Raw genomic sequence first — 71,314 nt, forward strand, 5'->3', positions numbered from 1 at the left:
ACACTGACTCACAAGCCCTGAACAGACATCCATTGTCCTGATGACAACATGAAGGTGAAAGAGACTTATATCATCCAAGGCCTAGAATGCACAAGGGATGCTAAGCAAACCTGACAAAGGGTGTCCTGCCCATTGGTCACTTCATGCCCTGTAGAGCGTCAGATTCCTTGACCTTACTCTGACACTGGGGTCTAAATGACTAAAATCAGTGCCCCTCTCCCACTTGCATTTGCATTACAACAAAGATCCGGTGCCTGGAAACAGCTCATTTTGATATTAACAAGAAGTGCCTGAGAACCTCTCTGTGATGTTGGGGACTTCCCTGCTCCCCTAGGTTTCTACATATCATGAATTCATCTGTACTGCGCAGCACTGGATCTGTAGTTTAAATACTTGGATTCTAATCTCAGCTTTGCCATAATTAGACTATACAAATTTAAACAAATTATTTTGATTCTGTAGAGCTTTGTTTCCTCATATGTGACATGGAAATGATTCCTTCTTCTCCATCTCAACAATGTGAAAGTGCCACATAGCCAGTGACACTACTGGTCAGAGTCCCTCACCTGTGAGCAAGGCTCACCCTGCCCCTGAGCCCCACACCTGGTCATCTTCTAGGCAGCTTTTGAGGGTAGCTTCCTTGCCTCTGAGCAAGCATCATCTCATTGATCTGCTCATGAATTTCCTGTGGCTCCCTATCACTTACAAGGTGAAGATCACACTCCTATTTGAACAGACTAAATCCTACACATATTGGTCCCTATCTACTTTTACTTCTTGTCCACTTGTGATAAACAACACCATGTAGTAATTGTTGACCTTCTAGTATGGGCCAGGCATTGTTCTCAGGGTTTTATACACAATTCACCAATCCTTATAAACGAGAGTTGTTATGGCTATGATTTCCATTTTACAGATGAGGAGTACGAGTTTGAGAAAAGAAAGTGACTTGTCTATGAAATCTCACAGTTATTAAGGTAGGACTGAGATTCAGACCATAGTCAAATCTTTTGCACTAGATTATTTCCCTTCTAGATAGTCCCTGGGTTTGAACCATACAGTATAACAAACCACCCTTTGAATGTGCACATGCTGCTCATTACCAGCTCTGAGCCTTTATTAATGCTGACACCTTCCTCTGGCTTGCCCTCCCCTAACCCTATACCTGTCTAGCTTTGTTTCATCCATTGAAGCCTAACCTTAGTGTAACTTTGTTCAAGAAGCACCTTCTGTTGATCTCAAATGACTCAGCCCCTTGTATTTCCCTGGTTCCTTGAGCCTTTTGACTAGGTATTATATGCCTGTCTAGATACTGCATTAGGTGGCAAGCCCTGCAAGGACAAGGGCAAGCCTTACTGCACCTTACATGTGGCAGAGGATGCAGGTGGACATTCTGCACTCAGACTCCCTTACACCAGAGTACCAGGTACCAGCAGATTTTGAATTCCTCTCTCTTACTGACATAGCCTTTAACCTTCACAGAAGGAGCAAGGGCCAGTCAACTTCATTTCACTGATGAAGGATCTAAAGCCCAGAGAGGGAAGAGATTGGCTCACAGCCAAGGACCTAACTGCAGAAACAAGACAGCTGATGAATGTTCCCATTCTGTGTTCCCTGATCTTTCTTTTCCACTAGTGGTTGGGCCCTTACCTCTTCTAGGCATGCGGTGAGTGTTTGTTGACATTTTTCAGAGGCCACACAATGGGTGTAAAGTGTTAAATAATAACAATAGCTGACATTTGCTGAAGCTCTTAGCATGTGTCAGTCACTGTTCTGAATGCTCCACGGGCATAGCATTTAGTCCAAGCAACAATCCCGTGAGGTGAGGTCCTTTTTTATCATCACCCCCATTTTATACATGAGGAAACAAGTCACGGAGAGGTACAGTAACTTGTATGAGGTCACACAGAAAGTGCAGGAGCCAGAACACAGGGAGTCTGACTCAAAGACCCATGCATGCAGACACTATGCTCTACTGGCTTAAAAGGTCTGGAGTCTGATTCCTATGCGTCCTCAGGGGCAGTTGGCTCCCACTTACCTCATCCATGATTCATAGGCTGGTGGTAAGGATTCACAGGGTAAGATATGCAAGACACCCATGCAAGACCCTGCACATAGTAGTAGGCCCTTGAAATGGTAGCTCTGAGCATTGCTGTGAAACATCTTCCAACGACAGAGTCCAGATTGGCAAATCTTTGTATGGCAATGAAGAATTTGGCAAGTGGGAATGAATAATTAGCTATTTATTTTCAGTCCACCTCTATCGAGTTGAGATAAAGCATTAAGTGTGCTGCTCTAGTGTGGAAAAAGGGTAGGCGGGAACCAAGGTTTGACATGGGGTTTTAAAAGCTCTTAAATAATTACAGCGCTCAGAGTAAACAAGACCTTCATGCTTCATTAAGCAATGTGTATTATGGCTCCATTAACACACTGTGGCGTTTTTCCATTTCCCATTTTTCGAACCATGCTGAGAGGGGAGCTGAAGTCATCAGTGTTAATTGATAGCTAACAGGAAAAAAAAAAAAAAGCTTCCTAAAAGGGGAATGATTTTTAGGTCCTAATTTGATTAATTATTAAAGCTCCTGGTACCTATCTTGATGGTGCAACAGGAAAACCAGATAATGTTAATATTTATTCATGTGAAAACACAGCCTGGTTATAGTCTCCACGTACCTGCTTCTTTCAGTGTTTGTTCTAGATTTTCCCGAGGTAAAGAGGAAAGCCAAGAGCATTTAAAGAGAATTAAAAATAAAGTACTGCTCTCACTTTCACTCCCCAGAAAATCCAGGACACATCTTAGCTGAGATGATTTAGAGAGAAAAACTGTATTTGCCCCTGGACTATTTTTTCTCAAACTGCCCTGATGCTTCAACAACCTACCACACTCCCTGCTTTGGTTCATAATAAAAATGCATGTTTGATTTAGTTTAAGTTAGAATGAATGATCATCTGAGAAAATGCCACTCATTAACACCTTTATAGTTATAGCTATATATGTAGGTGTAGATGTAGACAGACAGGCAGATAAACACAAATGTAGACATAGACATAAATGTATAGATATTTGAACAAACATATACAGACTATTCTGCACAAGGATTAAAGGGGCTTCAGAGCCAGATTCCCTAGTTCAGGTTCTGACATCATTACTTACTTGCTGAGTGACCTGGAACAATAAATCTAAACCTTCTATGCCTCAGTTTCCTCATCGGAGACATTGAAATAAAGAATAAACTGACAGTAACCAGAGGAGAAGGAGGAGGGAGATAACAGGGTAGAGAAGGAGAAGGGTCATCAAGGAACATGTATAAAGGACCCAAGGACAAACCAAAGGAGGGTAGGATTGAGGGTGGGAGGTGGGGGTGGGTGGGGCAGGTGGGAGCAGTGGGGGAGGGGATGGAGACAACTGTACTTGAACAACAATTAAAAAAGTAAAATAAAATAAAAATAATAAAATGGAGATTTAAAAAATGACCTCATGGAATGGTTGTGAGTTTAAATGAGTAAATAGATGGAAAATGGTTAGAACAGTTTCTGGTATAAGTGCTTTGCTAGGTTTTGCTGTTACCACGATCATTACCTTCTCTCTCTGCCAGGCCCTGCTGCAGGGGTGTCAGGGGGAGTCAGATTTAGGTCTTGTCCTCAGGAGATTTATCACCATGTGCATTAAGCCATTTGTAGAAATAACTAATACAATTTAGAAAATGGTAAGAACCTTAAAGAGGAATATAACAAAAACTATAAAGATTCAGAGAGAATGAGAAAACTTTCCAATGGGGTGTGTGTGAGGGAGGCTTTTCAGATCAGGAGAACATTCTATGCAGAGGAAAGTGTTAACAAGTGCTTGCCTAAGAGTAGGAAAGTATGGAAGATTTCCACCAGAAAAGTAATGGGAAATGCTCGTGAATTAACTTTTAAAACCAAGCAAGGAGAGAGAAATCAATTTGGGGGGATAAGGGTAGGTCAGTGACAAAGTTTGAATGGGCCTTCTTAATGGGTAATGAGGGGTAGTGCCAGGAAAAACTCCATAAGGCAAAATGGGGTAGGGAAGCCTTGGGCCACCACCAGACAACAGAATATGATCATCAGGAGACAGACCATCATGTCAGCTAAAGGAAATGAGATCTACTCTCTGCTTTTCCTTTCACAAGTCCTGGTGAGACCTTGGACAATTACTGATCCTTCTCTGGATCCCATTTGCCTCAACTATAAAATAGAAGATTGGGGTTAGATAACCTTCAAAAACCCTTCCAGCTTTGGCATTCTCGGACTCTATGCTTTTGTTAAAAGCTTAGGTGCTTCCCTCTCTGCCCTCCCCGCACTGCCCACTTGCACATCTTTCCCACCCCTTCAGTTCCCTTATTTACTTATAAGCAGATGAGATTCAAATGACAATGTGAAAAGAAACAGTCCCAAAGTGAAAATATTAATAAAAAGGTAAAAATATAAAAGCAGAGGGGAAGATTGAGGGTACAGACCAGGCATTTCTATAGACAGGATGGGAACAATTTTACAGCAAGGCCAGCTTTTCAGGGCCTTCATGACGAGAGTGAAGCTATTAAGTAGCTCAAACCACTCTTTTCTAATGAAGTGGTTCATTTGGACAAACACTTCAAGCTAAGAGGCAATGTTGCTGCAGCTAGAGTCGGAGTGTTCTGCAATGCATTAACACAATCTCTCACTGTCCTCTATCCTCCCCACTCTATATGAAGTTGAGTTATTTGACTTAGTGTTCAGCCAATACCATTTGGAGCCCTTCTGTTCCCTAAGTTTCTCAAGATTCTACTATGTCACTTCTATTGACATGATTAACTTCTCATTAACTTTAATGGAAGCTGTGGGCATGAAGTCCATTTTGTTCTCTAGGACATTTGCTTCTCATTGGCAAATTTTGGAGCTTTATTTGACTCATCATTATAAATATACATTGGGCAATGACTACTAACGGACAGTGGTTCCTGCACAAAATAAAACTTCCCCATCCAATTCATTTAATAAACTAGTAGATGTTCAGAATTAGAAAAATCACAAAGGTCATTGAGTCCTGTCATCATACGAATCGCCTTTTAACACCCCTACCAAGTAATAGTCCAGACTCTGAATAAATCCAAAGGCTGGGGCTAGCTTCTCTCAAGTGTTCATTATGTGACAAAGATTGAAGTCACATCACCATTCTTCTTATCTATGACCCGTCTTAAAGTTTTCATTAGTCTGGTAAGATCAAGCCCAGCCTCAGAGAGCAGGACTTCAAAAAGTACATCTGTAACTTGTTAGGAACTTTTTATAACTGGGGACTGGCCTTTAATCTGTTGGGCAAAACGTAACAATACCAGTTGCAGTAGGCAGAATAATGCCCCCCGCCAGATGTGTGTGTCCTAATCCTTGGATCCTGCAAATATGTTATTTTACATGGCAAAAGGGACATTGCAGATGTGACTGAGTTAAGGATTTTTGAGATAGGGAGATTATCCTTGATTATCCAGATGGGCCCAAAGGAAAAGATCCTTATAAAAGAGAGGCAGGAAGGTCAGTGTTGGAGATGTGACAATGGAAGTGGAGATTGGTTTGATATGGGACCATGAGCCATGGGAAATTCGTAGAAGATGGAAAAAGTCAGGAAAATGTATTGTTTCCTAGAGCTTCCAGAAGAAGCACAGCCCTACTGGCACCATGAAACTGATTTTGGACTTTTGATCTCCAGAACTGTAAGATAATAAATTTGTGTTATTTTTAGTTAATAGATTGTGGTAATTTGTCAACAGCAACAAATATACTGGTTATAATAAAATTAATTTATGCCTTAATTGGATGAGTACATACAGGGATAGGGATCATGTTCTGTGGGACTAACGTAAGCTACCCAAATTCACAAGAGTCTGAGAGCTCAACCTGACACTAATTTTCTTATTTGTGATGTATTGACATTATTTCATCCAGGACACCCCATTTCTAGGATCAGAGTCCCTGAAAATAGAACTGGTCATCAGAAGGTTCTTGGTGATAACAGTATCAGGAAGACAAAATTAGATTCAGGTATCTTTTCTAGTATGTCAAACCTTAATAAATTGTGACTGGCCTGTTGTGATGCTCCTGCTGCTCAGATCTGGACAGATTCTTTCTTCCTTAGAAAGTAATATAATCACTAGGCAGTTATTCTTCCCTAGTTTTCTTTTATTATTTGCCCTAATCAGGCACAAAAGCATCTTTCACCTCGCATCAGTTAGAATCACAGCTAAACACATATTCCTGTTAGGATCAATTAGAAGCTTCAGCACTACCACATATATTTTAGTAATTACATATAACATTGTTACCTTTAAAATATCTTAAAGGGATTTAGAGGGGAAAAGTTATAGTTTCACTCAAATGTCATTACCAAGTGAGTTATTTCTTGGAAATACATCATAAATGATGACTGTCATACATTTATGTAATTCCATTCCAGAAAGCAATATTTTCTAACATTCTCCTCAAATCCTTGAGCTATGTCCTACTTGGTTGCTGTGGCCCTCTTGTCTTAGTATAGGTTTGACATGTACAAGAAATCTGTGTGTATACACTTTCTTCAGTTAGGAATTTCAGTCACCCTTGACGCATTACTCTCCCTAAGATGTTATGTCTAATTTGCCATCATTCCTGTTTTTTTCCCCTCATAAACCTCTTGATTTATTCCTTCGCTGTCAGGCCTCCACTTCCCACGCAATGAGATTCAGCAAAAACACTGAATCTCCCTGTCACCATGGGACCTTGAATTCGAACAGTGAAGGCTGGGATGCGCTTTGGAAGCATCCTGTCCATCTGCTCTGACCTTTGCCTGGTCCTAGACCTGGCTACTCACTCCTGTATCCACAGCCCTCTGAGGTTTGACACTTTTCACACCTAGTTCAATCTACCAAATAGAGTAGGACCTGTGGGTGCCAAACTTCCAGGGCTGAAAAATCATTGCTTTTTCTGTTCATCCTTCAGCCTAAAAGAAATGCCCTGTATTTGTTTCCTACACCTGTTGTAACACATCATGATGAACTTGAAGGTTTGAGACAACACATTTATTCTCTTACAGTCCTGGAGGTCAGCAGTCTGAAATCAGTTTCAGTGGGTCAAAATCAAGCTCAGAAAGGTAGTACTTCCTCCAAAGGCTCTAGGAGAATCTGTTTCCTGGCCTTCCCAGTTTCTAAAGTTGCATTCCTTGGCCGATGGCTCCTACCTCCACCTTCAAAGCCAGCAGCCTCGAGTCTTGTTTCAGTGTCTCCCTGCCTTCTTCTGAGGACATTTTTGATTACATGTAGGGCCCACTCAGACAATTCAGAATCATCTCCCCATCTCAAGATCCTAAACTTGATGATATCTGTGAAGTCCCTTTTGCCGTGCAAGGCGACATTCGTGAATCCAAGGATTAGGACCTGATACTCTTTGGAGGGCTTTATTCAGCCTGCCACAGCATCTTTAATGTTGTCAGATGTAGAGGTCAGTTGAAGGTCCCAGGAAAGAAGAAAGGGAGATGGATCTGACACCTTCATATTAAAATTAACCTGAGGACTCAGCAAGGTGACCTGAGGTCCAGAAGCCATCAGCCCCTCTTTCCCATAGAGTCTGCAGAGTTATTCCAGTGGGAGGTGACACTCTACTGGAGATCCAGTATGGCCCTTGGCAGACAAGCACGTTCCTAGGACCATGGCAATGAGCAGGTGGCAGCTCCCTGAGGGTCTGTGCAGTGGGACTTCTCACTCTTATTCTCCTAGGGTTTGCACCCTTCCTGAGAGGCCAAGATCTGCCTTTTAAGCCCCTTCCTAAACCTAGTGATGATTTCTGGCCTTTCCCACTTCTGAGCCTACCCTGGAAAAAGTGGAAAAGAGTAAGCTTGGCGCTATACCATACCAGACCTTCAGGTATGCCCAGAGTTGAGCCAGTGTCCCAGGGACAACCAAGGCCATATGCAGGGTGATAGGAGGACTCCAGAGATTCCATGAGATCCTGAAACAGGTGAGCACTCTCTTAGTACTGCAGTCATGAAGATACCTTCTAGAATACATTTGGAGGGTGCTTCCCAGGGTAACTTCAGACTGTATGGACTGGGGAGGACCGCAATCTGAGATCCTAGAGCCTACAGCACACACAAACACACACACACACACACATACATGCACGCATGCACACACACACATACACATACAGCTGCTTGTCAGAGCTAGTACAGCTTACAGTAGAGACCCTCAGTCATATATGACTCTTGAGCCCACTCCCATGGTCAGACAGGTCAAGAAGAGGTAAAAGGAGGTAAACCTTTAAGTCTTAGCCCCCAGGCTAGGATGTCTCCTATTCCAGTGGGACCTCTATATATGAGATCTGTATCCTCTACATTAATTCTGTTCAATATCCATTTTCTTTCCAAGGTTCAGGAAGCCTTAGAACTGCCAGAGTCCACAAGTACACTATGTCCATTCCTCCTCTACACAAAGAAAGACCAAGAAACCCTGGGCCCCTCCCCAATCCTAAAGACATTCTTTTAACTCCCTTTATCCCTCCCAGTTGAATCTCTTTATTCTTTAACGTCTAATATTCTGGATTCTGGGGTCCTAGTCAAGTCTTCTAACTAGCTTATTGGATCCAGCATTTTAATTGACTTTCTTTCCTATTATTTGATATCTTCTTTTTATTTAATGACTTTGAAGGGCTCCTGTGGCACCCAGATTATATAAGAGCTGGGGCTGGGATAAATGATGCCAGCAGCTTTACAGCCCAGAAGGAAAACATTTAAAGTGAATTTAATTCCATCCTTCCTTTATCCAAGCACCCAAAGACTAGAGGAAAATGATGTGAATGTTTTCTGTTTTTCTCTTTATGCAACAAGGGGAGAATTTGCAAAAGGAAAAGCTTTCTTCTAATATCGGTTTGGTTTTGTTTTTTTTTAAAGGGACGCAGAATAAGGAGTGAGTTGGCAGAGCCATTTCTTTGTTGTTCTTAATTTGAACAATCCAATGTAATTGCTTTTAAATGCATCTCTGGGGGCTTCAGTTATTTTTAATTAGTGTGGCTTCATTATTCTTTTTACTGTTATCACTATAGTTGATTTGTTTTCAATCTTCACACTCCAGCCCCTGCCTCCTCACCTAACTCTTCTGCCTCCCTATCATATTCACCCATGGTGTTATAGAAGCTGGTAAAATTCTGAATTATCTGTGCCTGTAAAAATAAAGGTCTCCAGTTCTTCCCCAGCACCTCTCATCACCCTCTTGCCCTCATGCTCAGAAATGGAGGTGCAAGTTTATGAGGATATGTTCCCTCTGTAGTGAGGAAAATCCCAACAAGCGGTATCATAAAAAGAGCATCATAAAATTAGAGGTGGGATACTATGTATTTGAATGTCTTCTCAATTTCCCTAGGGAGAAAACTGAGGCCCGGCCTGGCTAAAGCCCAGTTACAGGCTGAGGTGGCCTCTGGGCTGGTGCCCACCTGAGAGGCTAGCACTGCTTGCACTGGACCACCCGCCAGCTCTGAGCTGCCTGTTGCCCGCTGAAGGCTGCATGGCAGTGGCCGTCACAGGACCTGCTCTTCAGTTCAGATCATTCCCTCAGCCCCTGTCTCTTCTCCAGAGAGCTTGGTGGCTGCTCCAGAACTATTCTGCAGGGACACAGTTATGGTGGTCTGCAGTCGAGAGAGCACAGGACTGAAAGCCTAAAAACCTCAGTTCTAGTCTTGTCTTTGACCCTACTCATCTCTATAAACTTGAATGAGCCATTTAAGTGTCTAAATTTCAGTTTTCTCTGCATGAAGTGGGAACATTATCTACCTGGCCTACAGTACAGGATGCGGATAAGTACCTTCCTTATCTTTCGAAAGTCTTCATTCTTGGCTTGCAAGACAACCTTTTTTTTCTGTTTTTCTTACCTCTGTGGCCATTTCTTTTACCCCCCTCCTAATATGGACTCTGTTCTCTCTCTCCCTCTTTCTCTCTCTCCCTCACTCCTTCCCTCTCTCGCTCCCTCCCTCAGCTTCTCTGCTGACTCTGCACATTTTTCCTGGTAATGTCACCTGTCAGCTGCAACTACCACCCATGATTTATGATTCCCAAATCTCATCTCTAGCCCAGACCTCACTACTGAGAGGAACATCCATCTCCTTATTCACCATTCCCCGGTGGGTGGTCCTCAGCGCCTTCACTCAACACAGGCCGCATAGCCAATCATGCTTCCTTTAAGCCAATTTCTTCCTGGGTGCTTGTTTTGGTGAATGGCAGCCCTGCTACTCTTCACATTAAAAAAGGGAAAATCATGTTAGTTTTCCCTAAGTCCCCAGCCACATTGAAAGGGCCACAATATTTTGTTATTTCTTACTCCTGAATTTTTTCCATTTTATCCATTCTCATTGTCTAGTTAAGGCTCTAATTGTCTCTTATGTAGGCTATTTCAACTACCTCTAACCTGCCTTCTCTCCATGCATTTATTACTTTTCTTTTTTTTAAATTTTATTTATTTTTAAAGAGAGGGGAAGGGAGGGAGAAATAGAGGGAGAGAAACATTGATTGGTTGCCTCTCGCACACTCCCAACTGGTCCACAATCAAGGCATGTGCCTTGTCTGGGAATCAAACTTGTGACCTTTTGGTTTGCGGGATGATGCTCAATTTACTGAGCTATGCCAGTCAGGGCTCATTTTAGACTTTTTCAATTCATCTTTCACACCAAAATATAATTATGATCATTTTATTCTCAGAATGTTTAAAAGCCCCTCATCATCTAAAAACAAAACAACAAATTATTTAAGCTCTGCCACAATGGTTTCTATGCCAACACTCCAATCTCTTCTATCTCCCGAGCTCCATTAGCACAGATGCGCACATTACACCACCCCCATCACCAACACTACACCACACTTTGGCACTATGAAAATTCTTTATCCTTGTTAGCGGTCTCAAATCTGCTTATAGCAGACACCTTTTGATTATCTTCACGGTGTTCAAACCCTCTTCTTTGAAGCTTTCACTCATGGTGGGGAGCCATGGAAACCAAGTTAGTGCCACATGATTTTACCACTCAGGTTATGTTGGTAAAGCTGGCATAGATTATGGACCCAAATTGGGCCAAGTAGCTATTCTCTAGTAAAGATTTACCAGTTAGAATGAGAGCTATAACTTAGATATCTGTGGTTCAGTGGGTTTCTTTTTAGGTCTTGTTCAACCCTGTCATGTGGCTTGGCAGTACTCTACCCTTGGGATCTGTGCAGTCCATGGTTCTCAATCATACATTCTCAAAAATGTTTAAGCAAATATGAAATGAACTTTCTTTACTTGCTGCCAAATAAATCTAAATCACTTATCGACATGTCTCCTGCTTAAGGGTTTAACATCTGCTTCTCTTTTGACTAAATTATCTTCCAACTGTTCCATCTTATGAATTTCTTCTCATCCTCAGGACCTAGGTCAAGCATGATCTACTCTGCAAAGTCTTCAATACCCCTCTCTCATAGACACATTGTTTACTCCTGCCTGTGTACTACCACTGTATTTGTTTTGACACCCAGTCATAATTTTGTTTATAAGACAGCTTTTCCCATAGGACCATGAGCTCCTTGGAGCCAGGTCTATTCCATTTTCATGTTTATATCGTCACTAATAAGGGAGAGATTCACACATAGTAGACCGTCGGTACATGTATGTTGAGCAAGTGAATTGAAACTAGTGACTTCCAGTCAAGATGGTGGCATAGGCAGACATGGCTCATCTCTTCGCACAACCACATCAAAATTACAACTAAAATATAGAACAAGCATCACTCAGAACGGTCAGATACAGAGTTGAATGGAAGTGTGACAACTATGGAATTAAAGAAACCACATCCGCCCAGACTGGTAGGAGGGGCACAGACACAGAGTAGGCTGGTTCCACACTCACCTATGGTGGATAAAAATTTGGGGGGGATATCTCAGGAGTGAGGTGTCCCAGCCCCACACCAGTCCGCCCAGCCCAGGGTTCCAATGCCAAGAAGAAAAGTCCTCACAACTTCTGGCTGCAAAAATCAGCAGGTATTGAGTTGGTGGAAGAAACTGTTGGAGCCCCAAGCAATTCTGCTTAAAGAACCCACACATGGACTTACCTACTCAGACTCGCTTTCTCTGAGTTTCGGCACCAGAATTCAGCTTGAAAGGTACCAGTGGCATACTGGGAGAAACTGAAGTATCTGCCATCAAGGAGAGCAGAAACCATTGTCCCTTTTCTGAACCCTCCCCCAACAGAGCCATAGAGAGAGCAAATCTGTGTCCTTTCTGAGACTTCATCAACCTGGCTAACACTGTTTAACCTGTCTTGGAGATACCCAGAGATTCCACCCCACCAAACTTGTGGCCCCACCCAAGCTACTCTTGCATATGAATGGCTAGTCTTGGCTCATATGGCAGGACTTCCTAAATCCTTTCAAATAAGCAAGAGCTGACATCAGTGAGCCCCAGGCCTGGCACTAGCAGCAGCCAGCTTAGATTCAGAGCTTTATTTTGTCTGGGAATCTCCAAGCCCAGCACAAGTAGCAGCCATCTCAGATTGCTTTATAGCTCAGGCAGGGTGGCCCAGGGCAAAACACAGGTAGGGGCTGAACTTGGCCTACACCACACAGGAAATCCCAGAGTCAGTGCACCCAGTGGACAGCAATAGACCACTTCAGAGCACCACCATCCTGCCCCTGAACAGCTGATCTCCCATGGAGGGCCTCAGAGGTTGGTAGTAAGTGGCCATAGCCAATCCGTGCAGCTGACTGGCCTGAGTAAATGCCTCCCATTCATCTGCCAACAGCAACCAAGACTCAACTACAAGAGGAGGGTGTACTCAGCCCATATGAAGTGTATACCTCGGGTACCCAGCTTGGGTGATAGGGGAGGCTGTGCCAATAGACCCTACAGGACACCCACTGCATTAGGCCACACTACCAAGACATGGAGTCAAAGCAGCTCTACCTAGTACATAGAAACAAACACAGGGAGGCTGCCAAAACAAGGGCAAAGAAACATGGCCCACATGAAAGAACAGATCAAAACTCCAGGAAAAGAGCTAAATGAAATGGAGATAAGCAATCTCTCTGGTGCAGTGTTCAACACACTGGTTATAAGGATGCTCAAGGGTCTTAGTGAGGATATCAGCAGCATAAAAAAATATCTAGTCAGAAATGAAGAATACACTAATTGAAGTAAAGAACAATTTACAGGGAAACAACAATAGAGTGTGGATGAAGCTGAGAATCAAATCAATGATTTGAAACATAAGAAAGCAAAAAACCACCACACAGAACCACAAAAAGAAAAATAACTTTTTAAAAAATGAGGATTGTATAAGCAGTCTCTGGAACAACTTCAAGAGGTCCAACATTCACATCATAAGGACACCAGAAAGAGAGAAGAAAAAGCAAGAAATTGGAAATCTATTTGAAAAAATAATGAAAGAAAACTTCCCTAATTTAGAGAAAGGAAATAGCACCAGATCATCTTAAATTTTATAATTAATTTGCATCTGATTGATACCTACGAGTGTCTTTGAAAAGATAATGCAGTGAGCACTGGTAAGAAAGTTAGGATAACTAAGTTTTAACCCTAAATATAACATTGAATGTGACACTTTTCCTCCCTAAATCTCACTTTTGTCATCTATAAAAAATGAGTCCTCACATAGTTTGGTGACAGTAATGGAACCAAAAAGCCAGCACAGATCAGCTTTCATTTCAACCAATAGCTAATCAATATAGTCAATGTACCATGAGGTAGAGTCCATAACAAATGATATATTTAACCCTGTAACTAAAATCCTTCTTTCCTAGACCTTTAGAATGTTTTCTCACTCTCAGACAAATGAACAAAAAATAAGCATAGGCCACCCTGAGAGAGGTGAGAGAAAGAATTAGAATACACGTCACGTAAAAACAATGGAAACAGCTGGCGACGGCTAGGATGGAGTGGAGAACGTACCGGTGCAGTGAGAGAACCAGGGCGTGGGAGCTTTCTGCAAGTGTCTGAAGGGCTTTCTTTGCCGGAATAATTAGACTTAAACTGTCTAGCCTTGAAGTACGTCAGAAGGCGATGAGCCCTCAATCACTGAAATTGACCAGATTTAAGTTTATCTTATTCCTAAAGAGGCCTCTAGCAGTTTAAACTGCCTAGAGCTGTTATGACTCATGGTCTAGCCCCAATAAACAATTGATTTTCTCTGTGACTAGAACCACCCAGGCAAATAAAGCCTTTACTGTTTCACTCCCAGGTCAGTCTTTATTTTCCTGATGGAGAATGAAATTGCACATTTCAAGTTTTCCAACTAGCATCTAACTTGTTCAGCTCTCTGTCTCCCTTAGAACTATCTGGTGGGGATTTATGCCAACTGGAATCAAGAGAGTTTAGAAATATCTGCTGAGATTCAGAGCATTCTCTTTATAGATAATTTCTAAGGAGGCAATGTTAGTGAGCCAGATCTTGATGGGATGAATGAGAACAGAGAGACAATCAATAAATGGACTTAATTATACATATATATATTTTCAAATATAGAAAGTTATAATGTAAAAGTTGTCCAGAAACATAGAATTCTTATGGATAAACAAAAGGGAATATGAGATTAGCAAAATGATTTTGAGTTTAACTTTTGTTATTTGGGAAAAGCGATCATCTAGTCTCATGATGCTGAAAAAGATCTGAAGACATCAACTGCTTCATTATCCTATACAAATTTGAAAAAAAAAATCCAAATATTTATCGATAGAGAAATGTATAAGTAATTTGATGTATTTGTACAATAAAATTAAAATTACTCAAAAATATAAATGGAGAGATTTCAAAATATAATGTAAGTTATTATTTATAGAGATTGATAAAGCACAAATCAATACAACATATTATTTATGATTGTACATATATAGTGTAAGTATAAAACCATAGGAAGAAAGAATACACACAATTTATTCTAGTGCTCTCCTCTAAAAGGAGAAAGAGGAATGAGAACATACCTAGGAACAGATAAAAAGGTACTTCAACTTTATTTGTTAATTCATCTGATAAAAATTTTGGAATGAAATATAAAAGTTTAAAAATTAAATATTATCTTCACTATTGTTACTTTCCCATTATACCCAAGACTCAGAATCTCCTGGAGGGTTTTTTAAAACACAGATTCTGGACCCACTCCCCAAATTCTGATTCAGTAGTAGGGTTAGTCCCAAGAATTTGCATTTCTAACAAGTTACCAGGTGATTTTAATGTTGTCGGTGGAGGGCCATGTTTTGAAAACCAAAGTTTTATAGTGTAATAAATTAGTTGAATATTCATTCAGACTTTAAACTGCCTAACGACAGAGATTTTAACTTATTAATCTTTGTAGCTTCCACCTAATAGGTATCAATAGACATTTGTAAATTGAAAGAGGTAATCATTTTTAAAAAACTACACACACACATTCACACAGTCTTCAGTATGATAACCACCCAACAGTATACAAAATAAATAATACATTCATGGTAATAATTTGACAATTTTAGAAAAGCAAATAAAATGTTACCTAGGAAGGTAGACCTTCCTCAGGGAAGGCCTCAAGGTATGTGACTTGTCTTTAATAGGATGTAACTTTCAAATCAGAGGACTTAAGGAGGAATACATAGAGAAGCCCAAAGTCAAGGGAGCAGACAAAAGCAAGAAGAGTAGATCAGAATACTGCAGTGGTTTCATCATGCAATGCCTCCTCACACCTCCTACCCTGTGAAGACGCAAAAACACTCTCTCCATTGAAGCTGTGAATGGGAATTTCCACTAAGAGCTCAGAGAAGCTCACATAGCCTCTTCTGTGTAGGCCCAGAATGACAGAGATTTGTACCCACCTGGACTCAGTGGGTAAAATGGGATTATGGAATATCAGAGCCCAAGTGCTGGGGTGTAATCACCAGAGTTGAGGTGGTCATGTTTAACATAACAAGTCACACAGGGAAGGCAAAAATCAAACGGGCTTGACATGCAGAGATGTATGGCATTAACTGAATTTGGTGTCTCTAAAACTGAAAAGGATGGGCAGCTTTCCTTGATTATTCAGAAGAGCTGGTCTTAATTTTAAGAGCTGTCATATAAGCTATCTGTGATTTTGGCCAAGTTACCTAAATACCTTGCACCAACAGTGTCTACATTTATAAAAAGTGAAGTATAAATTCTTGACCTGTTGCCTAGTTTATGAATCATAGAATGTGTGAATCAGTGAGATTCAGGAAAATAGAATGGGGTAGCTGATAGCAACTGGGAGAACTGTGTGAGGTCCCAATGTGCCTACTTTGAAGGGGACTGAGGCATCGTCCTGTGTACAGTGTTTCTTGTATCTTGTATCTTCTTCAAGAAATGTCTCTTTTTTATATAATGTGGCGGGATACCTTCTGGACGGTCCTTGTATAATGAGGTTTCAAAAAGATACAATGTTTAGTAAAGTCTAGTCTTTTCCCTCTCATAAATTTTATCTTAATTAGGATGTTAGGATACACATAAACATACACATAGCTACAGGTATAAAAACAAAGACTCGCCACAGGATCATACACGTGTGCATGATCACACATACACACAGCCGGGCACAAACATTCACACACCAGTAACAATATGAGGTAGTATTAAGCATGCGTAAAAGAAAACATTCGGTTAAACCTAACTACCTTTAAAAATACAGAGAATTTACTGGATCATACATATGAAAAGCTCAGAGGTAAAAGTCTTGTTGTTGTTGTTGTTTGGGACAAGCTTAATATTGTACTTCAGTGAGGCCACCAAAAACCAAGCGTCCTCACGTCTCTCTGCTCTGCCTTCTGCAGCGCAGGTCTCCGCATGGCACCGGCAGTCTTGGTGTGGCTGACAAAAGCTTCCATGTGTCTCATCCATAGTCGGGAAGGAAAAAGTGTTCCAGCAGTGCCCCCAAATTCCCAAGGTTCATTGTAATTTGCCATGTGCCCAGCCACGAACCAATCCCCATGCCCAGGGGATGGCATACTCTAATTGGCCTAATCCATTCTAGTATAAATCCTGAACTGGAAGTGGAGTCGATCTCATTCCTACCACATGGCTGAGAATGCACACAGAGGGGTGGTTTACCAAAAGTAATTCAGGATGCTGCTGTCAAAGAGGACACTGGAGAAGAAGGCTGGGAAGAAAAAGAGGATGAGGAAAGAGAACATCAATAACAGCATCAGAAATCTGTCCACTGTAATGACAGGGAGGTAATTCATAAGTAAATGTTTTGATAAATCACATGAAAGAAAGAGTATGAAAGCCAGGAAGTTCCAGAGGACGTCATGAAAGCTATAGAGCTCGAGTGGTCTTACTCTTGAGTATAGCATGCTAACTGGTGTATGATAGCAAATAAAAATAATAATGAAGGAGAGGTTGATGAAATATCTGGTAAAACCATTGCCTCCCATCCTGCTGTTTGGGGAGTGAGTGAGCAAATGTAGGTAGAAAAATGAGGAAGAAAGAGTTATTCCTAGTTAAATTTGTATATCTTGACTCTCATAATGTGCATTTGGTGGTCAAATAAATTGTTACCCTGGGATAGTAACTCTAGGGTAGCTTAATGCATTCCTTCATAAAGTGGGACTGAAAATGTGCTTTTAGATGCTTTTCTACAGGAAAGATAGAATTAAACAGCAATTCACTGGAAATGAATGATCTTTCTTCACTATTTGAACTCTAGTTCAAAAGCCTGAATTTCTTTGAAATATTGTTTATTTTAACAGAATTACTGAATATGTGGATAACAATTTCACCATTTTAATCGACCATGTTCCAGAGACATGCAAAACTAATGAGAATGAGATGACTACTTAATGTGACCTAGAATATTTATCTGAGACCCTGGGAGGTACATAATCTTCAGTGGCATAAAAGCCTACTTAATAAGAGTTGACCTCATTTATACATTTCAGTGAAAATTCTCAAGTCTCCAAATCTCAGCCTCAGGTCAACTTTTCACAGAATACACCTGCAAGGCCAGAGAGAGGAAGGTATGGTTATTACCTCGTCCTAAGAGAGGGTGATGCCAAGGCCTGTCAACTGAAGACTGAGACCCATGGATTTGTAATTGCTTCAGGCTAAAAATGCCTACAGCCTGGCTTGTACTAAAGCCTCTGTGTATGGGGTAGAGCGGTAAAGCAAGTGCTTAAAACCTGAAATAATTAATTTTATCCATTCATTTGTTTATTCATTCATTTAGCAAAACTAAAACAATGATATTGAACATGCAAAAAGAAAGATTATAAACAGTTCCTCTGAAATAGTGGCCCTAACAAAGTCTCAAAATCAAATCCCAATTCCAGAGTTTAAATCCATTTCTTCTCTGACAATAGTATGATATATAGAAGAGCTAAGTTAAGATACTCTAGAGGTAGTCTGCTCTTAATTTATCCGGCACGTTGTACTTTCCTAAGAACTCTTCTTTCCCCACTAAAGTACCAGGGGGAGAGCACTGCATTGGAAATAAGGTGGCCTGGTTCCAACCCCACCACTCACCAGCTGGTGACATCTTGGGCAAGTTCTTTAATCTCTCTGCTTTACAGCCTAGACTATGTTGTAAAAGTATCCTGTATCATTATACTTATTTATATTACCTATTTATTCCATTCAAAATAAAATCTCTTAGACTTTCAAACTACAATTTCACAACTAATAAGGAAAATAATTCACAAAACAAAAGGGAGTTGCTAGCACCGTTTTTCCCTAGCACCGTTTTTTCCTAGCATGTTGCACAAATATCCATTGTAGCATTTGGTCATTTTTAGTGAATCTTACCTATTAGACTCAGTTCCCTAAAATCAGCAACTTTATCATACAAACTTTGTTTCCAGTCTCCAGCAACTGCTTGACACGGGCAACATAGTAGGTAATGAAAAATTGAACATCTGGAGGTAAGGCACTCACTCTCACTTAGTAAAGAATTAGAGGTGGTCACTGAGGCACATGAGCCCTAGTCCTGTGGTTAGGAATCACGACTTTGAAGACCTTGCCCCAGGAACAATTCTGTCTCTTTAGTGGGGGAGTCCATCTGTTTGCTGGGAAAGCCCCTTTTTCTCTAAGACAGAAACATTCTTTGTTTCTTGAGTCTAGATTAATAAAGATTGTCCTTCTTGAGTTACTTTCCTCTTATTATCTTTGTTGTTCCTTCCTAATGTCTTTCTTTAACCACAGGAAGCTCTTTTGTATCAATTTTCTTATTCTCCCTCAGATGCAGACCATTTGTTTGATGGGAAATGAAGTTCCAGGGACAAAATCAGTATTGACATCTGACCAATGAAATACATCAGTGATCTAGAAGGGCAGATTTCTTGTGGGACAATGTGGTAAAATAATCAAAATAACCCTGAGGTGGAAGAAGGGAAATTTAGGTTTTGTTTAGACTTTGCATCAATTTAATAAGTATACTCAGACTTAAAGGTATATTTTGTGTTGCCATAGAACAGAATAGTCTTTATAGTGACAATAGTTTGTTGCTGGGCCAAAAATTTGGTCCTGGTTAGTGGACAGTTAAGCAAGACCTGTCAAGGAAATTTATAAGAGAGTTAAAAAAAGCTGGACTGATTGAGGCTTCCAAAATGAGTAGGATAATCACATTTTGATGGTTATTAAAGTCATAATCATGGGCTGTTCTTTTTGGTGTCACATCACATAAAATAGCCACTTATATTTTCCTATGCCAACTAAAGCATTAAGAAGAAATGTTGTGGCTTATTGGAGAATTCTTTCACTTGGGACTGCAAATGCATAAATTATTTATTTGTTCTTTAATTGAATTTATTGGAGTGACATTGGTTAATGAAATTATAGAGGTTTAATGAGCACGGGGAATCTACTATGTGCAAGACATTTTATGTGATAATAGGACATATGCATCGATCATTGGAAGTTCATACACAAATACTCTTTCACAAATATTCATACAATTATAAATGGTAGAAAGTGTTAACTAAGTACCATGGAAGAGATGCAGATTAAATACTCAGAGAAGGGAGCTATCCCAAGTGAGGATATAAAACTAGAATTTTATGGAGCAAGAATCACATAAAAAACATCTTGATGGTTGGGTCACCTTTGGACTTGTAGACAGGACAAACAAATCACAAAAGCAAAAAAAGAGAGGCTATAATGCATGGTACCTGTTAGAACAAGACAAACACTAATTATAACATTGGACACTAAGTCCTTACCATGTGCTGAGCACATTAAATGCATGGTCCCAGTAAATCCTTTTACTGTAAGGGACTGGTTCTATCAGCATGCCCATTTTCAGATGGGGAAACTAAGGCCCAGAGATGAAGAGTACCTTGTTCTAATTGTCCAATGAAAGGGCAAGTTTTTCAGGACTCCTGAAGCCTGTGTTTGTGGCAGAGAAGAAAGAAAATACAATTTGAAAGGTTCATTTGTGGCTGGATGATAAATAGGCTAAAATGCTAGACTCTTGCAGTGAATCAAATTTAGGGGGAAGACAAATTAACTAAATAGGAAATAAAAAGTGCAGCCTTCTGGATATTCATAAAATCTATGCTCCATATATTAGTTAAAATGGTCAACAACCAGCATTCCTCTAGCCTGTTGAGGCACATGATGGCAGTCACACCTGGAAGAGATGAGTCCCCTTGCTAACACAACCCTCTACTCATGAAGGTGGGAAGACAGGCTAAAAGATAACTAACCTTGATCAAATGTTCCATTTAATTTAAGCTTTAAGTAAAGAATAAATACATACATGGGCACATGACTGCATAATTCTTGTCAATAACCACCACATTACTATTGGGAACTGACAACTAAAGATGATAATAAAACTTAACCTCCTCCCATGGCACTTATACAATCTATTCACTGCTAGAAAACAATTAAGTTTTGTTCCCTTCTGTGCTTTAATCATAATAATGTGATTCTGTTACTCCACGGAGCTGGTTGGTAACCATATGTGCGCAAGGCATTTAACACAGACACATCCCTTAAGTGGACTCTCATTAATTCCCTTCTGAGTGTATTGTAAATAAAAGATGCACTGGATAAATAAAGATTGTCCTGTTTTCATAGAGATTAGTAAAGTGGCTTGGATTTTCTTCTGTTTGATCAGCTGTTCAGGAATTAACTTCAACTAAGCCAGATTCATGTTAAAAATGTGTATTCTCTAACACAAATATTTTCTATAAAACATGAAGTTCCTCTTAGATGTTTATATGCTGCCATACTATGGAGATTTATATTGAGTTTATGTATTTATACTTGCTTTTTTATTCTAGCAGATATTCAGGAATAGAAGTGATAGTTAAAACGCACATCCCTGAAGGGATGTCTATTTAAAGTCTCTGTAAGCTAAATTAGCTCTTTTTGTCTCTATTTTTAGCAGCACCCTTAAGTGTACTATAATGATAATAATAATAGCTAGTATGTACTGAATATTTTATTATCGTTTGCATTTTTGTTTGACTCATTTTGTTAAAATCAAAAGAGGAATTGGGATCTCTTCTTCAGTTATTCCGGGATTATGATACTGTGTTCCGATAACTTCAGCAGTGTAGCATTCACAGAGGCAACCCAACACACATTTTGTATTGCAACACATAGTATTCTGATGCTGGAATTTACAATAAAGGTGGTATTTCCCCGTGAAGAAAGTTTTGAGATCTTACTTTTAAACCAATGCAATCATTTAACCTTGTTCAGTTACAGAGAGGATTGCCAAAGAAGATATAAAAGCAGTAGTATTTCTCCAGATAAATGTGCACAGACTAGAAACAAATTATAAAGCCTCAGAACTTTATTTTAACTATTTAATCCAGCTTCTTTCCTCAAATTTCTAAATGCTTTTTACCCATTTTTTCATATATTATATAATTTGCATATCAGCCTGGCAAATAGTTGGACATGTCAGCCTGCCTACCCATAAATACTAATATTCATTTCCACAAGTAGTCTCAACTTTCTTTAATATGTAATTGATGTTTGTGACAGCCCCTTCCCACAATTATCACTGGATTAAAATTATCATTCATAGAGTTATTTGAACTTATTTAAGTGTGAAATCACCCAAATTATAAGGGTTACCATTTAAAACATAATCTTTATTACTACAAGGAATTCTAAATAGTGTGTCTGTGAGGTTTGAAGTGCATATCTTGAATAACTCAACTGAAATAACAATAGAAATTAATTATGTATTATTGATCAGAAAGGCTTACTCAATAAGAAATCAAATTCTTGCTTTTCATAATTTCATCATAATTTTATTTGGTATTTACAGTCTTCAATTTCTAATGTAAGGGTCTTTACGAGTATTGGGGGAATTAAGGATGAAAGATGGAGTTTGGGGGAAAGGAAGCAGAGGTCATATATGGACAGCAATTATTGATCGAGCTAACAGGATGTGAAAGTCTTCCAGAAGAAATTCTTGCAGCCAGCTTTGCGTTCTCGGGGTGCCATGGCTGGGTTTGAATTGGTGGATCGCTGCAGCTCCAGCCTCATTTCATCCTGCTCAGCAGCCTGGGACAAATCTTCAGGTTCCAGGGCATCATTCTCTGTCTGGTTGGGTTCAGACAGCAGTTCTGCCAAGAAGTACTTGGCCAGTTCCTGTACAAGGTAGAAGGGGAAGAGAGAGAGAGAAAGAGAGAGAGAGAGAGAGAATGAGAATGGGGAGTACAATGATGAAGAAGAAGAAATGGAAAAGCCTAGTTTGGAAAGGAGATTCAGCCACACCCAAAAGCCAATTTTCATAGCAGAGCACCTCTGTCACTTAAAATCATTAAGGATATTAAGATAAGGACAGTTGCTATAATCACCAGTTTACACAAAGAGGCTTGAAAAAATCAGGTGTTTCTGCAAGTTTTCTGTCTCTGTAGGCTTAAAACACACGCATAAAGAGAAATAACAGATCCTTAAAGCAGTTTTGCAAAGATAAAAAAATGTGCCAACAGTTTGTTTAACTCAATTTCCACATCATGGGCTACAAACTGCAATTGTTCTTACCGTTTTTACTAAGTCAACTGCGGGGAATGAGACCTTTCACAATCTTAAATACATTTTGTTTCATCTGGAGAGTGCCCGTCAGCCCTCCGTTCACTGCATGGGAGGGAGGTTTTGCTAAGGGCGTTAGCAGAACCAGAGGTGCGCTCTTTCAGCACCTGGGTCAGCACTTCCCAGGCCAGCACCGAGGATAGATGTCTTTAACACCTTCCTGCTCAATTTCCCAGGTCTCGTAGTTTTCTTGAATGCCAAAGAACTCACCTGTGATGTACTGCGTAGATTAGAAGCGGGGGTCGGGGGGCGGGGAAGAGCTAAGAGGGGATTCTGGACTTTGAAAGTTTTCCTAAGAGCTCTGAGAGCTGGAGGACCCAGAGAAGCACTGAAACTCTTCAGAAGCACCTGTTAAATCCACCCAAGGGGACAGGGATAAGGCTAAGAGAAGGTTAGGGATTCCGGAGAGGGGAAAGAAAACGTCGAGGCAGTCTCCTTACCTGCTTCCCCGCGGCAGCAGCCAGGGACTTCTGCAGAAACTGACGCAGTCGGGGATCCGAAGGCGCGGCAGTGACACCGCCCAAAGCCAGGACGATGGAGAGCGCGGCCAGCGCGCACTGGAGGCGGCAGGACAGCATCTCCTCGGGCGCCGGGAAGCCGAGCTAAAGCGCGGTTGGTCAAACTCTAGGAGCGGATCTGCGGGCTGCAGCGACGGCTCTGAAGCTTGCCGACTCCTAGAGCGGCTTGTGTGCTCTCCACCGTCTTCCCCCTTTTTAAACTCTCTCTCTGACGTCAGACTAGGAGGCGCCCCCAGATCTCACTAGCGCTTTTACGCACAATTAGCCTCGTGAAATCAATCACAGCACTGAGAGGGGGGTATACATTCCAAAGTAGTTTACTTAAAAAAAAAAAAAAAATCTTGCACACCCACAGTATGTGATCCAGGCCCACAGGATTCTACCCATGCCACGCTCTCTACACAGTCTTTAATATTCACTCAGTACTATGCAATACACATTCCATAATTTCACTCACACACGTACATGTGCACTCAGTTAAACACAAGCTCAGCCCAAAGAGACAAATACAGGGCCCCACACCGCTGTATACCGTAAATATACCAGACAACCCTCTCTATCATCATATTCCAACATGTTAGGAGGGATAAACAGAGGCAGAAGTATACATGGGTGACAAGTGGAGGTTCAGAACCATTCCTCCAAGAATGAATTTAAGAATGGAATTTGGATGCTAGAAAGACGGGGTCATCTCTTTCTCCCTTATTTTCTGTAAAACGTCTTGTAGATTACGTTGCAATGGGCTGTAAAAGAATTATGCTTTCCCTAGAACGGGGAAGTTGCCTTAGAGTCACCCTCTGTCCCTCTTTCCCAACATCTGAGAAATTTCCACTCGACCTGTCTTCCCGTTGTGACAAAAAGAAAAATTACTAAACAAACCAGAAAAAGTGAGGTTGGTACATGTTGGTGCCTAGAAACTTGGAGAGGAAGAGCAGTCTCAGAATCCATCTGCTCACCTCAGTGTTTGAGTTAATGAGCCTAGAAGTGGGCAGTGAAGTGCTCTGGATCCTATACTGCACAGTTGGAACAAGGACCAGACCTCCATATTTCAAGGCCAGGGTTCTTTTCACTCAGCACTGAGTTTTCTAACAGATTTCTGGCCCGTAGAGGTAGTTGTAGATCAGGGACTGCCCCCAGCCTGGACATGCAAATGCCCAGGAACCACCTGCACACCCGTGACCATTATGTGTCTATGTGTGGAGAAAGGATCGACAGGCCCTTAGTTAGATCCAGCGCTCCCCTGCTCCCCATACACATAACAAGGAAGTTCAAGAAGTGCTGTTTTATATAACTTATGAAATGATTCCCTGCAAAAAGTCTATTACCCACGGGGCACTGTACATACTTATTACAATATTATTGACTATATTCCCTATCTTCTACTTTATATCCCCATGACTATTTTGTGACTACTAATTTGTATTTCTTAATGCTTTCACCCTCTTTTTAACCACTGTGCTGTGCGCCTAAAACTAAAATAATACGGAATATCAGCTGTAATTTAAAAATAAAATTAAAAAAGAAAGAATTGATCCAACTGTTAAAAGAAAAAGGAAGAAAGAAACAAATACTGTTTTAGAATTCTGGTTGTGGTTAGATGTTTGCTGTCCCGATCAGCTTTCTGACACTTTCTATTTTTATTTTTTAAAATAATTTCTTACCAAGGAAAGGCCAGCTAATGTCCTGGCATGAACTAGGTAACCCCTGCAAGCTCTTCAAGCAATGACATTTTATGACCTTCAAACTCATAAAAAGCTAAAAACATGCATGTTTCCAGAAACAAAATGAAGCAAAGAACTTGGCTAATGTTATCATCAGCCATGGATCATGTATGTATTCTCAATACTTAGACCCAAATCATAACGTTGATAGACAGGAGGGTTTGGGGTCTCCTCAATGTCTTGGATAATTGCCACCGTTTCCTTCTCTGTCTGTAAGCCATAGCAATGAGAGAATGCACAGGAAGCTGTGCTAAGCTTCCTGGGATTGGCAAATCCAGGCAAGAAGGGCTAAGCATCCAGTGGGGATTATCAGTCGCTCACATGTGTTGGAATGGTCTGGGAGAGCAATGACTCACTCTAAGGCTGAGGAGCCCAACCTAGGGAATGCATGTTATTTCCTCTATATTCTGGAACCTCCTTGGCTCCTGACTGGGGACTCAAGTCTACTTATATCAACCCAACTGTTCCCAAGGCACCCCCTTGGGAACATATCTCACATCTCCTCCAGATAGAACTTGGCCCTACACCACCCCAATGAATAGAGAAGGGGAGCTTTCCTAAAATGGTAGCCAGCCAAGGAGCAAATAGCAGTCCTAGTGTCTTGTTCTGTGTCCCGGGTTCTCTTCAGCCTCCCTCCCTGGACTCCTGCTGCTCTCCTTCCGGATCCTCCTCCTGCTCCTCTACTATATTTTCTTCTCTCTTCTTTCTCCTTTCCCCCAAGCTTTCTCTGAATTCCTCTCTCAGAATTTTCCTTAATCAATCCTTTTTTTTTTTTTTTTTGCCTTCTCCCCTCATTTCCTGTCCACATTCCTCTCTGTTGCTCTTCCCTCTCTCCAAGCAATTTCTGACTTCAGTCTGATTTAATCTGGTTCTTTTCCTGCCTTCTCCACATCAACCCTTTCCTCCCCACCTTGCTTAGCCAATACCTGCCTCAGTCCCTGCCTCTGCTCTCTCCCTCTCTCATCTCTCTCCTCAGCTGCTTCCCTCAAAACAACAACAACAAAATACTCATGATCTCCAGCTATTTAAGTACTTGTGTGGGAATAGTGAGGTCTGAGTTGCTTCCCTCATGCCCCTGATGAAGTGCTAAGGCTGGGGATGACAAGACTTTTGTGTTTTGTTTTTGTTTTCTTCTGTAATCCTGGCATTTCTAGGAGTCAGAGAGCCATGTAAGAGAGAAGTAGTGCCATGACAAAAGGTGGCATGAATTCTTCCTTATACCCCCGACGGCCAAGTCTTGCATAGAAGTCGATTTAGCACAAAGGAACTTTGAACTTCCTCAGCGTGACCCCTCTACTGACAATCCCCAAGACCTCCCTCCCAAATCTCTATGGCTGGGAGTGGAGTTGGTTTTGATTGTATCTGGGATCCTATTTCCCAGATCTTAGTCACCAGGAGTTGCCTTCCCCCATTCTTGTGCAACCCCTATGGTTCCCTAGGCACTTTGTCATCTGCACATCAGGGCATGCTAACCCCATCCCACAAGCAGAAAATTAAGTCCTGGGAGCATAAATGCCTTGTGCATGGCACAGAAGCAGGAAGTAACGCAATCAGAGGGAAGATGTCCCTCTGCTTTAGGCCTTTCACTGGCCCCTGACTCATAGATGCCTGAGACACCTACCTGGCTGAGCAGCCTGCAGCCAGGATACAAGTGTCTCTGGAAGGCATCCAGGTCTCTTTCTCATACAGCTCCTCTGGCCAGGCTAAAGTTTACTGTTTACCTATGAAATGCATATTTGGGGTGACTACCTGCCACTATGAGGAGTAGAAACTAATTTTAATGGGAAACAATAAAGCTTGCAAGCAGACACAGATGTTCAATATTAAGCAGTGCAGGGAAGTAGAAAGTGTCTGGACTGGGAGATGAAAGGCCTGGCTTCTAGTTCTGATTTTGCTGCGATCCAGCTGTGGGACTCCCTCTCTGGGCCTTGACTTCCCCATCTGCAAAAGCAAAGACGTGATACGTAACCTTTGCAGTTTCTCCCAGTTCTGATAATCAAAGAGTTTAAAACAGAGAAAATAAAGGGACAAACTAGACTGTACTGTAATGTTAAAATGCTGTTGCTTTCTCAAAATGAGGACTTTCTATTGGAAAAACACGTGCTTATATGTAATAGGAGGGAGGAGGCAGTTCAGTGGATATTTCACAGGTCTGTTTGGAGGAAAACTTGCTCTTCAATTCTTACTTCTGCTGCTGACCTGCCCTTACCACCCTGGACCTCAGTTTTCACCATGATAAAACTGACTAACTCAAACTTCTTCTACAAATCATACTGAGAATCTGCACTGTTTAAGATTTATGAAGAAGGTAGACAGAAAAAGTCCTAGTGAGGAAGACAAGAAAGACATCGATCAATCAATTAATTAATATATGCTCAAATTGATAGGAATTAAAGCAAAGTATAGGGCATGATGGTTAGGGAAAGACCCCTCTGAGGAAGAACTATTTGAGCAGAGACCTAAATGAGGTGAGGGAGCTAGCCATGAAAATATCTGAATAAAGATATTGCCTTGTCAAGTAGAAGAAACATCTGTGCAAATGTCCCAAGGGAGAAGTAAGCTTGTACATTCAGACATCAGCAACAAGGCAAGAGAAACTGAACAGATTAGGCAAATCAGACAGGGCTAGGAGGTGAGGCCAGCCAGGCAGGCAGGGCCAGACCATAGAGAGCCTTGACCATTGTAGTGAGGAAACCATTGGAGGTTTTTAAATAAGGGATTGAACTGATTTGATTGTTTCAAGTAAGACCTTCTGCTGCGTAGAAAATTAACAGCAGGAGGGCAGGAGTAGACAGAGGGAGATAACTTAGGAATGTAGAAACCATTTAAGAGAAAAGAGGAGGCAGGATGAAAGGAGCACATTCTCCCTTAAACACCCATGGCCCAGCCGGCTGACTTCCTGCAAAGGCCTTTCATACCTTCCCAACCAGGGCCTGTCTCCATGGACAGGGAGGTGGCTCGTGGCTGTTGTTGGGCACTTCATTCTCCAGACTAGTTCAGGCAAGAGAAGATGGTGTTTGGGGCTGGAGGGGTAGCCATGAAAGAGGTGAAGACTGATTAGGTCTGAGGTTTATTTTGAAATAGAGTTGACTGAACATTCTGATGGCTTGTGTGAATATCAAATTAAGGAAGTGAGAAAAATTGGTAACATTCTCTAAAATGCCTTCAAGAGCCACATGTTCCTGAAAGGACAGGAAATAGATTTCTGACAAAGACTTTTCCTGGACGTTTTGCAAATGGAAAACCTTTTTATTTCCCTGTCAGACAAAAGTAAGAATTACAGGCAGTTGGGAGAAGAAACATGAAATAGTAGAAAGAGCCCTGGACTGGGTGCCTGAGGCTCTAGACTTCAGTATTCAGCTTTCTCCTGCTGAAAAGGGGCTTGATAATCCCTGCTTTTGCTAAAATATGATTTAAGAGCCATATCAGACAGGGTTAGTGAAAGTGCTCGGTATCCCACACAAGATGATAAAAAGAAAACGGCCTGTTTTTCTTGTTGGTGCTCAGATGGAGGCAGTCAGGCCTAAGTCCAGAGGTGATGTTCATTGAGCCAGGCTTTGGGAGCTCGAATAACCCTGCTGATGTCCTGACCTGGCTGGGCAGGCAGGCCTTCCACACACTGGGGACATGTAGAGTCTGACTTGAGGGTCCACGCAGATCTCTTCCACAGAAATGCAGCAGATGGGTGCTCAGATTGATCCATTAAAAAATAGTCTCTTCTCTTTTGTGTGTGTGTGTGTGTGTGTGTGTATATATATATATATATATATATATATATTTTGGAGATATGGCACATTAAAACTTGGCAGCTATTAACACTGTAGTATGGGTTAATTTGTTCGATTTTCTTCTAGATTTATCGCTGGCTAAAGAAAGTCAACAACATGTACTTAAAGTTTGACTTAAATAATGTTGGGAGCAAGAGATCAATCTGGAGTAAATGACCCACCAAATATGGGCAGACTTTTTGGTGAAGGCTACCACGCATGGGGGCGGGCTATGGTGAACATGTGTCCTTGCTGAAGGACAGGGGCCTGACAATACTCCAGGGACTGTTCTCTTTATAGCAACTCTACCACCATGGAGCACAATGATGAAAACTTTCAGTCTCCAAGAGCTGGATTTCAGCTGAAAGAGTCCCAGGCCACCTTCCCCCTCTCCCCACGAGCTGGCAGTAGAGGAGTCCGACTTGCCTACCAAATTAGCTTTCACCAACTTCCATAAAGCCTAGCCTAACACAACTGCATTAAATAATGAAGAGCAAAGGAGGTAATGAATGAAGCCCAAAAAGGTAGTGTTTTTCCACGAGAAGAACAGACTGGTCATACCTTGGCCTGATCTCTTGCAGTAGTCTCCTGTCTGGTCTCTATCATGTCCCTTTTTAGTGCAACAGCTTTCAGTGACTCCCCAGTGCCAACCATTTCAAATACAAACACGGCAGCCTGCAGTTGTGCTTCCTGAAACTCTATCTTTCCTGGTCAGTTTTACTCCGTGTCACTCCCCGTATCTCAGTCCTTCCCAGGCCCCATCCACCTGCTTTGCCCTCTACATACCCTGCGGTTTCCAGTGTCCATTTTGTGAGCATGCTGTTCCCTCTACCTGGAATACCTTTGACCCATCTTTGATTGTTAATATTATACAGCTTATTCTAAGATGTTTCCAAAAGGCTCTTTTTTTAGAATCAATGTGGCCTTCTCCTGTACTCAAAAGTGTGTCTTTTGTGCCCCCAATAGAGACCCTCACAGATTACTTTATATTTCTGTGACTTGGTGGTCTGTATGTTTCATCCATGTTTCCATTCACTGAGTGGAAACCTTGTCTCAGCCATACTTGTATCCTCCTGGGAGACCATAGAAATATGAAGCACAGAGTAGTTGCTAAAAAATAATGGTTGGGTTGGAGATAAACTTCTCTCTTCTTATATGTGAGTAAGGTTTTATACGTAAGTAGCTCTTATATGTAAACATCATAAAAAATCTTAGGTAACTGAAGACGGTATCCCTGGACCCCAGTCCTAGGTAGCTGATACATTTAGGAACACATATCTATCAATCCCTTAGTCATTTCTGAGCTTCAAAAAGAAAAAGACAAAATCCTAAACATTGCTTAATGTCATTGTTCCTAGGTACTAGAACTAACTGAAGTTGTCATATGAATATGCTAATGTAGTCACTGAAAATGTAAGAGTCTTTATATCTTCTGAAAGGCCTAGGGAGGACACATCCATTAACCACTACAGTAGGCATATGCCCATGGCACACAATGGAAGTGAATAACAAGGCTAACTCATGCCTTTGTAGGGTCTCACATTTGATTGTGTGTTAATATAAACCAGACGAGAGAATGAAGGCCCCAGGTTATATCATTGGAGTGTAGCTGGGCTGATGTCAGAGCTCTTTCGGCCACTCCAACATTTCCTCTCTTAACAGACATAGGTAAGGAAACGTTGCCCCTAATTCTCTCTTAGTTTTCCTTTCTCTCTGTGCATCCATTGTTCTTTCCATGAGCATCCCGCTTGTTTATCTATGACTCCTGCTCAGACTCCTCAGTCAAATGCAGTTGAGCTGTGCTCTGGCCCACTGTGCCACCCAGTGAACATTTCCCAGTTTTTATCTACTTTCCTTCTAAAAACAGTACGGACATTTCCTTGTCAGGTGGAAGGACAATCCGTGCAAAGACCCTGAAGTGGAAGCATACTTGGTACATCCAAACATTGGCACCAAGGCAAGAGAACCAGAACAGGCTGGGTGAGCCAGAGAGGGCTGAGAGATGAGGCCGGTGAGGCAGGCAGATCCTTCAAGGCTGTAGTAAGAAAATCATTGAAAAAATTTGGCAAGGATTTGACTTGATTTGTCAAATATGAGGTGTGAAAACTGAGGTCTTCCATGAGCTTCCCCAGTTGGCAGGAGAGACGCTATCGTGACCAGCTGGATCTGGAAAATAGGGCCAGAAACCACTGGCTTTATGCCCTGAAACAGTGCAGAACCGAGGGAAAAGTTCTTTTTCGGAATGATTCTGAGAACCCCACTTTGAAACAGAACGATAGAGGTTATATAGTCACAGAAATGCCCTGTGGAGTGAATATATCCCTACAGCTGCTTCAGTTTCCCCATACTCAAACTCATGAGCATCAATCTAGACATCTGGCTCTTAACTTTGGCTCTACTCCAGGATTGCCTGGGAAACATTTAAAGCCATAAGTGCCTGGGGCCCAAGTAATTTGCAAAGATTCAATGCATAAGCTTATTTCTTCTCCCCTCCTTACTCTTATCCTCATCATTTCTCTCACCTTTCCTTTTATTCTCTGGCTCATGTCCTCTTTTCTCACTTGACCCTGACTCTCCTTTTTTTCCCATCCCACCTTTGACTGGAGCATGATGGGCTTAACTTCGAACTCTGCTCCGTGCACTGTCCTGATGTTAACTTAAGAATTGTGGGCAGAGATAACACTGGGGCCAGAAGAAGACCCATCCACAGACCAGGGCCTTCAAAAGTATCTAGTCCTAGTACCATAGGATTTCACTCATAAGTGGAATCTAATGAACAAACTGAACTAACATGCAAAATAGAGACAGACTCAGAGAGCAGGCTGACAGATAAGGAGGCGGGGGAGGTTAGGGGGTGGAGGGATGGAGCAAAAAAGAAAACAGCCTCATGGACATGGACAGCAGTGTGGTGACTGCAGGGGTAGGGGGTATAAGGGGACTAAATGGTAATAGAAAAAAATACAATAAAAATAAATTATTTTAAAAAATAAATAAAAAGACAAAATTATCTAATCCTACCCATTCCTTTGCATATGGGAAAACTGAAGTCCAGAGAAGGGAAAGGATTTAAGAAACCTCACAATGCACCTGTGTCATGGACAGAATACATCCCAAAATGAGGGAATCAGAGATTCTTCATATATTTTTTCCATGGCATGAGTGCACTGTGAAGTTTCTTGAATACGTTCTAGCCAACTGGTTAAAAGACGATCCTGTTCTGTCCTCTGTGTACCTCACAGGTAGCCTGAAGCAAAACCCTACTCCCTGATAAAAGCATCATCCAATAAAGAAAGCTTTGCGGGTTAATATGGCAGGCCTTCATGCTTGGTGTCTCTCCGTGCTTCTCGGGCTGTGTATTTCCTAATCCCATAAAACATCCAGACGTGCTCCCTCTGGTGGTGGCTATGTTTGACTGCTTCAGCGCACAGGACCAGCAGCTGCTGCTAAACTGAATTCTCTTGCCCTCTGCTGGCTCGACTGGAGAAGACAATTTCAGTTAAAATTTTAGGGCAGGATTTTACTCATTTCATTTATTCCACCAACTCTTTAAAGCACTCACTATGCAGAGAACACTGGGCTTGATGTTGGAGTTGCAAAGAAGTACAGAAAAAGGAATCTCTTCTTGCAAGCATGCAATTATTGAACACTGCATGCCAAATGCTGTTTTGAGGACTCAAAAATGAACAAAACTCAATCATTGCCTTCAAAAAGAAGTGATCTGATAAATTATACAGAATTCTATCTGAGCCATTGAATCAAAGAATTAGCAGTAGAAGGAACTGCAAACACCTTCTAACCCATATTAGTCACTATAGGCTTTCTGAATTGGGTCTAGAACCCCCTGCATGCAGGCCTCAGGGGCTACCAAGATGGGGGAGGGGGAGCACGTGAGAGAGATTCTGTTTCATTGAATGGGATTCTGCCATAAAGTTTCAGAAGAAGAAAGGCTTGAAAGGAAAACAATTCCAAAACTACAGGTCTAATACAAACAGTCCTCTTACCTGTATTCAGAATGCCCTCCAGCCTCATGAACCTTGTATTCACTATCGATGCCACATTTATGACTGGTCTCAGAGTCATCGACTTAGTGGCCTTTTTCATCCACACAGTAGAAACTCACTCCCTTTGCAAGACCTCTCTAAGAGGGAGGATTCAGTGCATAAGCTTATTTCTCCAAAGGGTGTCCCACGTGTGTTGAGACTTCCCTCTTGTACCTGTTCACACCTGTTGTGCCAAGATCCAAGGGCACTTCCCTGGATCACTGCACTCTCTGCAATGCTCTAAGGTACCACACCAGGGTCTCTTACACCAGCGGTTTTCAAACTTTTGACCGAAACTTACATGAGAAATGTATTTTATACCATAATCCAATCCACTCACTTGCACACATGTTTCTCAAAACATACATGCCTTTATTACTGGCAGTAAACTCTGGTACATTCCATTCTTTTCTATTTCTTTTTCTCTTTAATACTGGCCATGATCCACTAAATTAACTGTGATCCCTACTGAGTCATAAGCCTTCCTTTGAAATGCACTACCCTGGACCTGGTCCATGTGCACTGAGCTCTACCTAGACCCTTGGAATTTGCAGGCTGCTGTGCAATCCTGGTGGGGCGCCAGGTAACAGACCCTGTCAGGCAGGTACTGGGCTCACCTCTCCTCTCCTTTCTTTCCTCGGCTTCCCATTCTTTTAGACAACCTCACTGCTGTTTTTAACAGCTAGAGTCTACACTATTAAGCAACTTGGCCACTGGCTGTTAAAAAATAGTGTTTACTAACTGTAACAGGTTTAATGGTGGCCCCCCCAAAAAAACCTATGTCTATGATAGAATCAAGATGGTGGAGGAGTGAGTGGAAGTGACCTCCTCCCAGGACCAATCTGAAATTACAACTAAATTGTAGAGAGATCACCTGGAACCAACAACTGAACAATAGTGAGAGGAGAGCCTTATTACCTCGGAGACAGAACAATCAGCTTTAGCATGGCCTAACTGGTAAGGAGTATGGTAGAGACTCGAGAAGGCAGACGGGGTGCCCACAGGCGGCAGCACAAGAAGGATATTGAAAAGGCCAGTTGGATCCCCCTGAGAAGAGCGAAGTCTAAACTGTAAGTGGGGATCTCCAGCCTATAGCACCAGAGCCCTAAAAGTACACAGATAATAAACAGCTGAGAAAAGCAGTAGGGTTGCTCTCTGCCAGAGACAGGTGGCTGGAGACACAAAGACCCGTCTAAACGGCAAACACATAAATTTTTATTTGTAGCCACTTACCCTGGTCTCCGGCAAAGGTGAGGCGGAATGGGCTTGGAGATGCCTGAGGAGAGACTAGGGAAGGAGGCTTTGAGGAGAGAACTGAGAGAGTAGCCGGTGGGATCCCAGTGCTGACCCAGCCCCCAGATGGCAGCAGCAAAGGGGCTCAGGCAGACCACTCCCCTGAGCAGCACCAGCATGAGAGGACCCATTAACCCTGCTCCCAGGAGGGATTCTGCCCTGCCCTGTGGTGCCTAAGGTTGACTGCTGAGTGCAGAGTGACTAGATAACCAGTTGAAGGAGATAACAACAGACAGTAGATTCCCGGAAGTCTCAGACTGCCTAAGTTCAGACAGGGGCAACATCTGACATCACCAGAGGCAGATCCAGAAAGAAAAAATAGCAGTCTCCTACAGTAGACGTTCACACCACAAAATCAAGAGATCAAGACAGATTGATTTAAGAAGCAGAAGCAAAAAGGAAGAGTCTCACAAATAATGGGAAGACAAAGAAACACCCCCGAGTCTAAGGGAAAGGAGGAATCCCCAGAAAGAGAACTAAATGAAATAGAGGCCAGTAAACTATCAGATACTGAGTTCAAAACAATTGTTCTAAGGAAACTCAACGAGCTCAGTGAACTCAGAGAGATTTCAAAAAACTACAGGGAAATTACAAGTAACCTACTGCAAACTGCATTAGCTTGAAAAAGGACATAGAAACTATCAATAAGGGACAATACGAAATGAAGAATACAATTTCTGAATTGAAGAACACAGTAGAAGGAATCAAAAGCAGGCTAGATGAAGCCGAGGAACGAATCAGTGAACTGCAGGATAAGGTAGAAAAAAGCTCCCAGAAAGAGGAAGAAAATGAAAACAGACTCAAAAATAAATAAATAAAGAGGCGTTGAGGGAAATGCAGGCCAACCTGAAATGTAATAATATCCATGTAATAGGGATACCAGAAGGAGAAGAAGAGGAGCAAGGGATAGAGAACCTGTTTGAAAAAGTAGTGATGGAAAACTTCCCTAATTGGAGGAGAGAAAAAGTCACACAAGTCCATGAGGCACAGAGGGTCTCATTCAAGAGAAACCCAATGAGGCCCACTCCAAGATACATCATCATTAAAATGGCAAATATCAAAGACAGAGAATCCTAAAGGAAGCAAGGGAGAAAGAGGCAGTAGCATATAAGGGAGCCCCAGTATAGCTAGCAGCTGGTTTCTCAACAGAAACACTACAAGCCAGGAAGGAATGACAAGAAATATTCCAAGTCATGAAAAGCTAAGACCTGCAACCAAGACTGCTCTACCCAGCAAGGCTCTCAATTAAAATGGAAGGTGAAATAAGGAGTTTCCCACAAAAGAAGGCTAAAAGAATACACCTCCACCAAACCAGCATTGCAAGATACACTAAAGGGGCTGCTTTAAGAAGATGAAGAAAAAGTGTCTATGAATACCCAGTTCCTTTCACAGTCAACAATACTTGATATTACCAATCATTTTAATATTTATTAATCTGATTGTGACAATGATGTACTATTTTTACTGTTACTTTATTATTTGTTGAAACTCAACTTGTTTTTGTATATTTCTTGCCTATTTCTATTATTTTTAAAAAAGCTTTAAATGACTTTTTGGTATTCTTTATCCATTTTTTGATCAAATGTTTGTAGAATTTTTTCCCTAGAAAACAAAACAAACAAACAGAAAAACCCTATTAACTCTTTTTTAGATGTGTTGCAAATACTTTCCTATTCTATTACTTGTCCTTTAATTTTTAATATGTATATTGCTGTATAGTCTTAAATGTTTAATGTAATCATATTGTTAATATTTTATTTTATAGCTTCTGGGTTTGAATATTTTACTTCAGGGTAAGAAAATATTATTTTGTATTTTCTCTTAAAACTCTTTAGATATTACATATTGATTTTTAACTCACCTGAATATTTTTTGTATAATGTGTGAAATAGAGTTCTATATTTGTTTTATTTTAATAGTGGTCCATGCACCTTATTTGTTGAATAAGCCTTATTTTACCATTGATTTGAAATATCAGTTTAATCATATATAACATTGTTAGACAGATATATACATTTGTTTCTAGAATGCTCATTTTATTTCATTGATCTACTTGATTATTTCTGTGCTGGTGCCATGTTGTTTTAATGGCTGAGACTTTGTAATGGATTTAAATTTTTTAATATTTTATAATGGATCTTGACATTTAAAAAAATAAATTTAAAAAATCAATCTGCATTTTAAAAAAAGAAAATAACAGAAAAGAAGGAAGGAACTTTTACCTCTGCAACAACATGGATGGAACTGGAGAATATTATGCTAAGTGAAATAAGCCAGCCAGTGAAAGACAAATACCATATGATCTCACCTATAAGTGGAATCTATTCAACAAAATAAACTAATGAACAATATAAACCACAGGCAAGGAAACATGGAACAGACTGAAAGTGACCAGAAGGGATGGAGAAGGAGGACAATTGTGGAAAGAAGGAGAAGGGACTAGACAAAGAACATGTATGAATGACCCAAGGACATGCATGGACAACAGAGTGGGAATTGACTGGGGAGAGAGGGGCAGGGTGGGATGGGTAGAGGAGGGCAAAGGGGAAAAAGTTGAGACAACTATAATAGAATAAATATGATTTAAAAATAAAAAAAAATTTTAAAAAGATATGTCCACATTCTAACCCTTACCACCTGTGAATAAATGTGACTTTATTTGGGACTGGGGAAAAGGTCTTTGCAAATATAATTAAATTAAGGATGTCAAGCTGAGATGATCCTGGGTTATGTGGGTGGGCCCTAAATCCAAAGATAAGTGTACTTACAACAGACAGAAGAGAAGACAGAGGAGGCCATGTGAAGATGCAGGCAGAGATTGAAGTGATGCTGCCACAAGCCAAAGAACAGCAGGAGCCAACAAAAGTTGGAAGAGGCAAAAAAGACAAAAAAGAGAAAGAATAGAAGTTTTGGAGGAATCACGGCCTGACTGACCCTTTGATTTCAGGCTTCTGCCCTCCACAACTGCAAGAGGGTAAATTGCTGTTATTGAAGCCATTGGTTTGTGATCATTTGTTATAGCAGCTATAAAAAACTAATCAACTAGCTAAACCTCTGTTTTTCGTACTCTCTATGGGGACCAGATAGAGCAGGATTCGGGTCACAGTCATCCTCCACACGTGGGACCACTCCTCCCCCTCCAAATCTCATGCCCCTTTATGGCGTCAGTTTCATCTGCCAGATGTTTCTTCCAAAGGGTAGGTTCTCCTGAAGGGCTCCAGAATCTCTTCTTGCAATTTGGCTGTTATTGCAAGACTCCACCCCACCCCACCTCTTCTGACAAACATCTTGACTAACTGAATCCCAACTATGAACAGTGTAATTTTTTCCCAGGAAGTTTCTCAATTTCCATGTAATGTGCATCAGTTGTTGCAGTTGAAAACCAGGCTTAGCATGGCACAGTGAGTGGTGGGTGGGTGTGTTGATAAAAGCCCAGGGGAGTGAAATGATTTGCCCAAAGCCACACAGTGAATTAGTTGCAGGTGGCTGTTTATCTGAATGCTGACAACATAAATATAAAGAGTTTCAGGGTTTTCTCCAGCATTACGAGAAATATATTCTCCAGATAGAAAAGGCCAAACCTCCATTCCTCAGGCATATTTCATATCCACTCAGCTTTCAACCTCTTTACATCACCATCTGCTTCATTTGCTAAAGGGGGATCACTGCGGTCTCCTTTGATCCTAGCTCTGCACTTTCTCCTCCTAAAGCCGTTCTAATAAATTGATGAGCCAGTGCCATGCCTTGAGAAAAAAATAAACTATTGGCTCAGCAACATTTGACAGCGGGAATCACAGGGAAACAGATGTCAGCTTTGGGTTCCTAGCAGTGCCGCAAAAAAACTGTTCTCAGATCCAAGGACACACGAGATGAGCTCTAGTGCCCTCTGGTCCTCAGATCAATGCCCATCTAGAGCCCATCTAAAGCCGTGTCTTCCAGATCTTAATCCCTATTTTCTTCTTAGAAAGAGACTGGACATTTCTACATAGATTTATTCTTGGTCACTCCAGAAGGCTAATGTAAACCACATACATCCTGTGTTTCTAGAAGCCGCAACACTCAAAGCAGACTCATACATCTAAATAATTTAGAAACTAGACTGTCTATAGATTTTTTTTTCATTGTAACAATTACTTTATTGTGTCCAGCAATAATTGGCTTACATGCCTGGTTCCTTGCAAAATGGCTTTCCTCCTCAACAGAGACTGTGCTATCATCCTGGTTTACCTAGAAGATTGCCCAGAACATAAAATCTTCACAAAATGTTGGTCAAATAGTGACCGAGTATTGATCCTAATGTCAATCAACAATCACATTTACATAAATGACTCCTAAACTTACCTTTTCTCTTATTGTACAACCCAGCCCCTTCAAATATATTCTATACTCTATGGCCTGATTCACTTCTAAATACACATCTGATCACATAATTGTCTCCCTTCAAATCTCTGAATACAAATCACTGCCTTAAAAAAAAAAAAAGTCCACACTCTTTACACAGGTTTCTGAGGTTCTCAGGAACGTGGCTCCAACTTCTTCAGTTTATTCCCCAATGATGCCTCACCCTTAGAAAATGTGAGGACCCATCATTCCCTAAAATGCCTGTATGGTTCAGTCTCTCTCAAACGGCTCCTCCTGTCCCATTTCTCTACAGCTCATGTTCACCCAGCCCTTCTCTCAGAGTCATTCACAGCTTGGGGAGCATTTCCAACTTCATATTTTCTAGAAAGAAGTGAATCCAGATATTTTGGGATCTAGAATGCATAGAATTTGGTGTGGGGTAAGGGTCTCTTTAAGAAAAAAATATACAAAATTATGAATGCAAAATTCTCTCCTATCATCACGGAGCTAGATTAATAGGGGTTCATAAAACAAAAACATTGAAATTCACTGAAAGACTTTAAGGTAAGTGTGCTGGAAACAGTCAAGCCAAAGGACTATAAAAAATAAATGTAGAATGCTTCTCACCCTCAAGAAATTTACAATGCAGCAGGAGATATAAAGATATGCTAACAGCTATGATACGAGCAAGTGTGAATTTATTAAGTACAGGTTCAAGAAACAGGTTGTGAGAATGCGCTGAATGATGTTCTTAATTCTGTTTCTAGGTGTCTGAGACAGCTCCTTGAAAGATGATATTTTTTATTGGACTTAAAAGAAGGAAATAAGCCAGCTTTGGGCAAAGAATGAGAACCAGAGAATAGCAGGCCTAGAGATCACTGTGCTGGAAGGCGGTGAACAGTGAAAACACACAATGTGTTTACGGTATGACACATAGCACTCTGTGACTGCAGCTCCGGTGCACAGACTGATGAACTGGGAGACAGTGGCTAGGTTTGCCTCCAAGTCACCAAAAACTCATAAGAGCAATGGGTGCTTTAAACGAGAAGGCTATTTCTCTTTGCATAAATTCCCTTGCATATATTAGGTACCAGGTCATTTCTATCCTGTTCCTCTGCCATGTGTGGTCTTGACCTCATGATCAAAGACAGCAGCATCCATGTTGAGGGAACAGGATGGCAAAAAGAAGAAGAAGGAGGAGGAGGAGGGGGAGGAGAAAGATGAAGAGAGCAAAGGACACATGTTATTATCTGTAGGAGGGGGCATTCCCCAAACATGTCTGTAACAGTATCTCCCATTCCACATAGTTTCTTATGAAATGCTTTAACATACCTCATATTACAAGGTAAGGCTCTTTGCCTCCAATTTTTGAAACTGGGCAGAATTTGCTACTGTTCTGATTAGAATATGGTGTAATTGATACAATGTGATTGCCAAACTAAGTCATAAAAGAAATTTTAACTTTTGCTTTCCTCTCTGGGATACTTATTCTTGAAGTCTACAGCAACCAGGTCTGTCTGGCTGCCCTGAGGTGGCCATTCTGTGAGGATGCCCACCAGCCCACATGGAGAAGTCTCGGGACCACGTGAAACAAGAGAGTTACCCAGCCAACCCTAGAGGCTTCAGCTCCGGCCGCTGACTGACTGCAATTGCCTGAGAGACCCAGAATCGGAAGCACTCAGTTGAGTCTTTCCCATATTTCTGACCCACAGCAACCATGAGAGATGATAAAATAATTACTGTTATTTTATGCTACTAAGTTTTTTGTTAAACAGCTGTAGATAACCTAAATACTATCTTTTTAGGAAGTTTCCCCAAAACTTCTCACATATAACTTCTATGTAACATATTTTTTGGCCAAAACTTAGTCCTGTAGCTATATCTAACAACAAAGGGGTCTGAGAGAAGCAGTCTTTATTCTCAAGACCATGTGCCCCGCTAAAACCCTATTACTATGGGAAAAGGACAACAGTTTTTGGAGATAACTAACAGTCTGCCATTGCTAGGAAAGGAACTCCTTAAAGAATAGAAATGTATCAACACAATATTCTAATTTAAAAAAATTACTTAAAGATCACCTAACAGGCATCTAAATCTATATCAGTTATTTATTTATAATTTTCTTGTTCTAGTGAAAATTCAAATTAATTTACAGGAGTAGATTTTTAAACATAAATTAGAAGTAGTAACTTTAGGTTTAAGGTAGTAAACTCAGCCCATGCACCTACTTCCCAAATCTTCCAGTTTCTCCAAATTCCCCCATGGGCATTATTAGATGCAAAGTAGGGAGAAATCTGTATTTACTGGAAACCACAGATGCAGCATTCCCAGAACACTAAGAAACGTCTATACGATGTAGTGGCAGTTTTGACAAGACTAAGTGTGGACCAACCTGTGGATCACCACAGGCAAACAGAAAGCGGACCTGAAGAGGAACAGCAAAAGACCACTTCCCTGACCCTCACCGAAGAGCACTAACATTCTCAAGCTTAGAGAGAGGGGTTTGGAGAAGAGCACAAATGAAAGCACAGTCCATCGGGGCAAATCTCGATCCCACTTTGGAACTGCACCAGGTCCCCAGACAGGGAGCATCTGGCCAGTACGCTAATTGCCAGATTAAGTTTGCATGAAATCCAAGGGAAGGAGATGTTGCCTCCTAATGTCAGCTCCTAATAAGGTACTCATGCCAGTCAGTGAGAGAAACAGTACTCCTACAACCTGATCTACAACAAAACACAAAAAAGAAATGTTTTGCCACGCACCTAGGACCATGCAGGCAGGGTGGCCACATCTGAGTGAGGCTCACTCCCCACCACCCCCTTAGCGACAAGACCTCCTTTCTAGTAAATAAAACTTCAGTAAAATAAGGCACTTTCTGTCTTCCTTTGTCTGAGACCACATAATCTGGAGAGTCACGACACAATCTCTAATAGAACACTCCCCAGTTCCCCTGCTGTAAACATCAGCAGGGAACAGTCATTAAGCAAATGAAAAACTATAGTTCAAACACATGAAAACAATCCAAAGAATCAGAGTAAATGCCTCCCTCTCCCCTATGGAAGAAATTACTACAAAAAACAATAAAACAAAGAAACAAGCGAAACCTTCCCAACTCTAGTTTGAATTCTCTACAAGATTTGTGAGGCTATTAAAGCAGTAATTTTTTTTTTACATTAGATCAGACAATGTAATAGAAAAGATACATTAGGTTGATAACATAATTTTCTCTGCCTCAATAAATTCCAGAAAACATTGAAATAATGCCTACCAGATTTTGAGAGGAATGAACAGTAAAGAGGCTGTGATCAGGGAATGTAATACTTGGCCAAGTCATTTCGGTGGGGGTGGTGAGGGCACGTAGAAAAACAACAGAAAGCTGCGCTGAGACAGGCAGACCAATTGCACACCCTCTCTGAAACTATTATTCACAAAAGTACCTCAAATGCATGAAGGAAAAAAAAATTGAAATAAGAAATTCAAAGTGAAATGGGCCGATATAAATAAAGTGAGGAGAAATAAACCTGTAAAATGTAAGAGTTGATTCCTAAATAATTATTATGAAATACAATGCATATGTCTAAACTAATTCTTTTTTTAAAAACTAATTCTTGAAAGGGAATGTATGAGTTATAAAATATTTTATTAATTTAATTATGAAATACTAGATTATTCTTAAAAAAACTGGAAATCCAGTTTAGCAGAGAAGTGGGTATGTGAAATTCCTCCCCATTTACCAAAAGAATTAATAGCTCATGTAACTTTCATGAAATAGATATAAAAATATAGGTGAAATATATTTTCTAAAAATACAAAGATAATCAATAATCAAATAAACATTTGTGGCATAACTTTCTATGAAAAAAAGATTTAAAAAACCTAACAATACTGTAAAATAAGTTTTTATAAGATTAATAAATGTTAAAACAAAAATAATTTTATATGTGGTACTCTCCTTAAATTCTAAATAAATTGCAAAGGTATATATATAATTTCATCTTAAGATTTAGGAACATCCTTTTTGAATTTCCAAACACTTGAATTTTATCCTGGTTAACCACTTGATTTTCAAAGTATATATCTCAAATATCTTAGTCAGAAAAAAATCTTTCTGCAGATTTTTGTTGTATTTTTTAAATTCATTGAGACATTTGAGTATCCCCATGGATACTGAAGGAGAGATACACTATTTATCAATACCCTTCAGCCAAAGGTCAGCAGGAACTCATGTGTTACTGAACCAAGCTGGGTTTTTGGACTCATCACAATGGCTGGAACCATGAAGCATCTCAGGAAGAGGATGTTAGAAAGAACCCACTGTAGCACTGGGGCATGTATCAGGTGGGTGGAGGTTCTTGTTCATTAGGCTTTGCTCTGGATTGGATGATATCAGAAAATAGAGCTAATTTGATGTAGGTATCTTAATAATTCTTACCTAGAAGGTAAGAAGACAAGAACAAGGCAAAAACTATTATTAGTAAAGAAGTATCAGCCACTAACATTGGCCAGGATAGAGGGAGTGTAGTCATTTTTATGATTTGGACCATGTTCATCTTTCTGTCTGCATTCAGACACAATTGTAGAGCGGTGTTATGCTTGCCTTGACCTAGCATCATCCCAGAGTGGTCTTATCTGAGGTTAACATTCTGTGGAATTGTTTATGTTCAACAGGAGACCTCGCTGTGAGTGTCAGGCCAACTCCCAGATGTTATGGTCTGCTTTTCTCTTTCTCATCTTTCACATGGACACTTTTGTATATGGACACTCACACACGTACATACATAATAAAAAGCTGTATTATTTTACCATACTGGGAACATTTATTCTTGTTTGATGAATTTGCTATATATAACAGACGATGTATATATATATGTGAATATTTAAGAAAGTAACTCATTCTTACTGTAAAAACAAATAACAAGGAACAAATAGCAAAAATGAAAATCCTCTATACTGTAACTGTTTTCAATTAGATTTAATGTGTGTGAACAATTGGAACCAGAAACAAATTGCCTATTTTCACTCGTTAATAAATTAGCTAATTGACCTATTTCCAGCATTGAATAAACAAAGTTTTTTATGTTGCTTGACTCAAGTCATTAGTTTTTTGACTTGCAGCTCAAACTCTCATTGTTCACAGACCACTTGAAGAGATCATTCATTTCTATATCTAAAGGGAGCACTAAGACTATTCTTAGCCACTTGAATGAGAGAGAAAGATGGATGGAGAAAGATCAGAATGAGGAGGAGAAAACTGCATGCTTCTCTTAGCATATGCATAGTGCCTTGTACAGCACATTCAGTCATCCCAAGGTTCTTAGATGGCACAAGGGTAGGATTTCTGTTAGGAACTACTGTTTTTTTTTTTTCTTTTAAAGGCAAGTTCTAAAAATGACAATAAAATATGTATTATGCTCCCTTCTCACGTGTTACTTGAGCCAGGAACAGCTGTCTTCCCCTACCTCCAGCCTACCTGGTTTCCTGCCCTATTTCTAGCCAGTGCTCCCAAGTTCCTCTGGTCCTTCTTATTCTATTCCCCTGCCCACTCTGGTACTTACTTGCTTACATTTCCTCAACATGAAGCATCTTCCTTTTTCCTCACTCAGCCAGGGATGTACTCTGCTCCTTGCCACCCCCAGTCTCGACCTTCTGGCCACTTCTACAAAACATAACCCTGCATGACTTTGCTCCTAAGAGGCCATTCCTAACCCTTCAGCCCTGGGGAATGTTGAGGACACATTGTGAACCCTCCAAATCTGGTTATCTCTATAATACTAGGATTCAGTGCAGGCCAAGAATAAAATAGACCAGAGTAGATATATGTTGATTTATGAATGAAAATTGAAGGAATATAGCTGTATAATCATAGAATATACTCCATGCCAGTTTTTAGGCATGGTAATGGGTTTATACTGACTCATTCCACTGTATCCTCGAACTGGTACGAAGATTTCAGGAGGCTCAGGACAGCATCCCTTGGCATGCCTTACTGTCCTCCTCCTCAGGCACTCTGCAAACAACTGCTGACTGACAATCAGTGCAACCATGCCTGCTTTTTCCACAGGGTAAAATCAGCCCAAAGGTGCACACAGGGGTTATGGAGCACTGCCTTCTTGTAGTACCTACAACACATGTGTGGTTACAGGATATATGCAGAAACAAAAAAATAATAGTAACAATCCTCTCTTGACAGGTCATACAGGCCTCATGAGGGGTGAGGAACAAATACTCATTCCATATGACAGCCACAAAGGCTGGTGAGCACATGGTTCATTTCTACCCACGTACCTACAGGAGTTCTCTCCTGAACCTCTGTAAGCGGTGTAGGCAGAAACTTTTGCACATTTTTTTCAGGCATCTGTTTCCAGATCACTAAAAGCCCAGCTTCCTTCTCTGTCTTCAGGTACTGGCGTGAAGTCTAGCTGTCACCTGGATGTTAGTGGGTGACTCTGCTCTCTGGGCAAAGTACTGTGGTCCTTGTCCAAGATCTGACCTGAGACTCAATATACATAATGTATTGAGCCCAGACAGGCTTCATTTTTTAGTTTTATTTTTTAAATTTATTAGAGTAACACTGGTTAATAAGATTATGTAAGTGTCAAGTGTATAGCTCTGTAATACAGCATCTGTGTATTGCACTGTACACTCACCACCCAAAGTCAAGCGTCCTTTCGTCACATGTTAGACCTCCTTCACCCAATTCAACGCCGCCCCCCTACCCCCACCGGTAAGCACCATTCTGTTGCCTGTGTCTATGAGGTTTTCTGGTTTGTTTTTGCCAAACAGGCTTATTTAATTATTTATTTCTTGGCACACTGGGCTTCCATACCAGATTAAAACCAATGAGCTCACAAACCTTACAAAACTGGACACACCACTATAGCTCAGTTTCCCGGGTGTAAGTGTGAAGCAGTGCCTATTTCATGGGTTGCAATTAAGGGGAGATTATACCTATTAGCTGGCACAAAGTCAGCATTTTCTTCACTTCCAACTTGGGAGTACCACAGTACATATACATAGGATGATTCTTGCTGGGGAAAAGTTGTGGTAGAGAATATTGCATCAAAGAAAAGAATTTAGTTAGCCAACCACTCTGATTAAGCAGTTACTTTGTACCAGGTCCTGGGGACAGACAATGAAAAAACGACTGACAGTGGTAGGCAGGCACACATGCCAACAAGCGTGACAGTACAATACGATAAGTGCAATAGCACAGGTAACCTCCAGGCGGTGACACCCTAATGCCACTGGGGCTGTGAAAGCAGACTTCATGTGCGAGCTAATGCTCAAGCTGACACTGCAGGAAAAGCTCTTGAAAGCCAGAGAGGAAATGGGCTCCAGGCGAGTCGACATTAGGCTTAGACGAGCACTGGCTTAACCCAAATGTCAGGATCACAAAGTGATTGAGAACTTAAGTTCTGGAATCAGAGGGGCCCTGAATGTCTACCTCAGCATTGTGCCGTAATAACTGGGTCACCATGGGCCAGTTTCTAAACCTCTCTAAGCCTCAGCCATAAAATGGAGATAATAGTACCTGCCTCAAAGGGTGGTTTTCAGAATTAAATGAGACAATGCATACAAAGTGCTTAGCACAGCACTTCCCACACAGGAAATTATTGTAATAGCAAATGTTTACTGAGCGCCTTCTCAATAAATCTTCTGTGTTATTAGTATTATCTAGGAAATGAGATGTGCCTGCCTAATGAGACTAAGTTTTACCATTAGCAGGAAAGAGCTCTGGGAGAGTTTAAGGAGGGGAGTGAGCTGATCATATCTGATTATTAGAAAAACACCTCTGGATAGTGGTAGAGCAGAAGGTGGGCTCTAAGGGAGGATCCTACAGACATGATGATTACCAAGAAGGCTACAGAGGCAAGGGACACTGATGATGTTTTTGGGCAGCAATAAGCAGCAAGGAAAGAAAGGAGACTCACCCCAGCGGTACTTGGGAAGAACAAAAAAGAGGGCATGGTGACTGATTCATGCTAGGCAGGACCGAGTAGTGAGAGGTCAGAAAATAATTCCCAGATTTCTGAGAAGTAGAAGGAGCAAGTCTGGATGGAAAATGATGAGATCAGCTCTGGTCATGTTGAGGGTGCTCCTAGGGGACAGATCAATTGGTCTGGGGGCTGAAGCTCAGCAGAGATGTTTAGAGGAGATATCATGACCAGGAATTCATATGCAGTGAAGACGTAAGTCATGAATGGATACACGTAACTGAGGGAAAACCAGCAGAGTAAGAGACTTCCTGGAAACACCAGTGTACAAAGGATGGGCAAGAGAAAGAATATCACAGTGGAGAGAAAACAGATGTGGGGGAATGAGGAGTAGGGGCTGTCATGGAAACTTCCAGGAGAGGCTGCAAAATGCAACAACAAGACCAAGTGAGATACAGGCAGAAAAGTGACCGACAGTTGGGCAATGAAGTATGGAGAGAGTTTCAGGAACTTGGAAGTGAGACTTACGTGAATTAAGGAGAAAATAAGAGGTAGAGATAAATATTATCTATTCTTTTAAGAAACCTGGCTTTGAAGGATAAAATAAAATACATGGTGATAGAGGGGATGTGGAGTCAGAAGAAGATCATTTTGGTTAAATATGAAATATATAGGAATTAAAAGAATGAGCTGATTTAAAAAAAAAAGTTTATTTTTCTGGAACTTTCCTTGGACCCCATCTCATTTCATCTACTCACCATGACTTCCATTTTCAGCGGCTCTTTGTCCCTCGCCTACTAGGCCCCCTCTCAGAGGCCTCAGCTTTTCTGTCCTTTGAGGGCTGCCCCCTCCTTAACACAATCTTGACAGTCTAACCCTAGCCCTACACACCACAGTTTCAGTATGAGATGTTCCTAATGTCACTTCATCCCAATCCTGTCCCTTTGAGACTCCCAGGGTGGACGAAAGACGGGGTCAGGCAGTCCTCTGAACACCACTTGATTCCAGGGTTCTTGACATTTACCTTTCAAGAAACTATTATGTGTCTGCAGTTGAACAACACCCCACAGGGCCCATACACTGTACGGGACCAGCTGCGCATCCCCTGTAGCTGACAGAGGTGAGCGCACCTCGCATGCCTGCTCATTCACAAGTGCTCCAGCTTGATGCTATAAAGGTAGGTTCTTCCTGATTGCCTAGCTCTCTGCAGGCCCATAGAAGAATCTGGACAAGCCCCCAGAAACCCCCTGCCACAGCTGGAGAAAAATAAAGCCAGACTGCACATCCAGTGGTCAGCTATGACAAGGCCAAAAGAATTCCATCTTTCTGAACACATCTAGCCGGACACACCAGACTTGAAGCTCATTTTCAGTTCTCAGACCCCACTTAGGCCTGAGGCTTTAAAAGTGGGGTATAGAAAGGTGTGAATGTCAGAGAACAATTTGGGGTATGAATAAGAGAGTTTCTGTCTTCTATTCCAGACAATGATAAACACAAGGTCATCTGATGCCAGGCCATGAGTCAAATTGCCCAAGACACAGCTGTGCTTGAGGGAATGGGCACAGTAAGTACATTCCCCCCTAATGCAGGCGGTGTCATGAACTGGGCAAAGGAAAAGGGGTTGGAAGGTGCTGTCTTCACTGCTCACGCTTCCCCTCATCATCACCTTCCCTGAATGGAGACACAAAGCCCCACTGTCCTCGGGAGTTCCACATTCACAGATCTGTCCCATCTGTCTCTTCCCTCAGCACCCCCAGGATCTCGGACAGCTATAGAATCTGCTCCAAGGTATTTTCATAAGGATGGCAGTATCACACATGATACTATATCCCGTATGTAAGTAGCAGTGCCACAGTTCATAATTTCTGCAGAAAACAGGCCTATATTCTCCAAGCCCCAAACCAAGACACACACATGCACACACAGAGCCATCATTTTGTAGTGAATCTCAACAGGGGTTTCTTCCCAGGAAATAAATTTAGGGAACACTGAGACCCACAGATCCTAATCAACTGACAGCCAGAAGCACAGACATTACATACTCACTTGTTTACCTACTGCACCCCACTGTGACTGCCCATTTCCCCAGAAGCCTTCATGTGCACCTTTAAACCTGTACCTACCTCTTGTGAGTCCACATACATTTAAGTGGGAATTTCAACTTCTGAACCAGTGCTGTCCAATAGAAATTTATGTGAATATGTTCTGTACCTGCACAGCACAACATGGTAACCACTGGCCATATGGTACCAACACATGGCTACTAAGTGCTTGATATGTGTGGCTGATGCAACTGAGGAAATAAATTTAAAATTTTATTTCATTTTAATTAATTTAAATAGTCATATATGGCTAGTGGCTAACATATGGGATGGTGCAGTTCTAAATAATTCCAACCAAGCGGACCCTAGCACCAGAGTACAAAATCGAGCCTTCTCAGACTCCCCAGGGGCAAAGGGGAAGGTGCTGTCTTCATTACTCAGGCTTCCCTTTGACCATTTCCTCCCCAGATGAAAGAAGGTGAAGGGATTAGCCAAAGAACATATATGCATGACCCATAGACACAGACAACAGTGTGGTGATGGCCAGAGGAAAGGGGGCGGCGCAGGGCTGGGTGGAGGAGGCTGAAAGGGGAAGAATGGAGGCATTCGTAATAGTGTAAACAATAAAAATAAAGTTGTTGTTTTTGTTTTGTTTTGTTTTGTTTTTTAACAAGACACACAGCCACACTGTCACCTGGAAGATCCCCAGGTTGGGTGAAGACACATTGAATATTGACTGAAGATGCATTGGGTGGGGCCACGGACTTTTCCAAGGAGAACCATAGCAGGATGGTCAGAAGCACCTGAAGATGAGCTTGAGAATGGGCGAGGGCAAGGCCGGGCCTAATGGGGTCCTACTAGCTTATGGGACATGGAAATGAAGCAAGAGGTGGGGTAGAGATAGAGGGGGAGAGAGAAGTTCCCTCCCTGTGGGTTTAAAACCTTTCTCTCCTACCCCCATCACTGTACATTTTATTTATTTCTTTTAAAAGATTTTATTTATTTGATTTTAGAGAGAGAGGAAGGGAGGGAGAAAAGGGGAGAAACACCGATGTGAGTGAGAAACATCGAGGGGTTGCCTCTGCATGCACCTAGATTGGGAATGGAGCGGCACCCCAAGCCTGTGCCCTGATGGGGATCCAACAGCGACCTTTCGCTTTGCCAGAAGCCCCCTAGCCCACTGAGCCACCCCAGTCAGGGCTCATCACTGTAAATTTTAATGAAAAGACCATTCAGCACCTCCTAGATGAGAGCAAAACTCTCCCTCTGCAGAGTAGTAACTGAGGTCCAGAGAGGTAACTGAGTTGTCCCGCGTTATATATTGAACCTGGAGCAGAATCAGGACCAGAGCCATGTCTTCCCCACTCTCACCCGCAAGTGCCGTCTTCCCACCTGCAACCAACTCCACTAAAGGAAGGGAGAGCCACGGAAGGAGAACTGCAGGTAGACAATGAGCAGACAGAGAGAGGCCCCGAAGAGGCACCAGCGGAGAGAGAAGAAGTTGTAGCCCGAGCCCTCCTGGGCCCTTGGCTTAGAGGCATCAGAGAAGGTATAGGTCGCCTCTTCTTCGAGCAGCTTCTGGCTAGGCTTCCAGTGCACGATGCCCTCCTGGCAGGCCTCGCAGAACTCGCTGCGGTGCGGCCCGCTGTCCGGGCGGCTGGCCACGTGGATGCGATACTGGCCAGCGTCCTCGTCATAGCACTGCCCGCGCAGGCTGGTGATGAGGTTGTCCACCAGAGCCTCGATGTTCTCCTCCAGCATGCTGGACTCGTCCAGCCGTGCGGTTCCACATTGGTAACACAGCTGCTTGAAGACACGCATGCGCACTGAACCCATTCGTTGTGCGCGGTCCAGGTGCATGTGGAAGAGGATGACCACGTGGGACGACCGCCAGGTGTGCCAGCACCAAGAACAGTGAAACCTGCGGGGATGGGGGAGAGGCATGAGGAAGATGGGCCTCCCTCCTAGCACCAGCTTGCCCTGGAGGAGTCCGAAAAGAAAGGGCCCTGTGTGCTTGGGCCTATAGGTAGAAGCAGAGTGTTTACTGCCCCTTGGTGTCCTTAGCGCTGGAGATTGCAAGCCCCACATCCTCCTGGTTGACTCCCAAGGGCCGCGAGCAGCGCAGCGCCCTCAGGTGCCTGGCAAAGGAGCCATCTGGCTCCCAGCTCTCCAGCCTGCCTCCTGCGTCCCCTCTGGTGGCCCCAGCTCTCCCCGATCCTAATACGCTCAGGACATGCACAGGATGTTGCACAATAGTTACTCCCCTAATTTGGGCCTTATTTCTCATCTGTAAAATGCAAGGTGATGGTCAGACTTCCCGTGACTCTCATAAGGGGGATAACCAGCACCTCTCACTCCAGCATATGCCTGTTCTAGGGAAAAGAGGAGATTCCTCTAACAGTGCCAAGCACAGACCACCAAGAATCCAAGAGACAGACGGGTGGATGGATGAGAGGCAAGCAGGAAGAGAATTATAGGATTTGGTCCCTGCTCCTTCACAAAGAGCACTCTCTTCGGTCCCTGCACTCTTACAAAGAACAGTTATCCTTATACCGCACTGCACCCTGCAGTAGAAACTGGAAAAGTGGATCCTGCTCTGCATTCCGCTCCACATTCATGAACACTTACCATGTTTTCTAACCTGGGCTCTCTAGAGTCCCAGCCTCAGGAAACATGGAGGGAAGTGGCCTGGGGTTCATCTAGCCAGGCTCCACTCCACCAGCCCCCACGCAACGCTTTCACACCTTCCGTCATGGGGCACTCGATATCTCCAGGAAAGTTCGTTCGATCCCTGAGATGAACCTCTCGCAGGTCCCTGTTACCAAAGCTTCACAGGCAGTCAAGGGTCTATTGGGCTGAGTCTGCCCTTGCTGCTTACCTACTCTGGGCTCCTGTACGATGGCCCTGAAGGACCAACAGATACCACCAAGCCCCACACTGTCCAGGCTGTGGAGTGGAGATGAGGCCAAGCCTGCCCCTGAACCCCGCAGCCCACAGGCCTCATAAGTACAGAACAGTACCTAGCACAGCCCAGACAGGGAGAGCAGCCTGACTGAGCAAGGAGGGCCCTTTCCCCCATGCTGGCCAGAGCTGGGGGCAACCGAGGCTCGTGTCTCAAGGCTTAGAGAGAAAGTGAGCCTATGCACAGAATGAGGACAGAGCAGCAGTTCTCCAGCCCTGCCTGAGGCCATGTGGGAGACACAGGTCCCCAGCCAGAAATAGGACCGGCTGATCCCTGAGGCAAGGGAACTGAGCCTCTAAACTCCTGGGCCATTGTGCCCAAGTTTCTGGCCTTTTGCACTCCCTCTACCAGCCTGTTCAGAGGCTTCATGTTTTCAGCCTCCTGCTTTCATACCTTCTTACATCAAGCCAATTCAAAGTGGTTTCCTATCCCTCGAGCTAAACCTCAGATCTTAAATCCCAAAATATCAGACCAAGCAGTAGGGGACCTTAAGGATCATCAGCCTTTCATTGTACTGAGATGAAATAGAAGCACTGAGAGAACAAGAGCTCTCTGTGCACACAGCTACTCAACACAGCCAGGACCCAGCACACAATAGGTGTCCCATACATGTCTCCTGAATCAATTTCAATTGAATTGAACCAACCAACCTCCGCCTCTCTGTCTTTTGTCCCACAGACAGGTTAACTCTGTTATTTACAGGTCTTGGAACAAGAATACAAATGTAAACTCCCCACCCACAGTCTGCCTCCTGTTCTTACTCTCTGCATCATGGTGCACCTGAGGGAGTTCACATATAAAACATATCTGAACACCCAGCCTGTGTGTCCACACCCCTGGAACACAGCCACCTGCTGGCCTCCCAGGGCCCTAAAGGTACTGTCTGTCTTTGAATCAATGGACCCAGGGAACAGGCCTGCACAGACCTGTGATGAGTATGAGTCATCTTGGGCAGGGAATTCTGTGGTCCCAATCTCACATCACGGTGTAGAAGAGGGAAAGGCTTGTGGGCTTCAGGTGGACAAGTCTCTTTGGCCTTAGGACTCCTTGCATTATGGCAGACACACTGCTCCTATAAAGTAGGCGATGCTGGATCTCATAGAGCTAAGGGAAGTCCTACTTAAAGCTAAGTCTTTTTGTCACAGACCCCTACATAATAGAGCTGGAAGAGACTTGATTGATCATCTAAGGCCAACCTCCTGACTGTGCGAATATGAAAACTGAGACCCAGACAGGGAAAGTGACTTGCCCAAGTGCGCAGAGTTGTCGAGCCAGCGGGACAATACATGGTTTTGTGTCCAAATCAAACTGGATTGAGCTGACTGAACAGGCCTTGGACCAGAGCACAGGTTCCCATCCCTAAGCTAAAGTTTTCCCGTGTAGACCTCATAGCCTTATCTCCTTAGTTCCCATCACTCTTTAAGAGATTATGAAAATAAGAAAACACTTAAAATGTCAGAGATTGTAGGGGTATTGAAGACATTACTGCTCTTCAATTACTGTGGAAAATCGAGCCCCAGAGAGAGAAACACTACTTGCCAGGGTCACCCCAGGAGTCCATGGTATGGCTGGGATTAGAACCAAGGCCTCTTTGACCTACCTCACAGTTTCTTCTCTCCCCCTACCCTGACCTGACAGCAGGACGAGGCTCTACACATCTCTCTGCCTCTGCGTGGAAGGCACCCAAGGCTGTGTTCCAGGTGCTGTCTGCAGGGCCCTGCTTTCTGGGCCTCTCACCTGCCTGAGGCATGCTGCTCCAGGTACTGCTTCCAGCCAGGGGCCAGCTCAGTGGGCTTGAGGTCGGGGTCTATGATAAGTTCCCAGCTGTCAGCTGGCTTTGCCACCTCCATCTTCTCATAGAAGACTTTCTTCCACTCGCAAGTGGTCAGACTGGTAGACATGGCCGTGCTGGCAGGAGTGGAAGTTTGAGCTCCACCTGAGTGAGAAAAGAGAAGAAGCCCCGGTAGGTGCAGAGCGGTTCAGTCTCTGTGGTCTGAAAATACTCATCATTGGGACCAGGAGGAAACAAAACCCAGCAACCTCCTCTGTCACCCTGGAGCCTGTTACCATGTCAGCTGCGCAGGGAGCCAAAAGCCAGGGCTGGGGAGGAGAGAGGTCTCCAGGGAGACTTCCAGGGCCCTGAGCTGAGCTTGGGAGGCAGGGCTGGATGTTAACACCAACTAAATAAAGCAAGCAGGGTGGGAGGCTCAGCCCAAACCAAACTCATCCTGGCTTCCAGGGGCCTCCAGAAGGCAAGGATAATTCAGTGGCCCTGCTTCACCCTACTGTTCTTCCAGGCATTCTCCACATCATGTGCCATGGCAACTAGGCCACCCTAGGGAGCCAAGGAAGAGCAGGGATGGAGCGATGCAGACCATGCAGCTTCCATGCCCCAGATGTGCTGGGACCATCATTTACCACATGCCAGACACTAACTGCTTGACCCGTGTGTCATCCAAGGTGGGGATTAGCTCCCCTTTTCTCCCGATCAGGAAACTGAGGTTTACACAGCTCTATGTAGCTCATCCAAGACTCAGAGCCAGGCCTTTTGAAATGAATTGCATTTGTTCATTTATTGCAGTACTGCTGAGCTCCTAATGCATAGGGACCGAGAAAGAAGTGACATGGTGCTTTTGCTCGGGGAGATATGAGACCAGTGAGAGAGACAGAATGAAATTTAACCTGCTGTGAAAAGCACAGTAATAACATTTTAGATTCATAGAGTCATAGAATTGTTAAAACTCATATTTGGTGTCTGGTCCCAGGCCACACTGAGGCAGTTGCTGGAGGAACAAATTTATTCCGTGTTGCAGGATTCTGCTGCCTGTGCTGCTGCTGAGAGACCAGGCAATACGGTCCCCACAACTCCCCAAAGCCCAATTTAAAGACTTCAGGGACTAAGCAGGAACTTGACCGCAAATTTGCACAATCCAAATGAAAGCACAATCACAAGAGGGAGGGAGGCAACCTCAGCAGGGAAATGACTGGGTGATTTGGCAGCTTATTCCAAGTCTGCCCCAAAGTCTGTGTGGCCTTGACATCTGGTCACTTCCCCCCATGGACTTCGTTCCTCTCACCTGCGCAGGCGATGCTCTGCTACATGGCATCTAAGGTCTCCTCCATCTGTAATTGGTCCCCAGACAGGTGGAGGCACTCAGAGTGGAGGTCATGCAGAAATGAGAAGGGTTGCTGGGAACCAAAAGGCAAGTTTTCAGTGTTGAGTTTGCAGACTAGGCACTTGTATCCAAGTCCTTTCAGCATGGAGTGAAGTCGGGGACCAGGCCGTTGGATCTTCTCTGGGAATGGGGAGATGTCATCTGCTAGCTTTGTGCTAAAGACCTCAGAAAGGACAAAACTATGTCTTAGAGCCCTTGGCTGAGAGCTTGAGAAAGGATCTTTCTTTTTAAAAATCTGATTTCTTTATTGAATTCTCTACCTCTTAGTCTAAGTCTCTTGACAGTGAATTACTACACCTGAAGTTCAGAGATGGGAGACGACATGGCTCAGGCCTCAGGACGGGGCTGCTCACGCCTCCCAGGGGACCTCTTGGCAGCTGGCTACCAGCCCACTTGAGACCCGAGGCCCCTCGAGTTCCCAGGAATAGAATGAGTTGAGGGGTTTAAAACCTTAAGATCCGGTCATAACCTGTACATGCAAGGAGTAAATCTCTGAGAAATGCTGTTCCATTGTTCACAGAACAAATGACAAAGAAAAAATAAAATGAAAAAGATCGAGGCTGAGAGTTGTTAGGGTTTACTTGTTTGGTTTTGCCTAAATGATGCAATCCTCGTTAGGCCTAGAATCAGGTTTAATTTAGAGTGGAAGCCCTCTAAGCAGAAACAAATATAATTCATCCTTCTGTACAACTCTGTTTTCTCTAAAGAAAAAAACTTGCTTGTGATGCAATTAATGAACACAGTTACTACTTCAGTTTTCTGAAGATGCCACCGGGTTGCTCTGGAAGCTACAATCTAAAAGCTCACTAAGGTGTAAATGCATACAGCTGTAGCCACATCTCATACTGACAGTTTTGTTAAACATTGCTGCTGTATTTTTAATTTATATAATAATTTTTAAAATAAAAAAAATTTATTCCTTTATAAAACAAAACACTATGAACCTATATTCTACAAACAAAATTAGTGAAGGAGAGAGGGTTAAGAGATAGTCCCCTCTCCAATTTGGAATGTGGGTTAATAAATACTTTTGTAAGTGCCCATTACTTAAATGTTACTTATTGGAATAATACAGAGAATGGCAATGTGAAGCCTAAAACATAGAAGTAACGAAGAGCTGGGGGAGGGGTGGTAAGTAGATAGCACCTGGGGAATTTTGAAAACTCTCTGTATGCCTACCCCAGAGATTTTAACGCATGGTCTTGGGAGGGAGTTTGTATGGTATATAGTACTGCCTCAATCCACTCCAGTCCTGAGAAAAAACAGCCATTGTTACTACTAGGAATATGCTCCCCTACAGGCATCTTGGAGCCAAAGGAGGAGGAGGTTGAATAAAACTGAATGAGTGTTTCAGGATATTTCTTAATTAAGCAAGAAGTCCAGGAGAAATGCAAGCTATGTTCTGTCGTCCTTATTTCTCCACAAATCAAAGATGCATGGAAGGTGCTACTGGGCAACTCTGAAGTCTCCAAGGAATCTTTTTCAAGAGCCATTATGAAGGCCTCTCATCCTCAGGGTGCAGTGCTCAGAGGTAGCATGATTCAAGCTCCACACTTTGCGGGGGCGGAGGGGGGACCTCTGCGCCTGGGGGGTGGTTCACATGGTCAGAACAGTCCTCGACTTCCAGCAGTGTGTGCAGTGAAACAACTTCCAGGGAAGCTTACTTGTTGCTCTTTTATTAGTTTTCTGCAGTCAGAACAATGAGGCAAAATTCTATTATTGTTGGTACTCAAGGGTCCAAATTATATTGTCCATGTTTCAGGCACTTGAAAGTCTGTATTATGGGTGGCCACATCTACTGTCACTTTTTTCAGAGCTTTATTATTCTAGGCAGAGGTTTGGTGAATAATTGCCACACTCCGTATGGGAAGCACATAAATCAAAAGAGCGGGGTGGGAGCAGGGAGCATTCCCCGAAGGGGAAGAGGGAGAGCATGGGGTTGAGTAATTGGCTTAGTGGTTCAGGAAGGAAGAATATAAATTCTTTCATGAGAAGAGACAGTCAAGCTCAAAGGATCTGGGGATACTTTTAGAAGATGCAGCCTATGCTAACTTCTGTCCAAAAGGTTGAAGGTTCCCGAGTTCCTTAGCAATACCTAGAGAACCTGCCCATTTCTGAGGAGCTGAGGCTCCATACACTCAAACGAATCACCATGGCTCCTCCTGGGACTGTCCTATAGATCATGGCAGAACAAAAAAGAGGCAGGGACAAGCTTAGGCCAGCCCTCCAAGCTCCCATTCTGAAATGACATTAGTCATTTTTTCTCACATTCCATTGGCCAAAGCAAGTCCTACAGCCAACCCTGCAATGGGGCAGGGAAATATATCTTGCCAAAGGTGGATGGGGCACTTTGCAAAGTGGTACCAAATATTTTGACAATAATGAAATCCATCACAGCACCCGCCTGAAAGATGGCACCCTCCTGGAACAATGGAGCTACATGGGCTCTCTGAAGCAGTGTAGTCAGACACCCTGGATTCTGTTCTGACTCTTTTGTGAACTGCCCTCTGTGGACTTAGTGCCTGGAGACCACCTATCCTAGATTCTCCAGGAAGATATGCATTTCAAGGCCACCACCCTTATTTCTCTAAAAGAACATGTACACAGCAGCCCATGGGAAACTGGGGTCAGTACATATAAATTATGAACTTTAATTGCAACCCTTTTGGATCCAACCCGCAAGTCCTAGCAAAATGGTTTTTACTCAATTCCCTTGCATAGTTGGGCAGAAAGACACACTTGTGAAAATAATAATTAAAAAAAAATAAAAATATGCACCACCAAGACTGTTCCAGAGGACATCATCATCCAGAGTTGACAGCAAACATGCTACTCTGTCTAGTTCCTGTATCTGGAGGACAGGATTAGAAGGACCAAGCTTTCTGATGACCACAAGTTTTAAAATGCTGCTCAAAATGTTATTTATAAAAGCATTAGTAATACGACAAAAGGGTAAAGCACCATTAGGCAAAAATAGGCCTTACAGTGTATGTCCTTTACAATACCCGTTAAATGTAAATTCCAGTAACACAGGAACCATACAATACGTCTTCACAGGTGAAATTGAAGGGGAGCTGTGGCACTCCTAGCTTCCTGGAACTAGCTCACAGTCATGTCTAGAAGGTTATTCCTTCTGGCGCTAGCATCTTAACACAATGCTAGTTATCAGAAAGATGGGACACCCTGAATCTACCCAAGGCTACTCTGGAGGAGGATATCTGATTTTTAAATAAAATTCTTACTTCCCTCAGACATATCAGACATATCAACCAGCATTTTCAGAAGCACCTCTATGTTGGGGCTACAGACCAGTCTTGTGCTAGAGGTGATGCTGCTAAGTGTAAACCCCTTTAATAAATGAACTTGAAAAGACATTATTTTCTAAATCATAAGTTCATACTGATATTTTCCAATGGTGTTTTTTAACATTGTTTTATTGCACAATGTTTTATCCCAAATATAATATCAGATCCTCCTTTCTTTCTTTCTTTCTTTCTTTCTTTCTTTCTTTCTTTCTTTCTTTCTTTCTTTCTTTCTTTCTTATTTTAAAAGGAAATCCCCGTTTTTATTTTTTTAAGATTTGATTTATTTATTTTTAGAGAGAGGGGAAGAGAGGGAGAAAGAGAAGGAGAGAAACATCAATGTGTGGTTGCCTCTTGCACGCTCCCTATGGGGAACCTGGTCAGCAACCCAGGCCTGTGCCCTGACTGGGAATCAAACCTGAGACCCTTTGCTTTGCAGTCCGGAGCTCAACTCAATGAACCACACCAGTCAGGGCTCAGCCTTTTCTTTTTATAAAATGATGCCATAAATTAATTATACTAATATAAATAATCGTTTTGTCTGTCAATAAAAAGTTCAAAATGATGACACTATTGTTAAGGCTGACTATGAAAACACTGCATAATTTATACAGTAATTAGATTTATCATTAATCATTAATTTTTTGTACATCCCACTTATATACACTCAAAACACTTTATTTCAAGTTATGAGTAATAAGTTATTTATGCTCTGGTGATTTAATCACTTACATGATATACTGTATGCTTTATTCAATATATCATATAAGTGATTTATAAGTTTCATTTATTCATTTAACACTCAACAAATATTTATTGAGTACTTGATATTTTCTTTCCTAGGTGTTGAGGATACTAGTACAACAAAGATGAACATCCCTGCCACTATGGAGCTATAGTCTCCTCAAGAGTCAAAAACAATAAAACAAATGCTATGGTAGATGCTAATAGAAAGTAGGTTTAAAAGTCAACAGGAAGGGAGATAGAGAATGTGTGGATAGAAAGGGGTAGGGAAGGTTGCAGTTTAGACAGTGTGGAAGGAAAAGGCCTCAGCTGAAAGTGACAACTGAGGAAAACACAATAAGACATGAGCAAGAGAGTCATGAAAACATGAGGAAATGCATTTTGGTCAGGGGCAATAGCAAATGCAAAGTCCATGTATTAGATTGCTTAGGCTTCTGGAACAACTTACCATAAATTTGGAGGCTTAATACAACAGAAACGTGTCCTCTCATAGTTCCAGATGCCAAAAGTCTGAAATCAGTATCACTGAGGCAAAACCAAGGTGTTGGCAGGGTCATTACTCCCTCCGGAAGCCCTAGAGAAGAGCCCATTCCTTGGCTTGTGGCCACATCCCTCCAGTCTTCAAGGTCAGCATCTGGGAATCTCCCTCTGCTCTGTCTTCACATTGTCTTCTCTTCTGTGTGCAGTAAGATCTCCCTCTGCCCTTTTCTTATAGGTATATGTGACTACATTTGAGGCCCACCAGATAACCCAGGAAAATCTGCCCGTCTCAAGATTGTTAACATAACCCATCTGCGAAGACCCCTTTTGCTGTAAAAGGTAACATTCACAGGTTCCAGGGACTAAACTGACTATCTGGGGGAGCCATTTTTCAGCCTCCCATGGCCCCTCAGTGGGAGTGCACCTTCTGTGTCCAAGGAACAGTGAAAGGGCCAGTGTGGCCAGAGCTGAGCGAGCCAGTTAGGAGACTGGGTGGAGATGAAAAAACTGTGCTCAAGGTGACAGCCAAATCTCACAGGGCCTGCAAGGCCATGTATGCCAGGAAAAAGGGGTGCAACAGCTGAGTAGCATGATGTAACTTAAGTTTTAATACAATCATCCAAGTGCCATGTTACAAATAGACTGCAGGAAACAATCAAGGATGTAAAGCTGGGGGTGGGGGCGTGGGGTTGGGGGAGAGTAGATTAGGGATTAGAATGTTATTTCACTATAAGAGAAGATGTGTTTTGCCCAGGGTGACAGCGTGATGTGGTCAGACTCTGCTGATAGAGCCAAATTCTACACATATTTTAACAAGATGTACCCAAAGATTAAATGTTAAGCATGAGAGAGAGAGAAAGAGAGAGATGACCCCCAGGTATTCGATCTGAGCACCGGAGTTCCCATTTCTGAGACAGAAAGGAGGAACAGGTTTTGGGGGGAGATCAAGAGAATGGTTCAGAAGATGTTAAAGTCTGAAAAATTCAAACTGACATGTCAAGTTTGTATCCAGATGCAATTTAATTATCTATTGTACTTTATAAAGGTTTCACAGCTTTTACTTGTAATATTTACATGGCAATAGCTTTCGTTATTGATTCTTATTTGGTAGCAGCATTCAGTTACTGGAGGGTAAAGGAAGATGTTTAAAAAATACAAGCAGCTTAATCCCCATAGTGATGCCCAAAAGTCTTTCACACTCCTCGTCTGTAGTGACTCAACATACACTTGCATGTTCATTTATTTACGGGAATCCTTGTTGGATAAACTCCAACTGGTTCTCACTGTATATTATGGACATAAAACTGGGAGTATTGTTACTGAGAATCTTTCAGATGTGGCATCCTGAACTCTTGGTTTTAAATTTGAGGGGTTCTACTATCGACCTCAATATTATAGGCCAAGGAGAATATATGACATATGTGCTTAAAAACACTTATTTTTAGATGTATCCAACTCAGCCTCAAATTTGCTACATCTTTTATCAATAATCTTGTCTTAGTATCACAGTTTTCACATTTATCTTTCCTCCTTTGCAACACTACCAAGTTTTTCCCCTGAGCACGCAATGTACTTGGATAAATATGTGCACCACACATATTCAAAAGAGGCTTCCAGAAGGGATGATGTATGCATAAACTCTTAAAGAACAAGCAATCGACAGCTAAACAAAAAAAGGAAGTAAATGTATTCTAAGCAGGGGAAACCATCAGCAAAGCCTTGGAAGATGAAATCACCTAAAATCATTCTTGAAATTCCCTATCATTTAGTACATCTCTGTAAGAGAAGAGCAGTAGCAGTTGAGGCCTGAGAGCTATGTGGAACCTGGATTATGAAGAATTTTTACATGTCATGCAAAGAGTTAAGATTTTTGCCTTAGAGAAAATGTGGAATCACTGAATTGCTTTAATTTCAACTACCCAATCAGATTTGCATATTAATAATGGGATCTGTAAGGGTGGGCTTCCTCTCTCTTTCCCCTTGAATTGGTTGGTTCTTAGTTAGCAATGCTGTTCCCAGGATACTCTAACCTTTGCAAATCTAGACGCCTCTTCAGGAGGAATGGGAAGAAACATTACTCTATTCAAAACAACTCCATAGAGAGCTCTGTTGTGCACTGCCAATTGAAACTTACTGTGTTAAGTGTCATGAGAACTGGAAAAATAAATAGTTTATAATACTGATACCAGTAAGCAATAATACTCAGAATTTAAATATTAAATGTTTTCTAATGAGTTTATGTTGTCAATAAAGCTTCTATAGGCCATTGTCCCCAAAAGAGGTTCATGAAATAGATCCACTAATGCTTCTATATCTGTATTAGCTCGTTACCATTTGTCCAGTGAACACAGACATCCACAGGATATCAATATCAAAGTGCCTTAAATCTCCTAGCTGATTGTTAAAAGATGAAACAGGAGGACAGGAAAATCTTAATGTGGATTTATGCTAGTAGGCAGAGAAAAAGGGAGAGTGAAAATAATTTATACTAGAGAGTAAATTCTGTGATGATTAAGTAGACATGCAGATACAAGAGGCATAACAGTTACTTAATCTGTGTCACTCCCTGCAAGGCAATTAAACAAAGTCCAAGAAGGTGAGGAAACCCTAAGGTTTAGTTCAGAATGGTTTCAATGCCCAAGGGGACCTATTGATGGAAACTGGTCAGAGTACAACACCAAACTCATGAGTAGCTGCAGTTTCCCACCTGGGAGTCCAGGTCATTCTTCCAGGAGACTTTACATGATGCAAGAAGTAGCGGAAGCTGCAACTCAGTTCGTGCAGCACCAGGAACTGGGCAAGGAAACAATAGATTATTTCCTCATCTTCAAAACTCATTGGGAGGGAAATCCCAATAAACCTCAGCTATAATGAAAGTTAATAGTGATAGAGCGCTTACTTTGTATCATGAGTGTTTCTAAGTACTTTGCATATACCGATTCATTTAAGCACACCAGAATTCTGTGAGGCCAAAACTATAATTATTATCCCCATTTCTTACGAGGAAACTGAGGTACAGAAAAGCAAAATAATTTACCAGTGGTGACATAGTAAGTGACAGCTCCAGGACCTGTACCCAGTCTGGTTCACTGACTACTGCATTTATCCACCAAACTCGTTGTAAAATTTCAAACAAAAGCATAGTAACGAATAAATGAAAGGTTCATATTCTTTTCACCCTACCTCTCTCTGACCTTTTTTTTTTACCAAGTTATGAGTACAAATTCAGAATTTATTTGATTATAAAATGCATTTGACTAAAAATGAATCATGATGTGTTTTAGTCTCTAAAATTGTTTAAAATGTTATAAACGATCATATTTTTCCAGTTTGGTACAGGATGATTTATGAGACAGAAAGTCTTCTCTGTGAGTCTGTGTTAGCTCCCGAGCGCCCCCTTGTGAGGCCAGCACCAATCAGCACCTCAGCGGCAACATCCCCCCCGATGCTGCCTTGTAGTTCATTATAGTATCTATCGCCTCTGTGTGAAAATCACTACCAAACAGAGGAAGCTTTATTAAAAGTTGAAAAACTGGTTAATATGTGATGTGAGGCCATGCGTTGGCAACTCACGACTTTTTCTAAACGTGATTTCTGTACAAGTCAGAAAAACTTTGAAAGTATTTCAGCCTTTGACTTGGGGGATTCCTGGAAGTCTAGGAGATATTCTCTGGCAACGTCAAGAGTCTACTCTGTTGGCAGAAAGCTCCCTGTGGAACAGCCGAGAGACTTAGGTTCTTGTCTCAAAAGTGTAATCACCCAAATCGATCATTTGCGTTCCCGGAGCATTGATTTTCTGTTTGCAAATATCAGAATTACTGACCTCTACAGCCCTGTGCCCTGCTGAGACTTTGGCGTCTGAGGGCCCCATGCAGAGGAAAGAGCTCTCACTGACCCCAGTACAGATATCCGTCCCGGAGACTGTTTCTACACACCTGTGTTCCTGCTGCGGTTTACTTTTATTGCCTGAGTCCCAGCTCCTTTCAGCTTTGCTGCGCATACGGATCCAGGCGAGGGGAGGCAGGGTCCACGGCGGGGGTGATTTTTTAGTCCGTTAGTAAACAGTTATGACTCCCTGTTAGTGCTGAGTGCTGGCTGAGGCTCTGAGGCTGTTGGGATGACCAAAACACGGTCCTTGCCATTCTGGATTCAGGTTGAGGCGGCATAGTATTGCCTTTGTTTACAGCCTAGAAACAAGCACACCTTCACTGCGCGGCATCCGGTCAACTAGAACGAACTCCTGCCCTCTTCTTCTCTCACTCACAAGTAGTTTAGAGCTCAAGTTTTCTTAAATTTACAGACAATGGAATTTGTCCAGTTCCCTTTTTATTTTTGATTTTTTTAACTTAATTGCATTGTCTTGAGAGAATGTGGTCTCTATGGTTCCAATCATTTGACATTTTCTGAAGTTTTTTTCTTTATTATCCCTTTTTGTATTTAGTTTTTAAAACATTTATACTGAATCTATTTAGAGAGATAGTATACTATTATACTTAAAGCCTCAGACTCTAGAGCCAGATCTGGATTTTAATCTCAGCTGTGCTGGTTTCAGGTTCTAAGTTACACAGACGAAGAACAAATGAGTGGTTGCCGGGGGTTAGCAACGAAGGGAGCAGAAGAGGATGACTATGAAGGGGTAGCTTGGTGGAGGGGACAGTTGTGTATCTTGGTTGTGACAGTGGCTCTATGAATCTACGGACATGCACACAAACAAGTGCGTGTAAAACTTGTGAAATCCGAATAAGAGCTGTGGATTGTACCAACTGTATCAACTTCCTGGCTTTGATATTGTGTTATAGTTATGGAAGATGTTACCACTGGGGGAAACGCGGGGAAGAGTACATAAGACCTCTCTGTTTTTGTAACTTCCTGTGAACCTATAATTATTTTAAAATCAAAAGTTTGCTTTTGTTTTTTTTTTAAGATCCTGGAACATTATGAGTGCTCAGTTAGTGTTATTTAGTATCATTTTTGCCACAGCTCTTTTACAAGTTTTCCTACATTTAATATATGTTAATTTTGAAATTAACATATATGGGTATAAATGTTATTTTTGAAAATAGATGACGCCTCAACAAAGATACTTATTGTTAAATATGTGAAAACTGAGTCCCTTGTGCACTGTTAAGTAGATTAGTTTTTGATAACTAGTGTCATTTTGAGTGCCCCTTCTGAACTGTGATAAGATCCATAAGCATGTATAAGGAAGCCCCAAATCCTAGGTCTGAGAAATGATGGTTAACTGGATGCAGGAAACTCGAAACAGTAGATGAGAAATTACCGCCAGCAATTAGAACTCTGTGGTTGTGATGAGTGACTTCTGTTAGTGAGAGCAATCACCCGTTGCTGTCTCCCGGTTACTTAGGCTGGAAAAGCCCATGCCATGGTTTCCAGGGGGACCATCTTGCACAGTCTTTTGATTTACAGCCAGAAACCAGGGGCCAGAGAGAAGCTCCTTACCAAGACCAGTGACCTTGAATCAGGGCTAGAGCTGTTTGTCCTGGATCTCACTGTGATGGGGCCCTGGCTAGCAGGGATTGGATGATATCACACACTCCCCACCATTCCGCATAACTACCCAGGGTCACTGAGTATGGTCAGGAGAGGAAAGTTTAGGGAACACCCTGCAGGTATTGAAGGAGAGCAGAGAGGCGCCCACGGTACAGCCAATCCACACCTGGTACCAGGTATCTAGAGCTCAGGGCAGCATTGTGACCTGGGTGGCAAGATGCATGCCATGCCCAGGTGGCTCACTCTGTGTATTCAGAATCGGAGATTTTGACTCAAAGAGAATTCCAGTTCTGAAATTCTAAACTCTCTTCATACACTGTGTTGTACAGTTAAAAAGCTATGCACCAGGGCGCATGAAGAGAGGGGCATCTTTTTGTTCATTTATTTACCGATGCACAAAGGTCAGCTGTGCCAGGTGAGCCTCTGACTACAAGTCAGAAGGTAAATGTTCCATCCCCATCCCTGCCACTTACTGACCTCATGTCCTTAGGCTCATCTCTCTAAACCTCAGTTTCTTCACCCACCAAATGAGGTTTTTACTTCCTTAAATGGCAAGATCGTGGTTAAGATTAAGGGAGCTCTTGGAAATGAAAGCCACTGGTGATCTGTAACATTAGTTATACTTATTACCATTGTCATCTGCTCAGTGCCTGCCTCCCTCCAGGGTCCTATTAGGGAATGGCCTCTGTTGTCTGAGGATTGAGATAGGACCCCCTCATGTCCAAGGAGAATGGCAAACCTGAAATTCTACGGAACGACTTTGAGTGGAAATTTATACACCCAAGTAGGTCTCCGAAGGAGAGATTTGGGGGACAGAGAACCTCATATCACATCCCCTAAGGCCACCAGCGAATTCCAGTGGATGGCTTCACTGAGATGAAGAAGAGGGTTATAGGAAGGGAACCCGCACAAAGGCATAGGAGACCAGCTGGAAAAAAAAAATAGCACTAACCTCATTTATGCCTTCTTACTTCTCTAGAACCAGATGAAGCGGTGCCTCAGCCAACTGCTTGGCCTACCCTGCCACCTTGTGGCTGTTTCCTAGACTGCACTGGTAGGACTGTTAAAATCTAGGTGCCAGAAGAGCTGTAAAACCAACGGGAACCCTGAGTCACACACTCACTCTCTCACTCCATCATTCAACAAACCTGCACAGAATGTTTTCCAGGATGAGGAAATTCATGGCTGGCCGATCTTGAAGGAGTTCCTAGGTAGTGGGGTGGGGGGCTGGTTGGAGGAAAAAGGACATGCTGAGCAGCGGGCATTGTGTATCTAAAGCCACCCAAACCGGTATGTTTGGGACCTGATGCATTTCTCCATGTGACTTAAAGTTAAGGAGCATTGAGTGGAAATAGTGGGAGAGGAGGTATAGTCCCACTATCAGGAAATGATGTGTGTGAAACCCCAAGTCAGGGTGCATTGGGAAAAAAGGAGTTGGACACAGGCCCCCCCTGGAATGCAGCTCAGTTCACGAGTACAGAAGCTGTCCAGCCCTAAAAAAAATGACCTCAGAGACCGGTGACCATGCACTTGTCTCCTGAGGTTCATACCAGATCTGTACTCCGGACCTCTTCCCATGGTCAAAACCGGTGTGTAAATGGGTTAGGATCTTAGAGAACAGGAAGCTTGAAAGGGACCTTAGAGCTCCAGCTGATGTGGCTCAGAGGATGGAGTACTGGCCTGCAAACCCAACATTCACTGGTTCGATTCTGAGTCAGGGCACATGCCTGGGTTGTGGGCCAGGTCTCCAGTAGGGGACACGCCAGAGGCAACCACACATTGACGTCTTCCTCTTTCTCTTTCTCTTTCTCCCTCCCTTCCCCTCTCTCTAAAAATAAATAAATAATGTTTTTTTTAAAAAAAAAAAACCTAAAAAGAAAGGGAACTTAGAGACATTTAGTCCACCCTTCCCTCCAAGTCAACGTGACAGCCAGCTTATTGTAAATCTTCTATTTAGTCACCTCAGTGATAAGCTCAAAGTCCATTCTATCCTTAAACACATGTTCAGAAATCCTTGATTCTATTCAGATTCTAAGTCTGCCTTTTTATAATTCCTACCCATTGGTCCAAGTTTAGCTTCCCTGGGGTCACACCAAAGAAGTGATTAGATATGTGGCAATACATGAAGAAGGTAATCACTTAGGGGTTGCACTGAGATATATTGGAATAGAAAATTATGGTAGTGGAAAGCAGGGGTTTTAGTGGAAAAAACACAAGCTTAGGTATTTGGAGAGTAGTGTCCTAGTCCTTATAGAATGCTTTTGTTTAATATCACTTCACTTCCTTTTACCTAGGATGAAGGGGTTGAGTCAGATTAGAGATTCTCACCTCTGGCTGCCCATGAATGTCACCTGGGGAGCCTGCAGGAGTACATTTAAATGTTCCGTGTGGCAGAGAGCTGCTCAGTTAGACCATTACTGGGGTAAGTGCAAACACTCCGGGATCCCTTCTGCGTAACCAAAGTGTTATTGCTCACTGAATATAGTTACTCTGTCCCCTAATGCACTTTTAAGGGGAGACCCGCCAATGATACAAAAGACACAGCTGGTTAGAAAGGAAAGGCAAGAGCACAGCTGACCTCCGTCAAGTGACCTGGCCTCTCTTCTCGTCTCCTCCTCTCTAGGAGATCAAACAAGCCCCCCTCGGTGGGCTGTTGTGAAGGTGACTGAGACCGTGAGTGAAAGGCCCAGTGCCCAGCCTCCAAACCTCAATTTTCTTCACCTTTGGCAGCAGGGACAACGTGCAAAGAAGAGGTGAGGATGGTGTCACTTCAGAGAGCATGTCACCAGCCCCCTTCCCACAAACAATCCCAGCTATGGGTTGAGTTGTGTCTCCCACCCCCCAAATTCATATGTTGAAGCCCTAACCCTCACACCAAAGAATGCAACCTGATTTGACAATAGGGATTACAGGTGTCATTGATTAAGATGAGGTCATTAGGACAGGCCTTACTCCAATTTGATTGGTATCCTTATAAAAAGGGGAAATGTGGACACAGAGACACACACAGGGAGAAAAAAATGCCATGTGAAGAGGACCATAGAAATCAAGGTGATGCTCAAAAAGCGAAGGAACGCCAAGGATCGCCAGCCAACAGCCAGAAGCTAGGGGAGAAGACTGGAATAAGGTTCCTCCTCATAGCCCGCAGAAGGAACCAAACTGTGGATACCTCAATTTGACTTCTAAACTCCAGGACTGTGAGACAATGCATTTCTGTCGTCTGAGTCACTCAGTGTGTGGCGCCTTGCTCCGGCAGCCCTAGGAAACTAAACTGCCTCCAGAGAGATGGCTCCTACCGGTGACAGCAAGGAGTACAGCAGTGTCTCGACAGAAGGCGGCACTGCAGTTCCACAGGAGGGAGAGGAGGTGCCAGAAAGGCTTGAGGGTGCTTCTGCCTTGTGCTGCCTTGGAAGAAAACCCTGCTCTTTGGAGCGCCCCCTCCCAAAGCCCCTGAATCCTCAGGAATGTCTGTTGTTAGCTGTAATGTTATAACTCTCTGCGTTTCTTTGTGATTTTCCTTCTATATTTGTCCATGTTTGTTTTCCCCAACTTGACTGCTCACTCCTTGAAGGCTGGGACGATGTTACAAGCCAACCTGGGAGCCAGGAGACCTCTTCAAAAAAAATTTTTTTTGGTAGGACTCTTTAAGCATGTCCCCTTTTCGCTCTAGTCTGGTTTCTTCCCTTGGAAAATAGAATCATCATTGCTAAGGCACACCCTCCTCCCGTCACCGCCCCCCCCCCCACCCGCCCAACATCCCCGGGCATGATATTCCGTGATGCTGATTCTAGGCCTGTTTGTTATTTAACCAGGCTGCCTGCTCGATATGCCAAAAGCAGGGAGAGACCCAGAGAATGCATCTATTAAATGTGCTGAGAGGCCAGTCATTGCTGTTGAATGAATCAGACTCATTTAATAAGAGGCTAACCCCAGGATTTAGGGGTGATAGAGTAGTTCAGGGGCTCCAAGATCCCTGAGTCCCCTTCCTAGACTCCAAGGCCCTCCTGCTCAGTGCCTGTCTTTCTAGAAGGCCACTTCCTTAGGAATCGCGGAGGCTTGTTTCTCCTTCCCTGAGGGGTGTGGCCCTGGGCACTGCATCGCCTTGTGCCCACACAGGGCTGGGCCCCGCCCGCCTCTTACCAGCTGCCTGCAATTGATCTGGGGCTTGGAGGAGCATTGTCTTTCCAGGTGGTTACTGTATTTTGGGTAGACCATTTCTTGTGTCTCATCTCAGAGGGATCATAGCATGCCTCAGCCTCCACTACTGAGGAGCCTAGAGCCCATTTAAGAGTACATGAGGGTCTTCCCAATGGCAGACTCCTCAGGGACCTGGGCACCTGTGTAAACTGCATTCTTTAGTTCCAGGAAACAGACTCGCACAGACCAAACCAACTATGGTGGGAGGTGTAGGAGGAGAGACAAAGAGATTATCATGAACTGGTTATAAGAGGGCTAGAATCTTCTAGAAAGCTAAGACCAGAATCCCAAGCCAAGGAAAAGCTTCCTGGAACTCAACACTGGAAGGTCATTCTTATTCCAAGGTCCCTCCTCTGGGGACCTCCCTGCAGTGTCCTGCCATTAACACAACCCAGCTCTCGCCAGGGGGTGGCTCTCTTCAGCTCCTCTCCCTTATTCTAATTCTCTTTGTGTTTCCCCAAAATGCCTCTGGCAGAACACAAAACAAATTCTAGAAGGCGCATGAATGAACACTTTTATTTTGAATGCCATTTACTTTAATTCATACTTGGGGAAAATATAGGTAAAACATGAGTTGATTGAAGGAAAAGTAGTACATAAATATTCGAGGTATGATGCTATCGCAAAATCATGAAGGTGGTTCACAAAGGAGAAACGCTGGATTGGCTGGTTGTTTCCATATTTCACTACAAATTCCCAGTACACATCATACTGGTAGCCCAACTCATTAGCACCCCCTATTTAGGCAGCACTTTGCATGGCACACATAAAAGGCCACAGACCTGGAGGACTGAGTGTTGGGGGCGTTGTGGGCAGCACAGAGGAGAGTAATGAGGGAAGATGAGGACAACTGTAATTGAACAACAATAAAAGAAAAAATTTTTTTAAAGAAACAAAAAAATAAATACAAGGCCACACACCTGCGAGTGACTGGTTGGCCTTGGATCCAGGGTCCATCCTGAGACAAATCAGTGTTCAGGGCAGTGGGTCGCATGATATGGACGATGGCTGCCCGAGTTCTGATTCCAGCAGAGGCTGAGGACAAAGCAGTTTCTTGTAGGACAGTTTCTGTGGGCAGGTGCAGTTTCACATGCTTTTATGGGCCCCCGATCCAATTGTAACTCTTGGGGCACCGCCGGAGTTTCTGAGGTGGGTGTGTGGTTTCCACCCCCTGCAACATCTGCTCTGAGGGGTGGCTGTGAGAATTGAATGGGACCATCGATAGAAAAGTGGTTTGGAAATCAGAAGCAGCTCACAAGTGCTAGATGTTATTCCCACTGCTCAATACAAGTATTACTAAGGGCGACGCAGAGAGCTCGCTCATTTACCTTGAGAAAATGATTGAGGCTTTACCGATGACCACGTGTGTGAGCTCAGGCTAATCGGCCACTGTTTGGCTGTGCCCTTGCCTCGGTTTCCTTATTTCTAACGTGGGAACATTTGTATCTGTTCTTCCTTTTCTCAGATTGGGGTGAGGAGAGAGCCCGCCCTCCACTCTCTGCCCCAACGCTGTGAGTGACCCTGGGCAGGTTCTTGCCTGCTTCCTGCCTCCTTCGTGTGTCCTTTCTTGGATAGATGACAGATTTGGACTAGGTGATCCTTATCCCCCATGCCTTCCAGCTTCTAAGCAGCTCTGCCTGATTCTAACCACCTCACTTCTGCGGGTCTACCCTCCAACCTCTGCCCTGGTCCTGAGAAAACTTCCCCTTAAAAATCCCACAACATAGAGAGGAACCTCAAGCACCCTGTTTTTTGAAAGTTATGTATTTGTGAAAAGTTGCATTCACGTCAAGCTTTTGTAATAAAAATTTTATATTCCCTTTGCCCTAGCTTATCTGTTTAGAGATGTTTGCTTTTTACTTGTTATTGATTGTCAATTGGCTACAGTTGCTCACTCTTTGATCTTCGCTTCTGTTTGAACTTGAAGCCACCCACACTGTCTGCCCCCTAGTCTCTTTATTAAACAGCAATGATATGTAAACAAACTCGGAGGCCCTCAGGGAGCCAAGGGGCCCTGGGGCCAGCCTCCCTCGAGGCCTATGAATTGTCATTCCTGAAGCTGTCTGTTTTTTAAGTTCTTTTGCCAAGTTTCTATGGGAGCAGAGGGATCATTTTCTCCTTTTTCAAAGAGCAGGGTGAGCTGAGGCCTCTAGCTGGCAAGTCCTTTAAAGTCATTTTCAAAGGAAACCTGAGCTGGAAGGCCATGCGGCTGGCAGAGGGTGGTGTGACTTTCTGAAGCCCTCTCTGGGGCTTTGGGTAGTCAGCT

General features: G+C 42.6%; 2 protein-coding genes across 2 annotated transcripts; both read right to left on the minus strand.

Annotated features, from left to right (window-relative positions):
* Positions 1-22,244: 22,244 nt before the first annotated feature.
* SST (somatostatin) lies at positions 22,245-23,687 on the minus strand. The gene is made up of 2 exons (XM_054585263.1): positions 23,461-23,687; positions 22,245-22,576 (listed from the first exon to the last, which is right to left on the minus strand). The coding sequence occupies exons 1-2, from the start codon at positions 23,596-23,598 to the stop codon at positions 22,364-22,366; spliced, it is 351 nt and encodes a 116-aa protein (XP_054441238.1). The 5' UTR covers positions 23,599-23,687; the 3' UTR covers positions 22,245-22,363.
* A 26,363-nt stretch (positions 23,688-50,050) lies between these two features.
* RTP2 (receptor transporter protein 2) lies at positions 50,051-53,554 on the minus strand. Its single transcript, XM_054585264.1, has 2 exons — positions 53,376-53,554; positions 50,051-50,597 (listed from the first exon to the last, which is right to left on the minus strand). The coding sequence occupies exons 1-2, from the start codon at positions 53,537-53,539 to the stop codon at positions 50,084-50,086; spliced, it is 678 nt and encodes a 225-aa protein (XP_054441239.1). The 5' UTR covers positions 53,540-53,554; the 3' UTR covers positions 50,051-50,083.
* Positions 53,555-71,314: the final 17,760 nt, after the last annotated feature.

This window comes from Pteronotus mesoamericanus, unplaced genomic scaffold (genome assembly GCF_021234165.1).
Source record: "Pteronotus mesoamericanus isolate MK-2021 breed Mesoamerican mustached bat unplaced genomic scaffold, CSHL_Meso_final contig_82, whole genome shotgun sequence".
In the NCBI taxonomy this organism is placed as follows: Eukaryota; Metazoa; Chordata; class Mammalia; order Chiroptera; family Mormoopidae; genus Pteronotus; species Pteronotus mesoamericanus.

Bases quoted from the DNA above. Each gene is read 5' to 3' on its own strand.
- SST (XM_054585263.1), bottom strand. From the start codon at position 23,598: ATGCTGTCCTGCCGCCTCCAGTGCGCGCTGGCCGCGCTCTCCATCGTC. The intron at 22,577-23,460 runs GTAAGGAGACTG...TACCTTGTACAG, and splicing joins CTGCTGCCGCGGGGAAGCAG to GAACTGGCCAAGTACTTCTT.
- RTP2 (XM_054585264.1), bottom strand. From the start codon at position 53,539: ATGTCTACCAGTCTGACCACTTGCGAGTGGAAGAAAGTCTTCTATGAG. The intron at 50,598-53,375 runs GTGAGAGGCCCA...CCATCCCCGCAG, and splicing joins GAGCAGCATGCCTCAGGCAG to GTTTCACTGTTCTTGGTGCT.